Below are 72,089 nucleotides of genomic sequence, written 5' to 3'. Positions count from 1 at the left end.
CAGTATTGTCACAAAGGCATCTCTCCACGGGACAGATGCATCTGGTGACGTTTTTCTCTCGAAAGCTCAATGAGGCAGAGCAAAACTACCATATAGCGGAGAACGAGCTGCTGGCGATTAAAGAAGCCTTCACTGAATAGAGGCATTTTCTGATGGGGGTCCGGCACATGGTTACAGTGTTCAGGGACCACAGGAACCTGCAATTTCATGACCGCGGCGAAACATCTCACCCCCCAGCTCAGGTGGATGCTCTTCTTTTCGGGGTTTCATTTCATCATCACCTACCGTCCTGGTGTGGAAAACAAGAAAGCAGATGGTTTATCCCGTCAATCCTCTACTGGGTCTAAGACTCCTCCGCCGACCAGTGCTATTATTGACCCAGCGAAGGTTGTGGGAGTTATTCAGCCTGGGGCTTTTCTTCAGGGTGTTTTGAAGGGGGTTCGGTCCTTCTCATGGAGGACTTGTTTGCAGAGTCATAGGGAATGGCGGCTGAAGGATGGTTTCCCTCTCAATAACCATTGTTTGCTGGTGCGATCTACTAGGCTAAGGAAGCAGGCTTTCCAATGGTGTCATGAATCGCCCAGTGCTGGTCACTTCGGGGTGGAGAAGACCTTTGATTTGTTCAACCGACAGTTTTGGTGGCCTTCCCTTCGGAAGGATGTGCAGGATTTTGGCTTGTGGGACATGCGCTGCCATGAAAACGGATCATCGGAGACCACAGGGGTTGCTGCGCCCTCTTCCTACTCCTTCTAGGCCGTGGGAGAATATTTCTTTGGATTTTGTTGTTGGTCTGCCATTGGACCAGGGGCAGACCGCTATCTTGGTGGTGGTGGATTACCTCACCAAGATGGGACATTTCATCGCCTGCAAACAAGTACCTACTGCAGGCCAGCTGGCAAAACTACTGATGACACATGTGGTCCGACTACATGGGTTACCCAGTGTCATTGTATCAGACAGAGCTCACAATTTACTGCCCAGTTCTGGAAGTCATGGTGTTCCTCCATGCATGTCACGTCGGCATTATCTACCAGTTTCCACCAGCAAACGGATGGTCAGACCGAGCGTCTTAACCAGACGCTAAAGCAGTATCTGCGTTGTTATATAGACAACAGTAAGGATGAATGGGTGGATTGTCTGTGGGTGGCGGAGATCGCATACAATAACGCAACACATGGTTCTACGAAGGTGTCACCCTTTTACAGTAACTATGGCCATCATCCAAGGTTCCTTCCTTTTCTCCATCTCATGAGTGATGAAGACATTCCTGAAGTGGCAAGAAGGGTAGAACACATCAAGGGCACTCTGAAGGAAGCACGGAGATGCTTGATGTAGGCCAAGATGGTATACAAAACCATGGCTGACAAGCACAGGAGGCCTGGTCCGTTATATCGTGTGGGTGACTCAGTCTGGTTGTCTACGAGGAATGTGCGATTCCGTAAGCATAGTGTGTTCCATCCCAAGTTCATTGGTCCATATGTGATCGAGAGACGCATCAGCCAGGTTAATATGCGTCTAAAACTGCCATCGCACATGTGCATACACCCTGTGTTCCATGTCTCCTTACTGAAGCCCTTTTGTTCTGCCATGCGGAGGATGCCGTCACCTCTTGTGATTGATGAGCTGTTGGAGTACGAGGTAGGCGCGATTAGGGACTCCAAGTGGAGGGGTCGCCGATTGTGGTATCTGGTGGCCTGTAAAGGGTATGGAGCAGAGGAGAACTCTTGGGAACCTGCATCGGGGGTACATGCCCCTAGACTGGTGGCCTCTTTCCACAGGAAGCATACTCTGAAGCCAGGGCCTTTGTTGCGCTCCCCCTAAAGGGGGATGTACTGTCATGGTTCAACCGTGAGCGCAACACGCACCATTCTCATTTTCCTCAGGAAAGGAAAAGAGCTAGTGCTGGGTCCTGGACTACAACTCCCAGAAACCTGAGCGCCTTGATGTGCCGAATCGGACCGCCCATATAATCACATGAGCAACCAGGAAGAACGTTGGATATTCTTCCTGCCGACGCCTTGTACTTGGTGCTACTCCGTGATACCTCGGCTGAGGTGATCCAGTATTACAGGACCCTGATTGTGTCCCGCGAGGAAGGCTGCCGCCTTGTGTGAGTAGCAGTTTTCAGATTTTTCAAGCTAAAGTATTGTCCTCCGTTGGATGAGCTGCAAGTCCTGCGCCCGTGCGGAGGACGTTTAGAGTCAGTTGCGGCTGGCTACTTACATTGATTTCGCCTCAGAATATTGTGTCCTCCGTTGGATGAGCTGCAAGTCCTGCGCTCGTGCGGAGGACGTTTATTTAGCTCACGAAGACCAGCCTCGCCACCATTAAGTATTTTCAGCATATGGAAATACCGTGTCTTCCGTTGGAAGAGCTGCTGTAACCGAGCTCTTGCGGGGGACATAATTAATAAGATCTCGGGCGGCATTGTCGGCCGTCACTTAGCACTGGGTCCTCTGTTTGGGAGCTCTGGGACCAGAGTTCATGCAGAGGACAGTTCAGATGTTACCGCTGTGCTAGAGACGTTGTTCCTGAGCATACTCCTCAGGTAGCTTTTTGACTACCGCAGAACACAGAACCGTCGTACAGGTACTCTTATAACTTGATCCTACGTATGTGTTTCTAGTTATTCATTTACGGATTAAAACTGTCTACTGTGGGGATTGTGATTTCTACCCATTGGATGCAATCCACCTTGGTTTCATTATTGCATGATTGGGAAAGACAAAAGGTATATAGTGTATTGGCCTGACGTTTTCCACATTCTGAACCACAACCCTCTAGGTCAGCGGTCTTCAAACTGTGGGGCGCACCCCCCTGGGGGGCCGTGGATGTGTTCCCAGGGGGGCGGTAATGGGGCTGCAATTACATGTAAATGGAGATAGCCTGGAAGCGAGAAAGCCTCGTTTCTAGGATGTCTCTATTTACATGCAGCATTTAAAGACCATAGGAAAGTGTGAGGACAGTAGTACTGCGCCGCATGGGGCAGGTTCAGGGAGTGTGGAGACTGTATTAGACATAGCAAAAAAAGAAAAAAAAGAAAATCTGCATTTTTTCCACCTTCAGGTAACTGCATATTAAAAACACGCACACACTGCAGAACAAAAATAAATGCAAGTTAAACTAATCAAAGGAAAATACTCTTACCTTTTGAAATCTCGGTTAGTCAATGTGATCAAAGCTAATTTCTTTGTATGTGACCAGAAAGTCACAGAATTAAATCCTTAATGGTGCAGTGAGGAATAGTGGATTGTTTATTAACAGTGGTACGGGGACCACATGTGTGACGGAAAGCACTGTGAATGTCATTATTTTAAAATATAATGTTTAAGATAAAACAAGTTCTTTAAACATATATAGTTTAGTGAGAATCATTCAGATTATATGTAGAGTAAATATTTGATATGTGTCCATTAAAAGGGTGCACTCTTTTTAATGGACACATATTAGCTCTCAAAATAAATTTGTCACTGTGAAGCTCCAAGTGACTATTAACTAAAACCTACCTTGGCTCTAAAGCAGCCTTTATATTTGGTGATTAATCAGTTGCACACATTTAGATTTCCTTCAGGAAGGGGGCGTCCTGGTGGTAAGGCATATTTTTTCTTTAACTGCTCTCTATTCCTCATTCTGCTTCACAGGAGTATCCCCCCCCTGCCTGCATGTTCTTTGAGTGGTCACTGGACCCCAGTTATGTCAGTCTTACAATGAAAAAGAACGTGGGGGGTTTGCATTCGGGCACTCTTCACCATTTCTGAGCATGGAACTGGGCCCAAGGAACGAGTGGGGGGTCTAAATGTACTTTTTTGTTGTTCTTTTACACAAAGCGGCAGAAAGCATGATTTTGGCATCCGGCCTATAAGTGATGGCCCTGTTCCGTTGGCAAAGTAGACAGTCTGCTTTGTAGGCCTGTATGTATCATTGGTGCTACAGCTCATTTAGAGACCCAAGGCTTACTTGCTGTGCCAGTGTTGCCTTGGTCCTCGGAGAAATGGACAAAGGGAAAATTGAAGCATAGGAGACAACTTTATTTGGGCATCAGAGAGAAGGAGGGTGAATGATGAGATCAGAGGGAGAGGGATAAGGTGAAATGGGAGCCCATGTTGTTAACAAAGGTCAGAGGCGACAAACAAGTTAGTAGCTATCCTTAGTGAAGCAGGTATAGCATTGCTTTTGCCCAGGGACCCATTGCACCTCAATTATGATAGCACCCTTGGGGCAAAAAGGGGGGCAGCTTAGAGTAGCTCATTCTTTTCAGAAAGAGACTGAGCTTGTTTTGAGATTGAGGTGATTGTCAGACATGGTGGGGAATGAGTGAATGAAGGCGAGAGCCAGCTTCTCCGGGTTACAGCCATCATTAGTGCAGCAGGTGGAGTTGCATTGAGGCCCACAGCACCTCTATTATAGGGAGTAGTGAGTTGGCTAATTCTGTTCTTGCTTGTATGCTATAGCTTTTTTTGTAAGCCCCACATTTAGTCCGGAGTACAAGCTACAGAAGAGCACATCTAAAATGATCTCATGATCCCCCTCTCCCCCTCCCCCTCCTGTCATCTCTACCCCTTCCCAAATCCTTGCCATATAGTTTTTGGAGGGGGGCCCAAACCTCAAAACATTTTGCTTAGGGGGGCTCAGAGCGAAAAAGTTTGAAGACCTCTGCTCTAGGTGATATCCTTACCTTGTTGATTATTTCTCCCTCTGCAGTTAACGTCTTGCTCAAGCATCCATAGAGTACAACAACTCCACATCCAGAGTAGATTATTGGGTCCATGTTCTTTTGTTTTACAGGTAGGGCAAAGGGGCACGATATAGTAACAGGCGTTAGATCCAGGGAGTGTCTTAAACGTATTGATCTTTGTGCTTTGTCATTACAGATCTCCCTCCTTGCTGTTCCCTACCTGTCCCTCCCTCGCTTGATCCTCAAAGTGACCTTTGCCCTAACGGTATATCACGCTGTGGTAGATCAGGAGGTGAAACCCTTTATACATCATCCGATCCCGAGGACTTACGAAGTAACAGTGATAGCTTGTTTGGGAGTAGGTAGAAATGTCATGTTTGGTGTCTAATGAACTGTAATTTAAAATCATCTTTAAAGGGAAAGTTGGATTTTAAATCACAATTCTGAAAATGACACTTTTAGACAGTTTCCATTTTCTTCTCTGACTCCTAACCATTTGGTGCCTGCAGTCTGTTTCCTGTGTCACATGGCCAGGTGTAGTTGGCAGTTGGCCTTTGTGTATTCCTCCCAGACAGCCACACAATATAAGGACTGAATGTTAGCAGGATAGGCAATCCAAAGCAGGATGGGAGGGGCAAAGCTATGCACAGCTCCACATGTTCTTCAAAGACACTACCTGAGCTCATACATAAAGAAATTCACACTAGCTTATTGTGGCTGGATTAAGACTGTTATTATGGCAGAGATGCATGAGCTTCCTTACATACAGATGGGGGGCTCCAGAAATTTCTTCCACTTCAAAGCTGGCATCAGGTTTAAAAATAGGACCCTCAGACCCACACCCCTGGACTTGTGGATACAGAAGAAAGCCTGTCAGTTGACCTGCTTGACTGGCCCTGTTTGGACCTGAAACTGGAGCTGCTGGAAGCCTGTCTGCCTGTCAGAGAAGGACATATGAACCTGCTCCCTTCATTCCAGGCTGAAATGACTTCAAGGGTCGTCTGACTGACCTCCTGTTCTGAGCTACAGTGATTTTACAAGCTCCAGAACCTTTCCTGCAACTGCCCAGATGACCTACTCCCCTAGACCTGCCAAGACTTGCAACTGACCTGTCTGAGCCCTATTAGCCTCTGCTGGAGTGAGATCCTGATCCCCAGGAGGTACTATTCATGCCAATATCTTACCACATGGGCTCCAATGTACACAAATCTGCACACTACAGTGACCTCCAGCAAAGGCCACCAACATTAGATCTACACTTCATGCTCCAGCATTACCAGCCCACGGTGACAGCTAATGCAAAGCTTCAGTCAAAATGGCCCACGACACCAGACTCTTCTGCTGCAGTAACAGCTGACTGTGATGCCAGGAATGCTCTTTCCAAAGGCTGTGATGCTCTCCTTGCTCTTAATGCCTCATCCACCACAAACTGGGACATTTTTCAGTGATAATTACCTGGTTCCTGTATTCTGAACTGTGATCCATCATGGCAAGCCTGGACTAGTGACTTTCACCTGGTCTCGCACAGCCGTATAACCCCAAGTGACACTTTGTGCTATTAGGCGCTATACGTGTGCAGGGTCTGGAGCATCTGATGTTCACCAGGAGATTGTTTCAGGTCTTGGCTGCGATGTAGGAGAAGGCTATTCTGCCAGTTCTGTTTCTGCTGATGCGGGGGACCTCAGCCAGGGCGAGTTCGGCAGAGTGGAGGTTCCTCTTGGGTACATGGAAGTATACTCCCTCGTTGAGGTATTTAGGCCCGATGTTGCTGAGGAGTTTGTAGGCGTGGGAGAGGAGCTTGAAGTTGACCCACTTCTCCACGGGGAGCCAGTGGAGGTCTCGTGGGTGTTGGGTCATGTGTTTGTGGCGCGGAGTCCCAAGGATGAGTCTGTCAGCGGCGCTCTGGATGGTTTGAAGTCTGTGAAGAACGGTTCTGTTGATTCCGGTGTATAGGGCGTTGCAGTAGTCGAGTCTGCTGGTTATGAGTGTTTGGGTGACGGTCCTTCTGCAGTCGGGGGAATCCATTTGAGGGTCTTGCGGAGGATGCGTAGGCAGTTGAAACTAGTGGAGGCGACGGTCTTGATCTGGCGGTTCATGGAGAGGGTGGAGTCAAGGATGATGCCTAGGTTTTGTGCGTGGTCTGTAGGGGTGCGTGGGTTGCCGAGGGTGGAGGGCCACCAGGTGTTGTCCCAGGCGGAGGTGCAGGGTCCAAGGATGAGGACTTAGGTCTTCTCTGAGTTGAGCTTCAAAAAGCTGTCTTTCATCCAGGTTGTCACGTTCTTCCTTCCTTCCTGGAAACAGAGTCTGGTGTCTTCGGGCTTCTTCGTGAGTGAGAGGATGAGCTGGGTGTCGTCGGTGTAGGATATAATACTGAGCCCATGCTATCTGACAATGGGGACGAGTTGGACCTTAAAACATTGAAATTGTATGTCTCCGGTTCTACAGATTGTGTTTTTGTTGTTTTGATGTCAAATAATGTATTACATTTTACTTAGTTTTTCCAAATTGGTGTAGGAATTTTCCTGTGTTGTGTTTTCACTCTATTACTGTATGTCTGCTGCATAAATACTTTACACGTTGCCTCTAAGTTAAACCTGGCTGCTTTTATGCCAAGCTACCAGAGAGTTAAGCACAAGTTAATTTAGTGACTTTTTCTGCTTGGGTAAAGTTTCACCCCTGGTCCAACTGACCAGGTTCTCTCAAATCCTGTTGGTTATTTTCCAGTCATGCTTAAAATTCCAGAAGATCATTAAATCCAAAGTAAATATTTGAAGTGTTTTAAGAAACAAATTGGTACTTGTTGAAGAGCCAGAATACAATGCAAACCAAAAGGAAAATAATGTTAAAATGCCTTCTGAAAGAGATAAGAATGCTATGCCCACCCTTCACACTGAATAGCCAATGAAGAAAGTCATGGGCAGGTCAACAATGACTGGTCAGTTTTCTTTTGGTGAAGAAGAAGCATGACTCCAGATATCTAAAGACATCGCAGGGTGCTGATTGAGAAGATTGAGTTAGCTGGAGCTAAACAATTATTTGCTTCTGAAATGACAGCACTCTCTGGAGGAGCACAGCAGCATGCTCCATGGCCTCCCAAGTTTGAAAAGCTTTGTGAGGTAAAAGTACTAACCTACACACATTGGGATGAGCTGTTGGTATAACATTAGGTAGTTGAGCATGAGGCAGGATATAATATATTCTCAATATCATATGCCCGAAAGTAAGTATTAAAATATATGAACCGCTAAACAGTATATATCGGGGCTAGCATTGTACGGAATTGCCACTGGGGAAAAAGATGGCAGCAGGCTGCGGCTGTTAAAGATGAGCTCTTCCTCCCCTCTTCAGCTACTGCATAATCACCACTGGCTTCCTATGATTGAGTCATCCAGTGAAACTCCTGCATTGACCCTCGTTGTTGCCGATTTGATAGCTTGCAACATTTCCTGCAACTATGCAGCGATACCCTCAACTTGTCTACTCTCTGCCTTGGGATGCCGTAGATGCAGACAACTGATCACTGACGGTTGATTGCTGGGGAGATCTCTGTGCCACAGGTAAATTGCCATTCAGTAGAGCCGTGTTTGTTTTGTTCACCTGCCCTCTATGATGCTGCCTGGCCATCACCTTTTGCCCACTCTCTGATCTTTGCCGGCCCGAAATGCCTATATCTGCATGCTGTGGGTGGTTTATATGGCTTCCTCAAGCCCAAATACAAGCCTCTGAGAACATAGTAGCCGTGCCCCTCCTACTGATTCCACGGGAGCAACTCATGCAGGTGAAGATCCAGGGCCAATGACCCATCGCAGCAGTGATATCTCAAATGAAATTGGCTGCCCGGTGCTCAAATTTCTTGCTAATTGCCCTGACTCTGCAATTAGAAATAGTAATGTGACTGCTCTGACTGCTTTTACATCTGCGGACTCTCTTACCAGCAGCGCTCTGGAACTTGCCTCCCCAGTGGCGATTCAGGTAATGAATGCTGTTAGGGAGGGTGATGCTGATGTTCTTCGCACTTCTTTCCTCTTGATTCTATTATCAGACATGCTAAAGCTCAGATTATGTGATAATGCAACAGAGGGGGTGACCACTCACTATCTGAGCTTGGCTGATACTGCTATAGTTGTCATTGGGAGTGATTTAGGACTTCTGGAAAACAGAAATGTGGACGAGGCTGTTGGGATAGGGCAGCTTGAAGATACAGGTCCATCTATTACTGTTGCAGTTACTAGGCTCCCTCTAATTTCCCTGCATACAGGTGCGGCTTTGGCTGCAGGTAAAACTAGCAGCAGTGTGAAGGGACCTATGATACAACAATGGGTGCTCAAAATTCACAGGACAAAAACAAGGGTGTCTTTTGGGAGCCCAGCTTTTAAGGGGCCCTGTGAAAGTATGAAATGTGACCTGGGCACTGCTGATGGCTGACCTAGCACAACTAAAGTGTATGAACAAACCATATAGAATAAGCAGTGCAACTCTGTTGATGCAGAGCTTGGCAACAATGTGGCCAGCAACTCTGAACCCTCCCTTGCTTCCATATTTCACTGTATCAAAACTCACTGCATCGAAACCTACAATCAATATGCGGAGGATAGAGCTGATAAATTATGATTTGAACATATGATGATAGATGAAGCTGGGAAAGTGATTACGGTGACCTCTCAACTTCAAGATCTCCAGCAGAGAGTGGTTGAAACAGATGAAGCTATCTATATTAAGTAAAGGAGCATACACCTAGATTCATCAATGTCCCGTTTTGCGAGTCCTTAATAGCGATTATTAAGGAATCGCTATTAAAGACTCGCAAAACGGGATTCATGTAGAAATTGCAAAAGTAATTGCGATTTCTACATGTTCCTTATTTGCGATTAGCAAATTGCTAATCGCAAATAAGGATGCGATTTCAAGGGTGCCAGGGGCGTCCAAAGGACACCCTGTAGCACCCCTGAAATTTACATTTAGCCTGATGTTGCGCACACACATGTCCAAAGGACATGTGTGTGTGTAACATACCACTTAGAAAAATGCACTAACGTGCATATTTCTAAGTTTTCGCTATTTACCACGAAGTCAGACTTCGTGGTAAATAGCGGCCAGAAATAGCGAATTCGCAAATAATAAATGGTTAATGAATTGCATTTAAGGAATCTCAAATAGAGATTCCTTAAATGCAATTCCTCGCAAATATGCGATTTCGCAATTAGCGATTTTTGCATTTGGGATGATGAATCCCAAATGCAAAAATTACGCTCGCAAAGGGCCAGATTCTCAGAATCTGGCCCTTTGCGAGCCCATTTTTCAATGATGAATCTGGCTGATAATTCCCAGATTACAATTCCACATTCTAACCTAGAATATCTTGAAAGTGACAACGAAGATGTACACTCTGAATTCCGGGGGTACTGGAGGGCAGGGAAGGCAATGACAATTATCAATTTGTGGTCCAATTGTTTAAAAATGTTTCCCTGACTTAGAGGACTGTGACTGGGATTGCCAGATTTATCGTGCACAGGGGCCAACTCCACTAGCTTTGAGTCCAGACTACGCCCTATTATAAACTGTGTTGGCAGTTTTCTGCTTCAACAGGCTATTTATGTTAAAACCAACCCATCCACTCCTGTGGACCATATTTCCTTTTTTGTTCACTCTGATTTTTGAAAATCATCTACGGAATGTAGATTCAGACTCAAGCAAATGATGGATCTACTTAAAGAGGATAGTATTCAGGTGTTTTTGAAATAACCTGCATGTCTTAAAGTCGAAAGAGATGGGAAGACAAGGATCTGCGTTTCTGAAAATGAAGCTAAGGGCGTGCTCCAGCTTTGGCAGAAATTAGATGAGTGAAGAATGATAATCAATGATAGACTAGAGTACATATGGTGGTAACTGAGAGTGCCCAATAGGTTACTCTGATTCTATATTGGCTGGGGTTTATCCAATCCTCTCCTTCTCGTTTCTTTTCTCCTTCTTTTGATCTTAGCTATTCCCTTTCTATCATTAGTTCTACTCTATAGCTTCATTAGAATGGGGATTTCGTTTTCTTAAATCTTAAAGGCCATTTCGGCTTTCATTCCCATTTTCATTTGTATTTCTATTTCTATTTCTCTTTCACCTTTTTTCTGTTTTGTCTCTTTAAACATATTTGGTGGTGGATGGAGGGGCAGTGTAGAGTGCAGGGTCTGTCTTGTTTCCTGTGTAGTCACTAAAAATACGAACTCAAAAAATCATAAATAGAAGGAGCGAATGGGTTCCTACTCATAAGATTCTACCAACGTTAGAGCCAGAAGGGTATGTGCATTAATCATGGGGGAAGGTGGGAAAAGGCCTTTCTTAGGACAAGAACCCTTACTCACCCAAGGGTGACATACTTCATCATAGGGGTCCCTCCTCACACCAGGGCCGCAAGGTCCCTGGTGTGGGCTATGACTGTTCTAGCCTAGCAGAGGACCTGAGGTGTTATGTGTGAGGAAAGGACTGAAGATGGGGTAAGTGAAATGCAGAGTGCAAGAAAATGGCTCTAGGGGACTACATGTCTTTATTATGCGGTGTCCCAGGACAGGGTTAAAAGGATTGAGGACTAGGTGTTGTCAACAAATATACCCCTGAGTTAGGTCAAAATGTTTCTGCCTATCCGTGACCCCAGCTCTGGTTCAGAGGCATTCTTCAGGACCATGAAAGGTTAGTCACTCTGCAATCAAATTATTAAAATAGCATACAAAAATGTGTGCAGGTGTATACCGGCCATAGCACTACAGTTGTTAGACTATGTGAGCAATGGCCCAGAGGTAGGTACACCACAGAATTTGAAAAAACACAAACACACAAAAAAGAGGGGGGTGAAGGGGGAGAAAAGCTGATTTTAAGACAAACAAAAAAAGCAAAGAAAGGTCGCATTTCAACCATAGCTAATATAAAGGAACGCAAAGTTAGTGTTGGTGAGCAACAATGATTTTGTGTAAAAGAAAACACTTCATAGGGAACAATTTCTATCTGACCACCTTTGGTCAGTATTGTAAACTCCAAGCATTAGGGCCCTTTGGGTAAAGCAAAAACTAAAGAATGGGATAGCATTGAAAGTCATATAAACAACAACAAGAGAAAGGTTTAAAAGGTACTTGCTTAACAACTGCTCCTCTAAACCTCATGTCCATACTCCTAGACTAGTGGAAAGGTGAGTGAGTCTAGTACGTCCCATAGTAAGTGACTAAGGGTATGCATATGCGCAATTCAGAACACAAGAGAGAGGAGGTATTCCTCTTAAGAGGAGATCTTTAGAGATCCTGTGCCATGCAGGATTGATTTAGCATAACACTGCAATCGGGTGGAGTGGAAGCTGAATCCTATTTCATGCGGGCTTCTAGTTAGTAGAGTTCCGCCGTCAAATGGAAAGTCAGCTGGATATGAAGAAGCCAGCATGCATCTACCTACCCAAGCAGCAGTCCGTGTCTTCCTGACATTGATTGGTCCCGGCGAGAGAATTCTGGAACTCTGGGACGAGTATTTAAAAAGCAGGTGGTGTATACTATGTAGCACGACAGGCGCGCCGCAATCGATCATGAGAAGTGTAGTTCCCAGGGCGGTGCGCATGCGCGTGAGACAATCACATTATTTGTAAGCCAAATCATTATCGTATGGGAGTCCAGAGTCAAATTTAAATGTAAGTGTCATCAATATCAGTAACTCAAAGAGCAAGACCGCAACGACCTAAGCAGTAGCAACTCCGTAAATCAACGTCAACAAGTAATTTCAAAAACAATTTTGTTCATCCCAGAATATAAGTCCAAAGGCAGAAGGGACATTCTAAATCGCGGCAACATCCTCCAAATTCTACAAGCTACCAGAAGTCTAGCCGAGATCAAAACCCAAGACTTGCTGTCAGTAGAATTTGAATTCCTTAAGCACCTCTCGGAGAAAGAGATGACCAAGACCGAATGGACAACAACCGAGTTGGCAGAAAAAATCCTTAGTGAAGCCTCGCACCTAGAAGCCTAGGGGATTAGACTGCATCAGTACCGACCAGTTGGGTATCCTACCCCGCTGCTTCACATCCAACCCAACTCCAACAAGTGGCTACTAAGTAACCGGATTGAACGCAATCAAACCAGCACATTCCTCAAAGGAGCGCGCAGCACCTCGGTCACAGGACCCAAGGACCCAGCCCTGCAAACAGGAAGGGAAGGCGGTTTGAAGAAATCTACCCCCCAAGTGACTGGTCTTGGATATCCAAAACTATAAATTTAAGAACTGATAATGCATGACCCAACCCTGAACAGGGAAACAAGGAAAGGAACCTAAAACTCTGCTCATGGAATATCAACGGTCTCGGGACAAAAATTAATGACCCGTCTCTATTGTTATATCTTCAAAATTTCGACTTAGTCTGTCTGCAGGAAACCTGGCTGGAGAACCCGCCACATCTTCAAGGCTATACAACCTACCATCTTCCCGCAACCCGACGATCGAACTATGGTCACTGCAAAGGAGGACTAACCGTTCTCGCCTCGATCGAAGCTATACCAGCAGGGAAAGAACGCACAAGCAAAAACACAACATCCCTTGAAATAATGGCAATCCAATTTGAAGTACGAGGTCAAAACACCCAACAAAATACCACTCTGGTAAACATCTATATTCATCCCCAGAGCAAGAGGACTGGCACTAGGCAGCTGACACACGAACTCACCCAGCTAATAACGGAGGACGAAAGTGTGAGCTATATCCTAACTGGAGATTTCAATATGTTCTTAGGGGAGACAACGGACGAATACAATGGAGAAGACGATAAACATCAAGCATGGGGATAACTTCCCAGGATAACTATAAGTGGGGCAAACCAACAAAAATCTCTAAGGGCTTGCATCGTGAAATGGAAAGTCTTTCACTGGCAGCACTAAACGGTCGCATGCCAGGGGACAGACCTCAAGCCCCAACCTTCCACAGGAACTCAGCCAACACCGCAATCGATTACACCTTTCGCGCCCTCCCACTCCTTGATTTGGTTAAGGACTTCAGGATTGGGGTGTCAGACCATAGCGACCATCAACCCCAGCAGCTCACTCTTGGAATTCAGGGTACCGCTATAACATACGCCAACCCAGAACCCCACCAAACAACGAGATATCAACGCAACAGAATTCGGTGTAAAATACGCGACCCAGAAAAGCTATCAGTCGCGGCAAAAACACTGTGGGTAGAAATCAAACTCAGCGAAGGAAGCACTGTCCATGCATGGGAAATCTTCTCCAAAGCTTTGGGTCACACAGCCCCACCGGCCCCTACCCACTCAGCACAAAGAGGGCCCCAACCAAAACAAAACATCTGGGCGAGAACACGAGAGTGCTCCTATTTGACATCAAGCCAGCACGCCGAACTAAGACAACTAACGGGCGATATAAACAGAGCACTTCGCACAATTCGTCAAAACAGCGCATCTGCCGGCACCGTAGAAGCACTAAGAAATCTCCGAATAAGGAAAAAGAAAATTATCTGGCGTGCAAAAAAGGATCACACGGAATCACTCTGGGCCAAACTACTTCACAATGCAAATACGAAAAATAGTGCAAGATTCTGGCAAATGGTCAAGAGCATTGAAAATCCATCGGCCTCCAGGATTAACTCACATATAGCGGAGGACGTCTGGACAACCCATCTGCAAACTTACTTCAATGCAGATGTCCAAAGTAATCTGCTAAAACCAGTCGAGCCTCCCTTCACATTCCCTCCACCCCCCTCACACAGGAATGAACAATGACCCAGTTCCTCTCTAAAAACGATCGAGGGCAGAATCCAGCAAAGTCACCACGAGGGTGCCCCTGGGCCAAATGGCCTGCCTCCAACCTTATACAAACAAGATCGACAGTACTGGTCCAGCACACTACAACCGCTCTTTGACAATATCACTATAACACGAACAATCCCAGATTCCTGGAAAGGCTCCATCATCTCGCCTATTTATAAAAAAGGCTGTAAGAGCGACCCAAAAAACTATAGGCTCATCGCTCTCATTGACATCGAGGCCAAGTACTACGCGGGCATCGTCCTAGCCGACCTTCGGGAATGGGCAAGGGAAAAGTCCCTAATACCAATCAATCAAACAGGGTTCCAGGAAAACCTAGGAACCACCACAAACATCCTGGCTCTCTCCCTTCTAGCCGACTCTACGAAAGCAGCAAGAAAAACATTATTTGTTAGTTTCATCGACTACAAGGCCGCCTTCGACAGTATAGATCGAGGAAAGCTATGGTCAAAGCTATCTCAATGGGAAATACCTTCAGCCCACTTGAGCCAACTCATTCTATTACATTCTGAGACGTGGGTCCAAATTAAACTGGGGAACGGCACAACCTTATCCAGGCGGATTCCAACCTCCAGAGGCTTAAAGCAGGGCTGCGTTCTGGCCCCCACCCTATTCAACCTCTTTGTGGCCGATCTCTCAATCGAACTTGACAACAGCAACCATCATGCCCCAAAATTGGGAGGCCTCCCGCTTTCAAACCTATTGTACGCCGACGACCTGATTTTAATTAGTCAAACACCAGTCGGCCTACAACACCTACTTCATACTACGAACAAATTCGCCTCAACAAACGGGCTAGAAATTAACCTAGAAAAATCGAAAATAATGGTATTAAATGAACATAACACAAAAAAACGATTGAAATTGGGTAAGAGAGAACTCGAAGTCGTTCAAAACTATAAATATCTTGGGATAATTTTTTACCAGAACGGGTCATATGACCGACAAAAAGAGGTGATTCAGAGAAGAGGTACCCTCCTAGCGATCACTTTGAAAAATCTTAAAAGCAAAATAGCAGGACCAAACCTGCTTCCGCTGCTTGAAGTGCTCCATGCAAAGCTAATACCAACGCTCACATACGGGAGTGAGGCCATGCGAGGGATGGACGAAGAAACCCTAAACAAAACAGTAGCTAAAGCTTTAAGAATAATTTTCAAACTTCCCAAATACACCTCCCAAGCTCAATTAAGACTCGAATTTGGAGTAGTAAATCAGAAAATAAGCAGGAAGGCGGCTTACGTAAAAAGCTGGTACAAAATAAAGTGCGCAGAGGTGGGATCACTTTATTCATTCCTATGGAAGGAATTAATAAGGAACAATACCTCTTCTAAAGCCTACCTTGAATCAGGAATCAGCATGTTATCCATAGAGAACATTTGGGAGATCGAACTTCCATTCAACAACGTCAAAGCCCTGGTAAATAAGTCAACAAGGCTTGTATCTATTCAAAATGACAAGGAATGTCTGAATAAGAGGGCACACAGCTGGTTTGTGATACAAAGCTATCTAAAATGTTCACCACAACCGTATCTCGGCACTAGTTTTTCAGGATCATTAAAAGAAGGATTTTTGGCACTGCGGATTGGGATTTTATCCGCCAAACCTCACATGCCCCCGTGGAAACGCACATTTGCATCTACACTATGTAGACTATGCGGCGAAACTAAAGAAGATATGCTGCACCTCCTATGCATATGCAAGTTCCTAGAGCGGGAGAGGAGAGAGCTGTTAAAACCACATATAAACGAAATGCATATTAGGTCTTGTCGACAGGCAGTAAAGGCCTGTTTTAGCGGGACCAACGTTAAATTAATCTGCAGCTTCGTCCGCTTCATGAAAACTGCCCAAATAAAGCTTTCCGCCGCGGTCTAAGTCTAACTGCAACTGCCCAAGCCACCTTGTCCGGTAATTCTCCTTGACCCCCTTTACGCCCTGACCCCAACTTCGGTCGTTAAGACTATACAACAGACTGTCAGAGCTATGGACACTGGGGCTGCCACCAGATTGGGCGTTACCCCTTTTTACTCCTATCATAAATAAACTGTATGTATTTTATTTTGTAATCGTTCGATTTTAAAACATGTGCACCACGTTTTTAAGGAAATATGAAATCAAGGCATACATGTATTATTTTTTTTTCCTATAAATGTTATATTGATGTGTGGACTGCTAAGATATTAATTAATCAATGCAAATAAATAAACTAAACTAAACCATGGTGAGAATATATGGATTGAATGTATAAAAACGAGGAGGAAAATATGTCATATTCATCCTCAGTAATCTCCCTCAGGTGGGTTATCATAGCGTCCCGTAATAAAATGGCTCAAAAGGGTGTTATGGATAATTTGTAATTGTCCAAAAAGTATTTACTGAATCTCATCAATATTCATAATGAATAAATAAATGAATCAATAATGGGACCAGCATAACTGAGTATCGGGCAGAGAAAACCTGTGAAACAAAGTTTGGATAAGCTACCTGCCCAGGCTTGTCCAGGGGATATTATCATTCAGCCGTTTGTATCGCGACAGAGCCTAAAAATCCATCTTTGTACCCTAAGGAATAGAACTTATTCTTGGGTGCCCATTGTCAGTGCATAGTGTGCTTTGTTTATAATTACCCAACAAATATAGTCTTCCGTATGCCCTGCATTGAGGTAATGTCTTTTGAGCTAGGCATTGCCTTTCTTACACCGGACTGAACTCCGGTGTTCAACTATTCTCTGTCTCACTTTGCATGTTGCCATCCCTACATACATCAAGTTGCAAGGGCAATGAAGTATATAAACAACACCCTCTGTGTGGTAGTTTGTGAGAGAGAGTAGTTGCCAAGGAGTTTATTTATTTTATTTATTTAACGCGATTTTCTATAGCACAAACATTACCCGAAGGTGTCAGAGCGCTTTACAAAAGAACCAGTTGCGATACATAAGGACTAAGGATTACATGAGTTACACAAAAGATATAAACAGGAAAAAACATGCAAATGTACAAGTTGTAAAGTCACACAGGGGAGTGATACAAATAGAAAAAATTGCAAATATACAAGTTGTAAAGTCACTCATGGAAGACTGGCTGAAGACGGCTAAAATGCTAGAAACCGGTCCTAGAAAGCTTGTTTCCGGTCCAGGGAAGGCATGGCTTGGCAGTTCTGGCTGGACTGTTCCCATGAGGCACAGGGTCAGACTGATTTGCATATGGCCATGTCTGAACTGGGGTGGCACAGTGGGCTAAAGAACGGTGATGGATTAAACCCAGATCTGTTGACTGGGTGTGAGTGTTTGATTGGCTCAGATGCTCCGTCCATCACCACCCCCTTTGTACCGCTTTGTTCGCCATAAGTTGGCAGGGTGTGGAAAAGTAAATTTTGCCATGTTCTGTGTCCCTACGCCTCATCCATCATGTGTTATGTGTGCATGATCAATATGCATATGTTATTCCCCATTCTGATTGAAGACGCAATTACAGTTGTGTCCACCTCTAGTATGTTAGTTTCCAGTCCTCGTGAATAGTACGAATATCAGGCCTATGTAAGTAATGTTGCCACGTTTCCCAGTGTGCACGTTATTCAATTATAAAGTCCCCGTTTCCAGGCCTCAAAAGGGCCCGGACCACAGATTCAGCTCCTGTCTCCTGAAAGCCTCGCTGAGGAGCGATACAGCCCCCACCTGTATCCTCGACCCTTCACTTACTTCCTGCCTCGCAGTGCCCGGTGCACCCCGGCTCTGCCTCTGAGTCTGCCAAAAGTATGTTATAGTTCCTGCTATCAGTTCAGTCCTCCTCCTCTGCATTCCTAAGCTACTGAACTGCATCAATAGTTTCCGTCATTGTCTAGCCTTCTCGTCTCCATGTTAGAGAAATACTGTATTTAATGGTCATTTAATATTCTTCACGCACTACATGTAGAATAATGCATGGTCCAGTCTTAGAATCAGGTTAGCCTTTCCCCTCATGACTTCTAGTTTATATCAACACGTTCCCTAAACATTAGATACCAGATAGGGTTTAGGTACATGTCGCTCCGACCCTCCAGACTCTAGTCTCTGCTCCTAGCACAGAGTTCGTAGCCCCCAGCTTCTCCTAGTAACACGTCATTGCTAGTTTTCGCGCACCATTAGGTTAGAGGTCCCGGCTCCTTAGGTAGCCCCCTCCAATGTTTCCGCCCATTCATGACATATTCTGTTACGTTTTGCATCACATGTCTAAGTAAACTCCCAGTTACACCTCTTATTTCTCTTATCTCTCGCGACTGCTACGCGTCACGCCTTCTACTCCACCTACTGTTACGCCTACTGCAATGTAATGCTATGTGTTTGCGCTATGTATATAAGTCAATGTTTGGTTATTAAATGTTAGCGCGCTCATCCCAGACCCAGCCCCGGCAGCTGCCGGGCCTTATTGTCCTATTCCCATGCAGGTTGTCCTGATCCTGTCCTTATGCTATAATAAACCTGCAGAAACTCCTACTACCTCGAATCTTGACTCTTATTTATTGAGCTATCTGTTATGCTATAAGTCTAGTCAAAAATAGGGTATTATTTATTTATTTACCACATAATGGCGCCCGAACAGGGACTTGCCCTTTCCCCACGCGTCGGTGAAGCCACGCCGACCCCCTGACCCTCTGCAGTCGTGACGGAACCATACTGGCCAAGTGCAGATATTTCTGCTTCAAGTATCCCTCAGGCCCACGGAGGAGACGGAGGAGGCGGTCCAGCATCCGAACGAGACGGTGGAGGAACGCGGCGAGTCCCGACCAGAGCCCAAGCCGAGAGTCCAAGGTCCGAGGTATCCGGAGGCCCACCCGTAACTGAAGTCCGAAGTCCGAAGTCCGTCGTAGTCCAGTCCCGTCCGAGGCCTTCCGTTCCGTGCTGCCCGGTGAGTACCATTGCTGGGGTAGTGTCTAGACAGGGTCAGTCTAAATTGACTCCTGGTCCGTGGGTTGGTGGTACCCAAGCCCACAAACGAAGTGTTCACCTAGGTGGATACGGGTCTTGATGCGTTCCTTTATGGGACCGGTATGTTCCGTACTGTTATAGCAGTGCATCCAGTAACTCTAGTCTGTTCCGTTCTCGAGAATTCTGTTCTGTTTCTGTTTTCAGTATTTTCAGGTAGTATTCTGTTCGAACTGTTATTTATAATGTTGTTCAATGTATTTCCAATGTCGTGGTATGCCTGAATTGTTTTCCCAATTGTTATTGTTTTTCGTGTATTGTATTGTGTTCCGATTCAAGTTTAGAATGCCGCTCTTTTCCAAGTTACGTCAGTTAAAAACTAGAAAGGGTCTGCTGGAAGCAGCAGTTCCTGTTCCGCCTAGGGACAGTCCAGGTCACTTTATGTATCAGAAACATGGCATAAGCGCCATATTGTATCTAGATTTATGGGTAGAGTATACCAAACAGTTAGAAGAAAAGTATAGATGGCCCGTATCGGGTACATGGGATGCCGAATGTATCATGCGAGTAGAAGAAGCATTATGGAAAAAGAAAGCCAGACAGTCACAGAAAGATGCCATCGAGTTATGGCGTAAGGAAGCGCATAGAAAGACACGAAAATGAAAGTGCTAGTTGCACAATCTATTCCTCAAGACAGTCAGAAGAGGGGTCCGAATCAAGCCAGTCATCCTGCGGCTCCCGTTAAAGGGACCTGCAATTATTGTAAACAGCCAGGTCATTTTATAAACGAGTGTGCAGTTCTGAAGCACAACATAGCTACTGGTAAGACTAAAGAAAGACCACGTCCGCCGAGACAAGAACAAGTTTCACAGACTCCTCAGTCACAGAATGCACCACAGACAGTTACCGTACCGCAGCCTATTGCTGCAACACAGCACGTTACTTCACAGATGTACCAGTATGCACAGTCCGAGTATCCAGAATACCAGTCATATTCATGAAACAGCCTAGAGAGGGAGGTAGGCTTGCCTCTCATCGAGATACCTGTAGACCAAGAAGGTCCCTATGTTCATAGTCAAGTATTAGGGAAAGACAGAAAGTTTTTGATCGATACAGGGGCAAGTAGGACCACAATTAGTCACGCCGAAGTTCCAGGGGCTCCGCTCTCAGGCTCAAGAAATGTTTCCCTTGGATTTTCAGGAAAACCCATAGTTAATGAGATTTCAAAGCCAGTTACTCTAGAAATAGGTCCATTGTCCCGTACTACTGATCTGTTACTTACTAAGTCATGTCCAGAAAATTTATTAGGCATTAAGACACTGAAAGAATTAGGTGCAGTTATTTGCTGTTCCCCAGAGGGAATACGTCTGTTCCTACGTGACTTTAAGGGTCACTATGTATTACGAGATTTTGATTCAAGGTTGTCTAATGTTCCGCAGCATTTATGGGCGCAAGGTCCAACTGATGTAGGTCACATGCAAATCACACCCTATCGTGTGACTCTCAAGCCAGGTGTAGTGTTACCACGAATCAGGCAGTACAGATTGCCGCCTGAGGCTGTAGCAGCCTTATCCAAAATTATTGACGAGCTCATGGCTCAAGGAGTAGTTGTAGAAACTGACTCCAATGTATGTAATTCTCCGATCATTCCAGTCATGAAACGTACTGATCCAAATGCACCCCCAGTATATCGATTAGTGATTGATTTACGAGAGCTTAACAAATGTATTATTCCTCAGTACCCAGTTGTCCCAGACATTTCTTCCCTGTTAACAGCCATTGATTCCGAAGCCATGTTTTTCACTGTTATTGACCTCAAGAATGCATTTTTTAGTGTTCCAATTCATCCAGACAGCCAGTTTCTTTTCGGATTTTGTTTAAATGGAAGGAGCTATATGTTTACACGCGCTCCTCAAGGTTTCACAGAAAGCCCTAGCATTTACAGTCAAGCACTCAAGAGACAACTAGACAACATTCACATGCCAACTGACACTGCCCTGCTCCAGTATGTCGATGATCTACTGATCACAGCCCGTTCTGAACGTGACTGCGAGCGTGCATCACTTACAGTTCTGTATTTTCTAGCCGAGATGGGGCACAAGGTGTCACCTTCGAAGCTTCAATTCTGTGTCCAGCAAGTGGTATACTTAGGACACTTGCTGTCCAAGAGGGGTAGGCAGTTGACACCCGACCGTATCCAGTTAATAGCGAGTCTTCCCCAGCCCAGAACCCAGAAGGAGGTACGTGCCTTTATCGGCCTTACTTCTTATTGTAGACAATGGATTCCCCAGTATGCATTTCTAGCCAAGCCACTGATACAGTTAACGACACAGGAGGCAGCCGTATCGACTGTCCTCCCTTGGACATCTGAACATACACTTAGTTTCAACGAGTTAAAGAAAGCCCTATGTCAAGCTCCAGTTCTAGCTACACCGAACTACAGTAAGCCTTTTACACTTTTCGTTACAGAACGCGAAGGTACAGCATTATCTGTCCTCACACAAGATCAAGCAGGTCAATACAAGCCCTGTGCTTATTTTTCGAGCACATTAGATCCAGTCGCCCAGGCGTTGCCTGCGTGCCTCAAGTCAGTTGCAGCCACAGCACTAGCTATCAGACAAAGTGATTCTATAGTTCTAGGACATTCCCTGACAGTACAAGTTCCACATTCAGTAGAAGTTCTTTTAAACCGAACACAAACTCAGCACTTGACAATTGCACGTTTAACAGGTTATGAATTGACACTGTTCCAGCCACACATAGAAATTAGACGCTGCAACGTCCTGAATCCTGCTACACTGTTACCATCAGTTAGTTCAAATCCAGACACACATGATTGTGTGGAAGTAGTTAACATTACGACAAAGCCAAGACAAGACCTGACAGATATTCCGTTACTAGATCCTGACCTGACACTTTATGTGGATGGTTCATGTATGAGAACTAGTACAGGAGAACTAGTCGCCGCGTATGCAGTGACTACTGACACTGAAGTTATTGAAACACATCGTATTGATACTCTGTCCGCTCAAGCAGCAGAGCTAGTTGCTCTGACACAAGCCTGTATACATGCCAAGAACCTGAAAGTTAATGTTTACACAGATTCACGTTACGCATTCGGAGTTGTACACGACTTCGGAGTACTCTGGCAGGAGAGAGGTTTTATGACTTCTCATGGAACCAAGATTCAGCATGGTCTCCTTATTCAAGCCCTATTAGATGCCATACATTTACCGACATCTATTGCTATCATGAAGTGCAAAGCACATACGAAAGTTACTGACATTATTTCCCAAGGTAATGATTTAGCAGACCGCACAGCCAAGCTTACAGCACAGACTCCAGACATTCCAGTTAATCAGACACATACTCCAGATCCGATTACATGCATGACAGTTAAGGACCCTACTCAAGATGTCATAGATATCCAGTTACATGCTACTCCCGATGAAATCAAGAAATGGTCTGTACAAGGAGGGGTCCAGACAGATCAAGGATGGTTAACGAAGGGTAGAGCCACATGGTTTCTCCCCGATTCTATGGTTCAAGTCATTATCAATACCGCACATAGTCCAGCACATTTAGGAGAAAAAGCTATGTTAGACAGTATCCAGAACATTTGGTTCAACAAGCATTTACGAGCTGCAGCCAAGCAGAAAGTCCGTACCTGTATGATATGTTGTCAGTTTAATCCAGGTAAAAGTGTCCCGGTGGAACAAGGTGGTTTCCAGCCCCCTGACCACCCTTTTGAGGTCCTCCAGATGGATTATATTCAAATGGAGCGATGTCGAGGTTTCAAGTATGTCCTTGTAGTAGTATGCGCCTTGTCCAGATGGACAGAAGCATATCCAGTCCCAGATTATACAGCCGCGACCACTGCCAAGCAGTTGGTTCGTGAATTCTTCCCTAGATATGGACTCCCTAGAGTCGTATATTCTGATAACGGCCAGCCATTCTCATCCGAACTCATGAAACATGTTTCCCTTTTGTTAGGGTACCAGTGGAAGTTCCATTGTGTACGCCATCCAGAAGCAGCTGGACTAGTCGAAAGACATAATCAGACTCTGAAAATCCGTATAGCAAAAGTTTGTAAAGACAAGGGTGTGGACTGGTTAGTAGCTTTGCCAGTCGCTCTGTTTTACATGCGTATGGTCGCACATTCCAGATCAGGTCTGTCCCCGTATGAGGTCGTTTTCGGCCGCCCCCCTAATATGTGGGGTACTCCTAGACCCCGAAGTATTACCGATGTTTCATGTAATATGCTGACAGATTACCTAGCTTCCTTGATGTCTGCCCTCAACTCATGTCGTTCACAGGTTGCCGCCGCATTTCCAGACAATACCGAGGTGGCACCGCACGAGATCGTTCCAGGGTCCCTAGTGATGATCAGAAATTTTGACAGATCAAGTCCGCTGGAACCACGTTGGAAGGAGCCACGTCAGGTCCTCTTGACCACCCGGACTGCCGTCAAGTTGGAAGGCAGGAAGGGGTGGGTCCACCTTTCTCATGTAAAACTTTTCAATCCATTGAAACCAGTCTTTAAAAACATTCCCAAGAACATTTCCCAGGATTCGAAGGATTGCCAGAACATTGTTTTAAAGGACTGTCCCGCACAAGACATTGTTACAACCCCTCCCTTGTTAGAGAAAACTCCGCAACAGGAGTATAAGTTAAAGCTCAGGTCTAATAAGTCAGCCAGTTTGATTGTATAAGTCCTCCCCTAGGTGAAACGGTTAGACTGTTTCTGACATGTATAAAATAGACCCCCATAGTGAGAGAGTCAGTCAAAGCTCAATCACATGTATCGTTTTTCTGAGTTTCGTTTTATTCATCAGCATAATGATTTCCTGCACCAGCTATGCTTTCTATCTGTGTTTTTCAGTTCCTCATGTAAATATGTCTGCTCATGCTACAGTAGAGCACACGTTTAGTGATCTGCCTCCTCACGAATATGCATACCGCCTCGCTATGCGTAATAACACATTTATCCGTATGTTACATTATTCACACCAGACCAGCAATGCCACTAATTGTTGGGTGTGTGGTCGACTCCCCCCTTTCCAGACACCGAAGGGAGTTCTGCCACTCTTTCCTTACCCATTCTCACACAATGGTTCGTGTGGAGCATGGTCCACGTTAACGTCATCCTCAACAGATATGTCTTTTCTTAACAGTACATGTTTTCCAGACAAGCAAGGTCTTCCCCACAGAACAGGTTTAGATTTAGAAAATGAAGTATATAATTTAGGAAATTATTCGTCGAATTTCATGGTTCTGAATGTTCAGTCTGATACTACTCCAGACTCACCCGCTACTTCAGTACTACCAGTCAAAGGCGAATTATGTGTCCGTAGTTATGGTTCTGTACATATAGGTCATAGTGAATGTACTACTGTTATCCAGTATAGTGACAGTAGGAAATCTATTTTTATAGCTTCACGTCATTCTTATTTTGTTTGTGGTCAAACTGCATATGTCCGTCTGCCCCTCGATTGGGAGGGAACCTGTTACATTGCTTTCCTACTGCCACCTGTTTTTCTAGCCCCACCTGACTATCATAGGAATTCTTTCTTAGTACACACTAGACACAAGAGAAATCTCCCGATTGTCGATTATACTGAAACTGCCGCAGAGCAATTCATTGATATAGATAAAGGTGTCTTCCCTTATTTAGGTACAGTTGTAAATAGTAAGCTAATCCGTAGGTTAACAAGAACCCTTGAAGCAGTAGTAGATGAGACTGCCTCCGCTCTAGGTAACTTAACTGAAGAGCAATCCTTTATGAGAATTGTCGTTTTACAGAATCGTCTCGTCCTTGACGTCATACTGGCCGATAGGGGCGGGGCCTGTAGAATTCTCGGATCTAGTTGTTGCATTTTCATTCCGAATAACGCGCCGTCTGTTTATTCAGCTATAACCAGACTCCATAAAATTGCCCATCTGTTACACCAAGATCCAGGCACCTGGACATGGTCCGGTTGGTTCTGGAATATAATTTCCGCATGGGGTTGGAAAGTCCTGTCCTTTCTAGGTATTGCAGTAGCGATCATATTTAGCTGCTGCCTCTGTATACAATGTGGCCCTGCGATTTGCAGCATGTGTGCTACCTCTTGTATTCCCCGTCCCAAACCCTGTTCTAAATCCCGTTCCAAGACAATTCGAGACGAGCAAATGGTACTGTATGAAATGATAGACGGTATCATGAATATTGATGTTTCCTGATGGAAACGTAGTGACAAGGAGGGAATGTGGAAAAGTAAATTTTGCCATGTTCTGTGTCCCTACGCCTCATCCATCATGTGTTATGTGTGCATGATCAATATGCATATGTTATTCCCCATTCTGATTGAAGACGCAATTACAGTTGTGTCCACCTCTAGTATGTTAGTTTCCAGTCCTCGTGAATAGTACGAATATCAGGCCTATGTAAGTAATGTTGCCACGTTTCCCAGTGTGCACGTTATTCAATTATAAAGTCCCCGTTTCCAGGCCTCAAAAGGGCCCGGACCACAGATTCAGCTCCTGTCTCCTGAAAGCCTCGCTGAGGAGCGATACAGCCCCCACCTGTATCCTCGACCCTTCACTTACTTCCTGCCTCGCAGTGCCCGGTGCACCCCGGCTCTGCCTCTGAGTCTGCCAAAAGTATGTTATAGTTCCTGCTATCAGTTCAGTCCTCCTCCTCTGCATTCCTAAGCTACTGAACTGCATCAATAGTTTCCGTCATTGTCTAGCCTTCTCGTCTCCATGTTAGAGAAATACTGTATTTAATGGTCATTTAATATTCTTCACGCACTACATGTAGAATAATGCATGGTCCAGTCTTAGAATCAGGTTAGCCTTTCCCCTCATGACTTCTAGTTTATATCAACACGTTCCCTAAACATTAGATACCAGATAGGGTTTAGGTACATGTCGCTCCGACCCTCCAGACTCTAGTCTCTGCTCCTAGCACAGAGTTCGTAGCCCCCAGCTTCTCCTAGTAACACGTCATTGCTAGTTTTCGCGCACCATTAGGTTAGAGGTCCCGGCTCCTTAGGTAGCCCCCTCCAATGTTTCCGCCCATTCATGACATATTCTGTTACGTTTTGCATCACATGTCTAAGTAAACTCCCAGTTACACCTCTTATTTCTCTTATCTCTCGCGACTGCTACGCGTCACGCCTTCTACTCCACCTACTGTTACGCCTACTGCAATGTAATGCTATGTGTTTGCGCTATGTATATAAGTCAATGTTTGGTTATTAAATGTTAGCGCGCTCATCCCAGACCCAGCCCCGGCAGCTGCCGGGCCTTATTGTCCTATTCCCATGCAGGTTGTCCTGATCCTGTCCTTATGCTATAATAAACCTGCAGAAACTCCTACTACCTCGAATCTTGACTCTTATTTATTGAGCTATCTGTTATGCTATAAGTCTAGTCAAAAATAGGGTATTATTTATTTATTTACCACAAGGGTATGCTCAGACGTGAGTCCCATGCTCACTTTGCCACTGGATTCAAGCAAACCTGGCTGAAAACGGATGAAATGCCAGAAACCGGTCCTAGGAAGCTTGTTTCCGGTCCAGGGGAGGCATGGCTTGGCAGTTCTGACAGGACTGTTCCCATGAGGCACAGGCTCAGACTGATTTTCATATGGCCATATCTGAACTGGGGTGGCAGAGTGGGCTAAAGAACGGTGATGGATTAAACCCAGATCTGTTGACTGGGTGTGAGTGTTTGATTGGCTCAGATGCTCCGTCCATCACCACCCCCTTTTGTACCACTTTGTTCGCCATAAGTTGGCAGGGTATGCTCAGACGTGTGTCCCTTACTCACTTTCCCAAGTTCCTAGCATCGTAACACCTTTTTGCTACTTTTAATCGCTGTGCTAGATTCTTAGCAGAATCAGAAAATAGCAAGCATGTAAATCACGTTTCTTAAGATGGATCACACAGGATAGCTTTCTGATGTAGAAAAATAGTTGTTCAGCTTTTCACTATGAGATCTCTGCCCTAGTAATGATAAGAAGTGCAAGGCCGAAAACCTCTTTTCTTTACTGGTTCTGGAGCTTTGTCAGAATGAGGCTGGTTTGTTCTGCAAACTGGCATGACCTCTAGCGTGATAGTTCTAGTGAAAAGCCCTCCATTTAATGGTCCGATACCTTGGTTTTTATAATATATGATCACCAATGTTATCTCATATTTACATAATAAAACAATACTCGCACTGACGCATCAACAAGACTAAACATGATGTAAAAATGTGTCACCTCTGTTTACATATAGACAATATGTTCCTATAATTAAATCAATAAAAACATATCTGCTTTCACTTTAAATGTCTGTGATGTTATGGCAGATACCATATTAAAAAAATTATATATGCTAGCCTAGTAGAAGGCAGACATGATTCTAACACACCTGTGCGTGTGTAAAGCTTCATACTTTCTAATAAAAAGCAAAGAAGGAAGCATGAAAACAAAGACAAAAATGCCACCTACTAATTACAAGATTCAGAGAATCCCACAAAATGGTGATCACTCCCTTGCCTTGTAGGTATATAGGACTATGCCAAAATGATCACCTATGACACACACACACAGCCACCAGCTCCACAAAATTGCTGCGGCCTCATGACTAGAAAAGAAGGAGGCATGGAAACCAAATAGGGCAGGCTGACCTTCCCTGGCTTGGGCCCGTTAATTCCCTTCCACCATCACATACTTGCAGGATCTCACAAATATACACCCAAAATGTGACAGACCTACATTTGGCCTTAGCACACCAACAGCAAGGAAACTGCAATAATTTCCAGTCTTGAAAAGCTACCCATTCGTTCTACAGGGTTAAGGCGAACATATACAGATCGAAACCATCATCAAGAAACTGCATAATCAAGAGAGTGTCTTTCCCTGGGTACCATGCCCTTTTCGGACACCCAGAAACAATTGAAGTTGAATAGTGACTTAGAGCCGGATATAGGTTACCAAATACCGGTCGGTAACGGCCGAATTCGGCCGTTACCGACCGGTATTTGGTGATTGAGATGTAGGGGCCAATATTTTGCACAATCGGTAAATTTACCGAATCTGTAAATTTACCGATTCTGTAAAATACTGAATCGGTAATTTTACCGATTCGGTAAATTGCAGATGTAGGTCGCACTGTTTACAGTGCTACAGGCCTTCAGAATTCGGTATTTTACCACCCAATCCAATCGGGTGGCGAAATACCGAATCCAGGTGTGCATGCACATGTGTGCATGCACACCTATGCCATGTGACGGACAGACATGCCCTTAGGGCATGTCTGTGTGCCACGTGGCACACATGCCTGTATTTGGGGTGCTAGAGGGTGTCAAAGTGACACCCCCTGCACCCTTGCTGCAATCGGTATTTACCGAATCGGTAAATACTGATTCGGTAATGCCCATTGATTCCTATGGGCTTCAATGCCCATAGGAATCAATGGGCATTACCGAATCGGTATTTATAGAATCGGTAAATACCGAATCTCAACGATTCGGTATTTACCGGTTCTGAAATACCTACACCCCCCCCCTCCATTTTACCACTTCTTAAATACCGAATCGGTATGATTCGGTATTTAAGAAGTGGTAAAATTAAATTACCTACATCGGGCCCTATAAGCCTTCCTAACAGAACCTCTACGTGACTGCGAGTGCTCTAGACTTTGCAGCCCTGATTGCTGAACCTTCACACTGAGACATAACGCATCTGAAAGGAGAGTAAGGACAGCTTTGTCTACCTCAATCAGTGCTTAATTTGAGCCAGTGGTTGCCGATGGGTGGCACTCATTTTTGGGGACCAGGACTTTTTTTTCTGCATCAAACATTAATAGAGAGGAAGAGGGAGAAAAAGTAACAAAATAGAAGTTGGAGGAAGAGACAGACGGAAAACTGTCATAAAGGTAGAAGGCAGGATCATGCAAAACAGAAGAAGGGAGTGTCTGATAGTGAAATAAAGAGGCACGAGATGGAATAAAGACTACGCAGCCTTGGCATTCAAGAAGCAACGTAGCCTACATTCTCTACTAACCTTTCACCAGTGCATTAGAGTTCAAAATTCTCCATAAACCAGCATCATAATCTCAAATTCATCTGATCCAAAATCCTAGACGTATAGGAGATGCCAAGCAGACCATAAGATGCAAATTCATAAAACAAAATAGAACATAAAAGCCAATCAGAAGACTTTTTTGGACCACATCGCAAAAAATAAAAAAAACCACAAAAGAAGTCTGCCTGGGAAATAATCATCAACTTCCTGTGGACCTGCAGCCATTCCGTGGCCGGAGCCAGCACCTACGGCAGGACGTTGGCCAACCTTACTTAAAAATGGACTGTTTGCACAGGCCTGAGCCAGAAGATCTAAATCACTGCAACATGAGTGATAGTTGTGCTGTCAAATGGCTGTGTCAGTAAGATCCTGTTGTGTGTGATTAAGGACAGTTTTGTTTACAGAGCCTTAGCAAGTACCATCTTGGTAACTGAATGGACAGTTCAGGAATCTTCTATTCAAAGCTTGAGTGTGTGCAACCTTTCTAACACGGGGACAGCTATGTTACTAAACAATGTTTGCAACTTGGGAGACTGCTTTGCAGCCTGACACTGTAAAATCTCTGTAACTGCAATCCAAGATGGTGCTACCGGAACCTGTAAATTATAAGTAATTTGAAGGATCAATGAATTTCCTATAATTATCTTGAACCTGTGAGCAAGATCCGTGTAACGCGATGGATTGCACTGAATTGAAAGCAGGAATCTGCATGATTTGTGGTATATGGGTGACAGCTTGGTTTTCCAAAGTCGAAGCCTGTGACGCTCTCAAGTAGCCAGTATGATCATGTAAAAGTATATAGTGCATAATGAACATAAAATATTCCTCAAAAGCTGAAGTATAAGGAACTTTTACCTGAAATTAAACGAAACGTTTAAATATCTATCTCCTATGCCTGTGTGACTATGAATATGTATGCACATATACTTGGTGTAGTATAATACCTGTTAGCACCAAATAGAACACTATACAGTTTAGGGCAGATATGATATGAAAAGTTTAATGATTTGTTTACAATAGCTGGTGGAAGGTGTGAGAATTTTGTTTATGGTGTTGGCACAATGGCAGAAGGAGCAGTCAGCTTCTTTGTAAAATGGAAGAATTTACGATCAAGCCGAATCTTTGGTGGGATATCATTTCAGGTGTAGGTGTTTTATTTACTCTGCTGCCCTTTACCTTCTTAGGTCGAACCCCACTAGCCATCGCAGCTGTCTGCTTGAAAAGACGTTTTGGAGACAACAGAAGCTGACCTGGGAATTCATTTCACCCGTTGCTCACAATTGTCTTTGTACTCTGTCACTCACATTCGCTTGCTTTCTAATGCTGGCTCTATTTGTTTTAGCCCTCCGGCACGTGCTTGTCCCTCCCGTGGATCATAGTCTTTTCACCACCTCTCTGACTGGCTCATTCTATTCTTCCGAAGCTTCTGGCTTTTCGGGAACTTTTTGCTTTTCGTCTGAAGCACTTCAGAAGTAAGCAAGTTTTATCGAGCTGTCTCCCTAGTCGCTCTTCCTCACAGTGTGCCCACCCCCATTGCTTTTTTTTCTCCTGCTACTGTTTTTTTGTTACATATACTGGGTTTTCAGCCCCAGTGGCATTGGAGTGCTCTAGATTGATCACCAGTTACTCTATACAAGATCACCTTAATTTTTTAGGCTTGAGTAGAATAAGTGATGTGCCCAGAATCACAGGATGTGGAGACGACAACGGGCCTCAAACATGGCTCCCTTCTCTAGTTCTAAAGAGGGCACGCCTGCCTGTAAGGCCGCATCGTCTGCCCTCATCTTTTACCCCTCTCTGCATTCATCATCTTTCAGTCAGACATTTTTTTAAATATTGCGATCCATTCTCGTATCCGTAAGTAACTTCTAAAAAATAGGAGTGGTGACGACCAGCAGCACCGTCAAAGGAACAAGCATTGACTAGGTGGGCAGTTCTTGGCCTAAGGACCTATTGATTTCATTAATGCTAAAAACGCATGCACGCCCAGAATTGATGTGACCACTAAAGTCACGTTATTTTGTGGGTGGCATACCTATCGACTTTGTCAGTGCTTATTATTTACATGTTTCCAGCGAGTTGAGCCCGGGTCCAGAGACATATGATGAAGGGGACTGTCGCATTTACACGCATAGTTTATTTGAAAGCTCCAACTGACGAAGCATACCAGAGCCTGGCAGGAGGCGGAGCGCGGAAAGGAAACTTCCTGCGCAACAGAGTAGAACCACAACAGAACACGAGCAATTGTAACACTGGAATTGTAAATGGCAATGCTTTTTCCCTATGTCTTATCCAGTGGCGTAACGAAACTTGAGGGGGCCCCCCTGCAAACTTCATGGAGGGGGCCCCCCCATTCTCTGTGCCAGTCTAGAGCTCTCAGGCCAGCGACCCGCCATACTGCAGGGGATGCGGGGCGATTGTTACGCCATTGTCACCAATACAGCCGTTGTAAGTAACACTGGATGGTGGAGTTAGAGGTTGGGCTTAGTCTGCCCGCAGGCTATCATAGGTGGTGGTCCATTCATTACAGGGTCCCTGCCATCAGTAGGCTGGGGAAGTTTGCCCAAATTTAGGTGGGTTTCCTGATGCAAACTCCAGTCATGATATACAACACCGGGCCCACTCATCGCTCAGTTTTGAAAAAAGTGCATCCACTGCTCCTTCTCGTTTCTGTTTTAAATCATTAGACAATGCGACAATGCAGTATTTCAAAAGCAGATGTAACTACAAAGAGCACATTTTGATAATACATTTTTATTAGTAGACAATAGCAATCTTAAGAGGCATTGCATAGTTTCATACACACTGTGACCCAAATTCCATCACAGTCTCTCTCTCTCTCTCTCTCTCTCTCTCACTCAGTCAGTCAGTCTCTCTCTTTCAGTCTCTCTCTCTCTCTCAGTCAGTCAGTCTCTATCTTTCAGTCAGTTAGTCTCTCTCTCTCAGTCAGTCAGTATATCTCTCTCTGTCATTCAGTCTCTCTCTGTCAGTCTGTCTGTCAGTCGGACTCTCTCTCTCTCTCTCTCTCTGTCAGTCTCTCTATTTCTCTCTTTCTGTCAGTCTCTCAGTCAGTCAGTCTCTCTCTGTCAGTCAGTCAGTCTCTCTCAGTCAGTCAGTCTCTGTCAGTCAGTCTGTCAGTCAGTCCGTCTCTCTCTCTGTCAGTCTGTCAGTCAGTCGGTCTCTCTCTCTCTCTGTCAGTCTCTCTCAGTCAGTCCCGCTCTCTGTCAGTCTCTCTCTCAGTCTCTCTCTCTCAGTCTCTCTCCCTGTCAGTCCCTCTGTCTGTCAGTCTCTCTCGCAGTCTCTCTTTTTCTCTCTCTCTCTGTCAGTCTCTCTATCTCTCTCTTTCTGTCAGTCTCTCTCAGTGAGTCAGTCTCTCTCTCAGTCAGTCTCTCTGTCTGTCAGTCTCTCTCTTAGTCTCTCTCTCTCAGTCAGTCAGTCTTCCAGACAGTCTCTCTCTCCCTCTGTCAGTCTCTCTCAGTTAGGCATTCTCTCTCTCGCAGTCAGCCAGTCTCTCTCAGTCAGTCTCTCTCTCCCTTAGTCAGTGACTCTCTCTGTCAGTCTCTCTCTGTGTCAGTCATTCTCTCTGTCAGTCAGTCTCTCTCTGTGAGTCTCTGTCAGTCAAATCAAATCAAATCAAAAAAGACTTTATTCGGTTGTTCAATTTGTAAGAACACCATAAAAGTTCATGTCATACATTTTATACATTTTTCACAAATGTAAAAATTAGGTTAAAAGTTTTAGAATACAATTATTATTGTACAATAAAAAAGGCAACTTAAGTACAAAAGTCTCTCTTTATAGATTTTGAAGTATATCGTGCAGTTTTTACAATGTCTTCTTCAGTCCTGATTTCAGAGATTTAAGCGATGACGGGTACAAAATTTAAGAAATCGCACCATCGCTTTTGCTATTTTTCATCTTCGAGATATTGAAGCGCCAGATATGCTGGACGACATTGGCACAGTCCCCAGGTTTTCAGTATGGGCAATAACCAGCACTTTCGTGGTTCTGTATAAAATTTACAGAATAAAATTGTATGTATGGTCGTTTGTAGTGAGACAGAATCGCAAGGACATGGGGTTAAATTTGATGACCAGTCATTTTGAGTGGGAAATGAGACCATTAAATGGAACATATTAAGTCTAAAACGGGTCAGCAACATTTTTTCAAATTGGGTTAATCTGTACATCAGGTATGGTTCAATGGAGAACACAGTCTGAACCAGTAGACTCTGTTGGACAGATGGTTTCTGTACCTCTTTTAGTAGGCGTATCTGTCGCAAGTGCGCTAAACATGCTTTTTTCAACTCCGCCTTAGAGATCTCAGTTAATGTTAACGGCTGATGGAAAAACTTTTCATGCCCTAGGTCCTTTAATAGAACTTTAACATATATTAACCATTTAATCTTTCCACAGTGATCAAGTGTCAAAATGTCTTGTATAATTGATCTTGTTAAATGGCATTGTTCAGTTACCCAAATTCGACGCCACAACATTATAGGTTGGGTTTTTATGATGTCAGATATGTAGTCTATGCCTAGCTCAGAATGGCAGGCGTATGTGGAGGAACTCTTTGGGACACCAAGTAAATAGCGTAGAAATGAATTTTCTACTTTTTGTAATTCGTCCACATTCACAAAACCTCATATACCCGCCCCATACGTTGCGGTGCTGACGCATTTGGCGTTATATATTTTCAGAAGTTCCAGTGATGGTTTCTGACCTAGTTTTTGTGCAAACGATTTTAGCGCTGTGGTCGCTCTCAGAAAGGCCAATTTCCTGGCATTAATCGCTGCCTTCCACTTAAATTTCTCGTCTATCACAATTCCCAAATATGGATATGTTGCAGTTCTGTCCAATACCTCTCCTTTTACAAACAATCTTCTGGTTTTTAGAGTATTTTTCCCTGCATGCATCGTATATGTTTTTTTTACGTTCAGGGTCAGGTTTGGTTTTAACATAAAGGCACAGTATCTGTCTAATGCTTGCTGTAACTCAACAGGAGTTCTTGCTAGTATAACCGCATCATCGGCATATAACAAAGCTGGTATCTGCCAACGGCCAATTGAGGGGAGGTCTTTGCTACCTTCCAGCATAGTGGCCTCTAGCCCATTTGTGTAAAGGGTGAATAGAAAGGGGGCCAGGACACACCCCTGCCTGACCCCTTTTTCCACCCTAAAACTGTCCGTGAGTTCTCCCTTGATCCCAAATCTCACTCTTCCTGTTGTTCCGGTATACAGTTCTCGGAGGAAATCCACAATTGGGGGGTCAACACCCATTTTTTGGATGATTTTCCACAGCCTCGAGTGTACTACACAATCGAACGCTGCAGACAAATCAACATATACCATGTGCAGCATGGACCCCTTGGCCTCCACGTATTTTCCAGCGAATAAAGACAGATTTAGTGCTTGGTCCTCTGTTCCTAGCCCCTCGCGGAACCCGTATTGTATGTCCGAGATAATGTTCTGGCTGGTTGCCCACTCCTGGAGTCTGTCGAGAAGAATCTGACCTGCCATCTTCCCAAGTGAGTCCAGAAGCGATATTGGTCTATAGAAAGATGGGCTGTTTCGGTCCCCTTTTTTAAATATGGGGACCAGTATTGAAGTCTTCCAAGATTCTATTAAGCCCTCTTCTATAGTAGCATTTAGAACGTTAGTCAGTAGCGGGGACCAGAGATCTGCTTCATATTTAAAAATGTCCACTGGGACCCCATCTGGACCTGGGGCTTTGCCCATTTTTGAGGTTTTTAGTGCTTTTTGTAATACAAACATGCACAAGATCCTGAGCTGGAAAGAGTTCAAATGAGTTCGAGATATCAAGTCCCAATATTTTAGGTGCTCCTCATTTTATTCTTCATGAAAAGATTTTTCTTTCATTCAATTGATAGAGTCCAATCTTCATATATTAACAAGAAAAAAACCACAACCACCGCCAACACGTGTTTCGTCTAGGTCGTTAAGACCACTAGACTTCGTCAGGGCAAAATTTATCAATTGCAAGCTTCCAATGGGTAAGCGTGGGCGTATTTGTTCAGGCAGAAAAATTATTAAGTCTCCAAATGTGAAGCGTCTAGCACAAGGCAATTATCCCGGGTGAGGGACAGTCAGTCCTGAAGTTGTAAACACGTATCCATCCAATCCGGAGCTCCCAATAGATCCTCCGAGTAAAGCCGTGACTCGCGAAGGAACGTACTGTTTCCTCAACAGGACCCCGTACTCGGCTATGACATCCTTTTAGCTGAAAAAGACTGGCCACCAGAGTTTGTCAGGGAGTGCCCTCATGGCGAAGATATGATTATGCCTGCCTTCTCAAATCACATTCCAATACATAGAAAATATACACTTGCAAGAAAGTGGGCAGTAGCCCAAGCTCCTGCATTATATAAAAACCACGTAGGATGGAATGAGGACTCATCTCCTCACAAAATCCAGTTAAAATCTCAACCAACTGCACAAAGGCAGTACCCAATTAACAAGAAGCTAAAAAACAGGTCAGGGAGATCTTAGATCAACTTGAATACCAGGGGGTGATTGAAACTTGCACCTCACAAATGATCAATCCTTTGTTTCCTGTCTCCAAGCCAGACGATTCATATCGTCTAGTTTTGGACTACAGACACCTTAACTCATGTTGCAAAACATTTGCAGTACAAAACTCACACATTGCAGCACTAATGAATAGCATAGTGCGCAAAAAATACAAAACAACATTAGACATCTCTAATGGATTTTTTTGTCAAAATATAGCACCTGAAAGAAGATATTTGAACACTTTCTCAATAAATGGCTCACAGAAAATTTCTGTTGTTTGCCACAGGGGTTCAAGAACAGCCCAGGATTATTCTCAGCGAGAGTAACAGAGTTACTACAAATATATGATGATGAAGCATTATCTTATATCTTATGTCGATGACATCTATCTAACAGATGATGACTTGGATACTCACTTGAAAAGAGTGAACACCATAATACTTGGGTTCGCAGCAGAGGGTTACAAATTCAACTTCAAGAAGTCAAGAATTGCCCATCTGACTGTCCTATTTTTAGGATATGAATTATCAAGTGAAGGCAAAAGCCTGGCTGACAACTTCCTGGAGAAATGTGCTATAATCCAAGCACCAAGAACGCTGAAAAACATACAATCAATTCCTGGTTTCCTGAACTTCGGAATAACATACATTATAAATTACGCGGAGAGGGTTAAACCTCTCTATGACTTAATAAGACCAGATTTTAATAGAATCAATTGGACTCAAAAACACACAGAAATTTTGAGAGCTTTACAAACAGACATGTTAGTTAAAACAAAACTACAAACACGCGATAACACACGCAACCTTGTGATTCGGGTCATCCCAGGAAGATGCGGATTCACATACCTAGCCTCTAATGAGGGAGAAACGGTACCAATAGCTTACAAATCACATTTGTACACAAAAGCTGAAATAAAATTCAGCCCAACGGAAAAAATTCTAACCGCGGTACAGACTGCTGTAGCGAAAGAAAGATCCCTAGCACAAGGTAAACGAATAATCATCGTTACACCAATACCAGCCCTAGAGGCGGTAACAAAGGCAAGCATTCCAAATGCTAAAGCATTACATCCGAGATGGATACAGTGGGTGAATTCTCTTGCTGAACAGACGTGGTATACGAATTTGATCCTAATTTAAAAACACAAGAATTTCTCCAATATGAATTTGAATGTACTCTGCCGACCGAAATCCTGCCTCTAGAACATTACGGCTGTATAATATATACGGACGGATCAGCACAACCCGCAGTTGGGGTAAACAAGCTTACAGTGCTGCGTGCGCGATTGTTAAAGGTCGCTGGCACGAAGGAAAATTTAAACCACTGGTCACTAAAACGCAATCCCTAGGAGACTGTACAGCTCAGCGAGCTGAACTACTAGCATTTAAGATGGCGCTTGAAAATACAGATCGCGAATTCCCCACACTCATAGTGTGCGATTCATATTATTGCGTTCAGTCTTACAATGAATACTTGCAGATCTGGGTTCAGAACGGTTTTAAAGATGCAAAAGGTGGCACAATCAAGCATAAAACGCTTTGGGAACAAGTAGTTCTTTTACAAAAGGAACTACAAAAGACTCACGTGATACATACACTGAGTCATCAACGTGATGGCGTTCACGTTGCAGAGAATTCATTGGCTGATGAGGCAGCAAAGTCAGCTGTCCTAACGGCTTCCGTAGCTGCCATCACCCGGTCAAAAACAAAAATAGACAGCGAAATATTGCAGGCTGTCAGCGCTACAGAAAAAAATGCAATAAAAACACTCCCGAAAGGCTTTCCAGTAAAGTACTCATACATAACTGATGCGAATAACGTTCCATTTGCTCGAATCCCTGGAGTGGGGGATAGGGCAATTCCAAACATGGAATATAGGTTAGGACTCATTATAGCGGCACACGAAGGGCTTGCTTCTGTACATACTGGCGTTTCAGCCACAGTATCGTTATTAAAACAGAGATACTGGTGGCCACAAATGAGAAGACAAACAAGGAACTATGTTATAGAATGTGAAATATGTCAAAGAATGAAGGTATCAACAGTGAAACGACCAGCACAGACGCCCCTTCTAATCTCAGATAAACCATTAGCCTGTGTTTACCTGGACCACTGCGGTCCCTTACAAAGGGACGGTAACTATAAATATATCATGGTCGCAGTGGATTCATGCACGAGATTCATTTGGATGTGGCCCCAGCGCTCGGCTGACGCTAGAACTGTTATAAAAGATTTGCAAGTCTTTATCGGCACATACGCAGTTGGCATGCTACATTCTGACCAGGGTCCTGCGTTTAGCTCTCGAGCTTACAAAGAGGCCATGAACAGCATGGGCATTGCATTGCGGTACTCTTGTCCCTTTCATCCTGAGGGAAACGGAATTGTGGAAAGAAAAAACCGTGACATAAAGCAATCTATAACGGCAAAGGTATTAGGTTCGGGAGCTGGGTGGGTCAAACATTTAATAGGTGTCCAACGTAGTCTTAATAATCTGCCAAGAATTTCTCTGAGAGGTCTCAGTCCGTACGAACTATTGTTTGGGACTAGAATGTTAATCCAGGACCTCGATAGTCAAACTTCAGTGATTAAAGAAAAATGCTTTGATATCAAAGATCGTTTGGCTATTTTACAGGACTTAAACGAAAAAAGAAAAGACCTGAGCAACATAAAGTTGAAGCAACAGCCAGCAGCCACTGAAGAGAAACCACCTGTCCCAGCAAGGCCTGTCTGGATTCCAAAAATCGGGGATCTGGTCAGAGAGAAGATCGCGGTAAAGAAGGAATTTGGGCCTTCTTACAGAAAAGCAGTACCTGTCTTGTCTGTCAGCGGGACAAGATCAGTGGTATTACCGCCCCTTGCTGGTAAAAAGGAGAACCGAGTTGTATCCATCGACCTGGTTAAACCACAATCATGTGGCCGATAATAAGTAGTAGGCCAAGTGGACTCCCAAGAAGTAGTAGAACACCAAAGTTTGCTACAAATACAGAGGTTCAAACTGAGAGACTAATCACAATTGATAAACCTACAGTGAATCAACAAGGACTATGCATCAAAGCCATGGAACTTAAACCTCTTGAAACCCATATCAAAATCTTACATCAAGAAACACCAGTCTACAATGATGTAACCACAGACTATGCTAATGAAACAAAGAAAATTCAAAAAGCAAAAAAGAATCCAGAAGCAATTGAAACAATTGACAGAACAGCATCAGGCTACTTCATCAACTTCGATGATTTTTCTGAGGATCCGAGTGAACCTGAGGAACAACCAACAACAAAAACTTTTAAAATCAAAACAAAGGAACTCTTTCATCAACTAAAAGAAACCTATCTGATTTCTCCATGGATTGAACTTTGGGTGGCACTAGGAGTATTCATCCTCATACTTTGGCTCATCATGGTACTATGCTTGGGACATTTCATTGAGGGAAAATATGTTACAATGGACACAGCAAGTCAGAATATCAACTTGGTCCTGAAACCACACAAGTCTTCACACATCGAGAAAAGAGAACATTCTTCAGTAAACTTCACAGCCAATCCTATACCCAGTGGGGTAGCATGGGACAAAACTGATTACGAAATCTATGGTCCGGTCGAGCTCCTGAAGTATCCTCATCAATTCAAGATTTCATTGAGTGACTTTGTAAAACCAAGCACATTCGCTGATGATTGGGACTTTGACAGTATTAATGATATGATGTCAGATCTAGTGATGTCAGCTAAATTTACAGGACATGATTATTTACAAGGTTCATCTAATTATGACCAGATGTATTGTTATAACCACTATGGTAACCATTATCTGCATAAATCAGCTCAACCTAGAAATGTTTTAAATTATAACCAATGGGAACATTGTGCAACTCCACCAAAAGGAAGTTCAAAAACATTTTATGATAAATTTTCATACTTCTCAGGGTTTAACACAAGTGATGCAGAAACGTTTTATTTTAGACTGTTAAATAAGACAGGATTGAAAAACATGCTTACAAACACAAAATTAATCTATTCAGAGACATTTTTTGAAAAAATGAAAACATTTGGTTTTGATTTCTGGAACAATAATATTGAAACAAAAACAATCTGGGGTACAAAAGATTGGCAAGTGCAAGGTATAGAATTATTATTTAGAGCCTTCATGATTCCAGAACAAATTATATTTTTAATTTCAAAGTATTTTTATTGAGTTTCAAAACAGAAGAAACAGGCAAGGTGGAGCAATAGATAATCAGCAGGCAAAATTGGCAGGTGAGACAGACATGCATGTCTTCTCTAGTAAGCATTAGATAAGCAGGATGAACATGCCCAAATGGAAAGGCGGTGCCTGGAGATCGAGAAAGGCCCCTAGTCGGAGCAGCAAGTAAATAAGACAATTCTGAAAACCCGCCCCACCCCCCAACTCCCAACTCTAACCCCCTCCCTCCACCCCTACCAGTACGCCATATTGCCAAGTTAGTCGTGTGAGCCAAATCTAGCCAGTGAGGTTCCGTGACGATTTTACTCGTGTTTGTAACATTGTCGTAAATACATAATTTTGGTATCAGTGAACCGCAAATGATCCATTTAGTATATCCTGGTGTTTTCGCTATGCTACGAGCAAGAGCACTCCAGTTACAAACACATTTCTGTTCTACCCGTGGCATCCATCTTAGAACACGGAAGCCATTTTGTATTCCTTGCCCTCACATAGTCAATGGACACGCAATGACCTCTTTTTCATTAAAGGACACGTAGGCTTTAACCGGCGATTCACCTTGCTAGTGACACGTGCACCTTAGGCCAGCAACGCTGTAGCAGCATGACTCGGCAGGAACTGCCTCCCCAGCCTGAGGCCAGTCCTGCTATACTGGTTCTTGTGTTCGTTGGCCTGATCATGATTAGGCGGCCGAAGCTGGTAACCGTGCCCATTTACGACCCACAAACATTTCTTATCCTGTCTTTCTATCTTCTGCACCTGGCTCTGCTCCTTTCCTTCTGGGCCTTTATTAGGGGGAGGTAACGAAATTTACGATGAGGCGGTCCGGGTCTTGAATGAAGAATTGACATGGGATTATGATGGACTAGTGGGAACCCCTCATTTGTAATGTTTTGACATCAGATACTGTTGACGATCCCTGTGCAACGCCAAATATTTATTGTTTAAGACACGAATGTTTAGAACTGTGGTAACATGTAAAGAATTTGCCTGAAGCCCAATATTTAGTATATAAGGAGCAACCCTCTTTGTACAAATCGAACAGGCTCCTAGACACTGCCCATGTGTAGTTTCTGTGACTTCTGTGTCCCTGCAGTAATAAACCTTTGGTCTTTGACGCCACCATCGAGAAGCCCGTGTTTCTGTTTGTTTGTGCACCAAGACAGGTGGAACTCCGGGGTCTTCGGGTGTTATCCCTGACACCTCTGGACGGAACCAAAAAGTCCAGAACTCCATTTGGCGCCCAACGTGCGGCGACGTCATTCGGTACCGGTCCAAAAGCCTGAAGAGTTCGAGGAGCTTCGTGTGAAGATTTCAGAGGGAGGCGCCCCACTTCATCGATCCCGGCATATCGCAAAAGTGGCCCCGACGTTCTCTTCCACGAGGGTTCCCGTTCAGACGGCTGCAGTGGTCCGTTGCCTTGACCGTCGCCCTGTCTTGGACCCGAGGTGCAGTCCTCAGTACGGCGAAACGTGACGGGTTTCTCCTTGGTGACGTCTTCAGTGCCTCAGTTAAGTATTTAGTGGTTGCTAGTTGGTTATTTTGTAAGGGTTGCTCCTATTTGGATAATCCTTTTAGTTCTCAGTTCAGTTCAGTTCTGTAAGGTTATCACTGGTTATTCTGGTTACGATAATCATTCTGTTCAGTTCAGGTATCGATACATTTGTCAGTTCTGGTAGGCCTAAGTTCTTGGTTCGAGTGCGCATCTTTTCTGTTTGTGTCTTGTTTGTTTTGTGTTCCGGATTATAAAATGGTAAGTCGGAAAAATTGTATGTTGTCTTGTTTTAGTTGCAACAGTGATTCCCAGTTGGAGGACTCATGTTTGGTTCCTCCGATTGGAACTCCCCTTTATGATCTATATTGCAAATTTGGTGTGGGCCCTATCTCTTATAACGAGGTATGGATCCGCTACACAGAGAAAGATGGTGTCCTTAGTTGGCCACTACATGGTAGTTTTGAACCTGAAGTTCTCGATAATCTAGAAAGAAGGTTGTTTAAGAAGAAAGCCCGGCCGGCAATGTTTGATTCTTTCCGTTATTGGCGAAAAGTATCTAAACAGAGAGAAATTAAAAAGTTGAAGAAAGAACAGAAAGAGCAAGAGTTGACTTTAGAACAGTCTGCTAGACAGCTGCAACTCAACGAGTCTGAGAAAGCGATGGAGGTGGCCGATAGAGAGCGTAATTTAGCGATAGACAAGTGCTATCCTGTTTTGCCATCGAGTACGGCTAAGATAGTAGAGGACCCTGAAAAGGATCCCCTGTTGTCTTACTTGTTACGATCACCCCCACCGTATGCACAGGGTGCTACGGCTCCACCTATACCGAATGTTCAATTACCGGTTGCTGGACAACCTGGTGTCCCTGTTCCCGCTCCCCTGAATCAAGTTCCTGTACCTCCTGTGGTCAATATTAATGTTCCTTCGACAACCCCTCTTCTAGGGTTGCCGGCTTCTTTACCTATGCCTGTGTCGCTCACACCTGCTACTTCACAAGCTATTTTTCCTGCTACCCCTACTGTTCCTGATCTATCTGTTCCAACTGCTACTCTATTCACTGCCTCTGTTAATATTATGACTCCGCTTTCTGTTCGTCGAAGAATCACTGATTCTGTCTCTAATATTCTATCTCCCTTCTATAAAACTCTGATTAAGACTCCTACCTCTGACTCTGTGCAGAGACGTAGTCAGCTTCCCAGTACTGAAGAAAAAGGAATACTAGATTCCACTGCTCTTAGATGGGTTTCGAAAGTTGGAAGATATAATGTACAAAATGTATTAGATACATTTATGCAATGGAACGAACCGACACAACGATATGTGTTCGATGAAATGTGTTTCCTTCTACGTGAGGAATTGGAAGAGGATGACCCTGAATCAAATCTAGGAGAATTAATTAATGTTCAGAGAGAGTTTGCTGCAGGTATGATAGTTGGACAAAATATAAAAGAAGCGATGGAACTGATTCTAAGTTATAGGAATGACTCATCCCTTCGTTCACCGAGAGAATTAGAGAAACGTAGTACGAAACGAAATCGTCAATATCCAATGAGAGAGGTTCCACCAATTTGGCGTGAAGCTGTGCAAGCTAATGCAAATCTTGGTATTGCAGCAGCTCCGGCCCAATTCCAGAGAGTCTGGATACATATTCCATGGAAGCGAGCTGAAGTATTAGCAGTGAAACAGGCCTTGCCAGATCCGCGTAAAAATCCTGCAGGGTACTACAAAGAGTTGGCTCAAACAGTTGACGCTTGTGTATTGAATCTTGCTGACATAGATCTGCTATTTGGTAATGTAGTACCGCAACCAATTTGGGCTAAAATTCGTAAAGAGAATCATCCAGTTGCCCTAGGTGGTGACTGGGCAGCTATAATTGCAGCGGATGGTCAACAAATAGGTGGTTCCAAACCTGAACCTTTAATTGCTAATTTGCCTGGTAGAATAATCGATTTAATGAAAACCTTGATGCCAGCATTACGCGTTAACTGGGACAAATTGTCCGCGTGCAAACAAAAGAAAGACGAAAGCGTCTCCGACTTTTTCACAAGATTCGAGGAGACTTTCGTGGATCATAGTGGTCAGGATATGAGCACAGAAGGAGGCCAGAGATTATTTGTTGATAAATTTGTGCACAATCTGTTGCCAGAACTTAGTGGTAAATTAAAGAATTCTGAAAGTGCGTGGGCTGTCTCTACGACTGCGCAAATACTTGCGACTGCTCAGTACTATGAAAATAGGGATAAAGAAGAGAAGGAAAAATCAGATAAAAAGACGAAAGATTTAAAAACTAAAGTACTTTTACAGCAAGCTTATCCGCCTCGCATGAATCAGACGAATATGCAGCAAGGGTCATATCAAAGAACGGATTATAATTTTCAAAGGCCACAATACCAATGGAATCAATGTGCTTATTGCAAAAAGGAAGGTCATTACAAAAGTGAGTGTCCAATTCGAACGCAAAATAATGCTGCGGCAGCTCAGAGAGGTCGTGGTAGTTCTATGCAAAACTCTAGAGGTCGAGGACGAGGTGCTATGCCTCCACAGACGAGTGATCGCCCCTCTAATTATTTCGATCAGCGAAATGGACAATCTGCCCAACAGAATAGGTCTCCACAGTATCATGTCGAAGACTATTATGAAGCTAGTGAGGAAGTTCAGCAAGGTGAATACTAGGACAGCCATGGACAAAGAGAGGGAGTAGTATCAGTTCCAGTAGATCAGAGTGGGCCTTATGTCGCAGTAGCAACATCAGGTATAGTCGAACCGTTTCTGTTGGATACTGGTGCAGCAAAAAGTTCTATCATTCATGCGAAACTCCCTGGCGCACCTTTGTCTGGCTCAACAAACGTTTCAGTAGGTTTTTCGGGCGCCCCTGTTCATAACCCTGTTTCTGGTCCTTTGTCTATTTCTGTTGGACCCCGTCAATTGAAAGCACCCCTGATTTTGACGACAGGTTGTAACGAAAATCTGCTTGGTTTAGACTTGTTAAAACGCCTGTACGCGACATTGTACTGTTCTCCAGCAGGAGTACAGCTTACGTTGGGTAAAAGAATAATCTCCCCGATGTACTTGTCGATGGATGCGCTCCCACCAGAGCTGCGTTCACTCCCTGATACTCTTTGGGCGACTGGTCCTAATGATGTAGGTCTATTGGAAATTCCACCCTATGTAGTAACTTTGAAAGCAAATGTCAAACTTCCACGAATTCCACAATACAGAATCTCTAGTGAAGGTGAGCGTGCGCTCCTACTGATAGTACAAGACCTGATCAAGAAAGATGTTGTAGAAGAGACTAGAGGTAATGTCTGTAATAGTCCTGTACTGCCTATTTTGAAACGAACTGACCCTACAAAGCCTCCAGTATATAGGTTCGTAATTGATCTCAGAGAGGTTAATAAAATTGTGATCCCACAGTTTCCTGTGGTTCCAGACATTACTGCATTGTTAACGTTGATTCCTGCTACAGCAGCATGGTTTTCGGTTGTCGACTTGAAAAATGCCTTTTTCAGCATTCCGATAGCCGAGGAAAGCAGAGATATTTTCGGTTTCTCTCTAGGAGGACGAAGTTTTAGATTTAAACGCGCTCCACAAGGTTATTGTGAAAGTCCATCCATTTACAGTCAAGCATTAAAAAGCCAGTTAGATTCCTTCGTACTTCCTAGTGGTTCTGCTTTAGTACAGTATGTCGATGATCTTCTAGTGGCTGCCGATGACAAGGAAACTTGCAAAACAGCTACTATTTCTTTATTGCATCACTTGTCAGATTTGAATCACAAGGTATCACCTTCAAAAATGCAATACTGCTGCCAAGAAGTGACCTACCTAGGTCATCTCTTGTCAAAGGAGGGAAGGAAGTTGACCCCAGAGAGAATAAAAGCAATTACACAGATGAACGTTCCTAGCACGCAGAGAGAAGTACGTGCCTTTTTGGGTATTACCTCATATTGTAGGCAATGGATCCCAAATTTTTCTCTTCTAGCAAAACCATTGGTAGCCTTGACTGGGAAAGGTGTTCCGAGTCCGGTACCATGGTCTGCTGAATGTCAGCAGAGTTTTTCTGAGTTACGAAATGCACTGTGTTCAGCACCTGTATTGGGTACACCCGACTACAGTAAGCCATTCACGCTCTACGTCCACGAGAGAGAAGGTTGTGCATTGAGTGTTTTGACGCAGAAATTTGGTGATAAACAACGCCCTTGTGCGTATTTTTCATCAACATTAGATCCAGTAGCTAGAGCATTGCCTAGTTGCTTGAGAGCTACAGCCGCAGCTGCAGCTTCCATTCGACAATCTGCTGGTTTAGTAATGAACAACATGCTAGTAGTCATGGTTCCTCATGCTGTGGATACACTCATGAACCGAACCAAGACGCAACACCTTACCAGTGCTAGATTATCAGGTTATGAACTGACACTGTTAGCTAGTCATATTCAGATCAAAAGATGCAATGTATTGAATCCAGCAACATTGTTGCCGACTAGCGAAGAGTCGAGTGATTCCGAACCACACGACTGTTGTTTCAGAACTGAGGAAGAAACAAAAGGACGAATCGATCTAAAAGACACTCCGTTGTCAGAACCAGATGGCACGTTGTATGTTGACGGGTCTTGCTTCAAATTGGAGAATGGTGATGTGACTGCTGCTTATGCAGTAACAACTTTGAGTACGATTGTGGAGACTGCAAGAGTGAGTCAGAATTCTGCCCAGGCTGCAGAATTGATCGCGCTAACAAGAGCGTGCGTTTTAGCTAAGGGAAAGAGAGTGAATGTGTTCACAGATAGTCAGTACGCGTTCGGCGTGGCCCATAGTTTTGGCCGTTTGTGGAAAGAAAGAGGTTTCATTACGTCCCATGGGACTAAGATTCAACATGGTCAGCTAGTTAATGACTTGTTGGAATCTCTAACCTTGCCGACTGAAGTTGCGATTGTGAAATGCAGTGCTCATAAAGCAATCACGGATGATGTTGGTCGTGGAAATGCTTTTGCTGATGAGATCGCAAAACAGACAGCTAGAAATATGATGAGTAGAATGTATGTTGCAACGTCTGCAAGATGGATTTCTGAGTCTGGAATGTGTGAGAACACAGTGGAAAGCGTGAAGGAAATTCAGAAAGAGGCGACTGAGGAGGAAAAACTTGCATGGAGAGAGAGCACGGGTAAATTGGACTCGAGTGGGTGTTGGATTGACTTGTCGGAACAACAGCGTTGGATGTTGCCTGATGCGTATGTGCTTGCAGTAGTAACGATGGCACATGGAACAGCGCACATCAGTTCAAAAGGGATTTGTAAGATGTTGGCTCCGGTCTGGAAGAATGACGGGATTAGTAAGTGTGCAGAGAGAGTGGTGAGAAATTGTATGGTATGCTTGATGCATAATCCTGGCAAGGGAATCCCCACACCTGCAGGTCACTTCGCTCCTCCTTCCTGCCCCTTTGAGGTGATCCAGCTAGACTTCATTCACATGGATCGTTGCAATAATCTGAAATACGTCCTAGTGGTAGTTTGTGCTTTCTCCAGATGGATCGAAGCATACCCACTGAAGGACAATACTGCCTTATCCACTGCCAAAATTCTTCTTAAAGAATACTTCCCCAGATACGGAATGCCACGGATTGTATGGTCAGACAACGGAAGTGAGTTCGTAGGGAAAGTTATGCAGAGTGTGTGTGCCGGCCTAGGGATTAGACAGAAATTTCATAGTGCGAATCATCCCCAGTCCGCGGGTTTAGTCGAGGGTTACAATGGCACCCTTAAACTGAAACTCGCTAAGATACAAGCATCCACGGGTTTGTCCTGGCCAGACGCATTGCCTCTGGCTTTGCTATCAACAAGAGCAACTGTACATTCTAGAGTAGGGCTTAGTCCTTACGAAATAATTTTTGGCCGTCCTGCAAATGTTTGGGGGGTACCTAGACCGAAAGAATTTAAGCAGCTGGAATACCCAATGTTAATTGATTACCTTTTCGACTTGACTGCTAAATTGAGTCTTATTCACCAACAGGTTTTCGATGCATTGCCAAAGCCAACGGAGAGTCCAGGCCATCAGCTGAAACCGGGTGATCAGGTGGTCATCAGAAACTTTGCAAGAACCAAAAATCTTCAGCCCAGATTCATTGGCCCATTCCAAGTCCTGCTAGCAACGAGAACTGCTATTCGTGTGGCCGGAAGGAAAAATTGGATCCATACGACACATGCTAAACGTGTGCCTCTGCCGCTTCCTTACGACAACTGGGTAAAGAAAGGAATCGGTGCCTCTGAAACGGAACAAGTCCCCAGGTTCATACCTTTCAGCGATGCAGAACTGATCAAGGATTCACCAAACTCTGACTCTCCTCCTGAAACTGCTCTTTTGAACCCTGAACATTTGCCATCCACACCCAATGAACATTTGCCATCTGCACCAAAAGAACATTTGCCATCTGCGAACGTGAACATTGCAACGTTAGCTGAAAATACATTGTTTCCAGATCAGACAGCTCCTGCAAAACTGAGATACAACTTACGTTCTCGCAATATGGACAAATAAAGCAGGAAACTGCCTATTTTCAGATTTGAATTTGCTATACATTGCCTCCAGCCAGGAAGTTTGCTAATACTTTGTATTGTTTCTTTTTGTTTTAAAATTGCCTTGCCGTCTGGGTAGCCGTAGGGTCGTGGCTGTGTGCCTAGTTGAATCTGCGGGGGTCCGACACAAGGTCGATCTTTCTGTTAGTTCTGGGAACTCCCAGGGCTGATAGAGGCATTTTCATCTACGTACACATCATCAGTGGTCGCGAACGGTTGTAGAAGATGGAGCTTCCTGAGCTGCAACGAGAAAATGTAATTTATGTTCGCAGAAATAGACTGAACAGAATACTACACAGCAAATGCTTTCTAATGCAATGTGCAGTTACATTTTTAATTGTTTTGATAACGTTGGTGGGTGGAATCGTCTTTGGTGTACATTTGATTTTTATGCCAGTAACTACAGTACCTCCCCTTGACCCTACTACTTCTACGGTTTCTTCTATGCATTCTTTTCACTCATTTCCTGAACACGAACAAGCTCGACGCTCAGAATTTATTAACAATACATTTGTACAGCTCTTGCATCAACACCAACTGATAGTTAATACTACAGACTGCTGGGTGTGTGGCTTGATACCTCACACTATGGATAAAGGCATTCCCTATCTAGTCTTGCCTTTCAGCTATAATGGATCATTTCAGGCCTTTCAGACCATTTTTTCATATGCCCTTGAGACCTATCCTTCGCGTCCACCACGGTCCACTAAATACAACTCAGCCAACAAAGCTTTAGTCCAGGGAATTATTGATATGATTAAAGACGTCAATAATACTCCATCTTATCCTAGAGATGAATTACTGGTGTATTTGAGTTGGAACTCTACAGAGTATCGCCTTAGTTTGGGAGAAAGCAAGCGTAAAAGCTCCACTTCAGTTTGGGTCGTGCCTCACCGAGGTCAGGTCTGTTTGCAAGGAAATGGGAGAAATCCGAGAGCTCAGCTAGGGAGGAGTGAGTGCGTTGAGACTTACGTATTTCCGTCTAACTCCTCCCCTGCCTTTCTGACTGCTAGGGGTACCTACTTCATTTGTCAGGACAGAGCATATACATGGCTGCCTGCTGACTTTTCAGGTTCATGTTATATTGCTCGATTGTTACCCCCGACATACACTGCTTCTTCAGATTATCACAAAACCAGAGTAGCAAGAGGTGTCTTCAGCAAGGAAGATACCGCCGGTCAAGAAGCTGGAGACTTCTTCAAGGGTTTTCTTCCGTTTTGGGGGCCTATGGCCAATAGTAGAAACCTTTGTCAACTAACACGGGTAGTTGAATCTACAATTACAGAAACTGCTGGTGCCCTTAGTAACTTAACAGCTGAGCTTCAGGCGGATCGTCTCATGACGTTGCAGAACCGTATGGTTCTAGATGTAATACTTGCAGATCGAGGTGGGGTATGCAGAATGATCCAATCAAGCTGCTGTGTCTTTATTCCAAATAATGCTCCAACAGTCTATGAAGCAATCTCTAAGCTACATAAGATTTCCGACTCTATACACGTAGATAAGGGAAACTGGTCCTTCATGGAGTGGTTTTGGACTCTGGTATCAGCGTGGGGATGGAAGGTTCTGATGGCCATTGGTGTCATCCTAGTATTTCTGTTCTCGTGCTGTCTTATTATCCAATGTGGTCCCGCTCCGTGTAGCCTCTGTGCTGCAACCTGTTTCAGAAAACCACCTGCATTAGGAGAAAAGGCACGAGACAGGATGATGATACAACAACATGTCACTGACCTAATGAGCATAGAATTAGACTCTGACTCTGATATAGACTGAGTAATTGCCTATGTAAGGGCAAAAGGAGGGTCTGAGGTTCCGTGACGATTTTACTCGTGTTTGTAACATTGTCGTAAATACATAATTTTGGTATCAGTGAACCGCAAATGATCCATTTAGTATATCCTGGTGTTTTCGCTATGCTACGAGCAAGAGCACTCCAGTTACAAACACATTTCTGTTCTACCCGTGGCATCCATCTTAGAACACGGAAGCCATTTTGTATTCCTTGCCCTCACATAGTCAATGGACACGCAATGACCTCTTTTTCATTAAAGGACACGTAGGCTTTAACCGGCGATTCACCTTGCTAGTGACACGTGCACCTTAGGCCAGCAACGCTGTAGCAGCATGACTCGGCAGGAACTGCCTCCCCAGCCTGAGGCCAGTCCTGCTATACTGGTTCTTGTGTTCGTTGGCCTGATCATGATTAGGCGGCCGAAGCTGGTAACCGTGCCCATTTACGACCCACAAACATTTCTTATCCTGTCTTTCTATCTTCTGCACCTGGCTCTGCTCCTTTCCTTCTGGGCCTTTATTAGGGGGAGGTAACGAAATTTACGATGAGGCGGTCCGGGTCTTGAATGAAGAATTGACATGGGATTATGATGGACTAGTGGGAACCCCTCATTTGTAATGTTTTGACATCAGATACTGTTGACGATCCCTGTGCAACGCCAAATATTTATTGTTTAAGACACGAATGTTTAGAACTGTGGTAACATGTAAAGAATTTGCCTGAAGCCCAATATTTAGTATATAAGGAGCAACCCTCTTTGTACAAATCGAACAGGCTCCTAGACACTGCCCATGTGTAGTTTCTGTGACTTCTGTGTCCCTGCAGTAATAAACCTTTGGTCTTTGACGCCACCATCGAGAAGCCCGTGTTTCTGTTTGTTTGTGCACCAAGACAGGTGGAACTCCGGGGTCTTCGGGTGTTATCCCTGACACCTCTGGACGGAACCAAAAAGTCCAGAACTCCACCAGAGGGTGTCAGGGTGCATCGGGTCGTGCCTGGTCCCCCGTATTGTCTGTGAGGCGCAAGATGCGGAGGTATTTCGGGCAGGTTATTTCATGGAATTCCCTGGATAGCAGCGTCAAAAGCGGTTGCCAGGTAGTGCGAAATGAGTCAGAGGTATGTGTGAGCGTGGCCTGAATCCTTTCCATGCCTAGCGTGAACCATAGTTTGTGTAGCCAGCCTGTGTGGGTGGGTGAGGTAGTAGATCCCCATAGTGATAGGACGTGTTGTGACGCTGCCTGCATAGCGATGCCCATCTGTTTGCCGCGAGGTGAACGCAAGGGGAATGTAAGTGCATTGGGGAGCCCTAGGAGTGTATAAGCTGGGAAGCGTGGGACCTCGGTGTCAAATGTGTGATCTATGTCATCCAAAATGGCCTTCCAATACTCCTGCAAGGTGGGACATTCCCACAAAAGGTGGGTCAGGGTACCCCGTTCGCCACATCCCCTCCAACACAGCGCGCTCCGAGTCGGGTTGCCTTGATTGAGTCTCACAGGGGTGAGGTGCCAATAGATAGCTAGTTTTATTGCCGATTCCCTAGCCTTGGTGTTGCGTGTGGTGTGAGCGCCCCTGTAGTGTATGTGGTTCCATTCTACTGAGGAGAGAGTCCTCCCGAGCTCGGCCTCCCAACGATGTTGACCAGCAGTTTTAACCGGGTCGGCAGCGGGGGAAAGCATCCGATAAAGGTCTGAGATAAGGTGTTTATCTGATTCCTTAGACACAAGCCAGCGTTCAAACGGTGTCATCTGCCGGCTGACCAAAGGGGCGATGTCCGGCTGCAAGAGCCAATGGCGAATTTGGAAATATTGAAATATGTGAGGCTTAGTCACTCCGTAGTCTCGCGAGATGTCCGCGAGCGGGAGAAACCCCTCCAAGTCAAAGAGGTGTCCGGCCGATCGGCAAGGTGTATCGCGCTATTGCAGGAAAGCTCGAGTGTCCGTGCCGGGCTGGAACGCAGGGTTGTCAAATAGAGGGGTAAGTGGGGAAGGGAAGGTCGTGAGGCCCCTCTTGACCGCCACCATGTCCCAAGCCGCCATAGTGGTTCGGGTGATAGGGGAGCGGAGGAGGTATCGCGGTCTGTGCCGGCGGGCGAGAAACGGTATCTTCCACAAGGAGGTCTGAGCCATCGCCCTATCCTGGAAGAGCCATCTCTTCTCAGATTCGGGTCGGTACCACTCCACCAGATAGCGGATTTGCGAGGCCTGGAAATACTGTAACAGGTTCAGGATCCCTATGCCACCTTCATCAACAGTTCTGTGTGTTGGAGGTCAGCTATGGCTCCCAGTGGCGGTGATACCGGGAGAGTCTGGAAGATGTACAATATTTTGGGTAAAACCGACATCTTTACCGCTGCTATCCTGCCAAGCAGGGAGAGGGGCTGCTTCGACCAACGCGCGAGGTCGGCCCGGATCTGGGAAGACAAGGCAGAATAATTGTGGTTGACCGTTGAGGTCGTGGAAGAGGTCAGAGTGATCCCCAAGTATGGAAGCCGGGCCGTGGATTGCAGGTTGCATCCGAAGGCAGGCGACGGGGTGTTAGGAAGAGCATGACTGCCCAGGGGTAGTATCAGGGATTTCCCCTGGTTGACCTTGAAACCCGACACCGCGCCAAAATTCTCCAACTCTACCAGGAACGCCGGTATGGATCTGGAAGGGCGGTCCAGAGCGGCGATTATGTCATCTGCATATAATCCCACTACGTGGGGTTCATGGCCGAAAGACATTCCCGTGATGTGAGGGTTGTCGTGGATTTTCTGTGCTAAGGGTTCCACGTAGAGAGCAAATAGAAGGGGTGAGAGAGGGCATCCCTGGCGGGTACCTCTCTGTATCTCGAAGGGGTCTGACTTGAGGCCGCCCAGCCGGACACGAGCCAAGGGGCGGTGATAGCAGCTCGCAATCCAGGCCTGAAACCGGTCGCCCAGGTGGTAGCGCCGCAGTACAGCCTGTAGATAGGTCCAGTCGACACGGTCGAAAGCTTTCTCCGCATCGATGGCCAAGAGAGCGGAGTCTGAGACCTGAAAGTGAGCTTTGTCCACGAGGTGTAGTAGCCTCTTGGTATTGTCGCTGCATTGGCGGTTCGGAACAAAGCCCGATTGATCCGGCTCGAGGATTCCTGGGAGGCAGGGACCCAGACGTGCTGCAAGCACCCCCGTAAACAGCTTCAGGTCCAGATTGAGTAAGGAGATGGGGCGGAACGCGGAACAATGCGTCGGGGGTTTGCCCGGCTTAGGTAGGACCACTATGTCGGCTGCAAGCATATCGGGCGGTATGGAACTAGGGCCTTCAAAGGAATTAAACAATCTGGCAAGGAGAGGTGCCAAGATGTGGCCAAAGGACTTATAAAAGCCTGACGAGAAGCCGTCAGGGCCCGGAGATTTAAGCGGGCGGAGGCGCGCGATGGCAGCGAGAATCTCGTCGGCGCGGATGGGGGCATCCAGGGCTTCCGTGCTCGCCGGGCATAGCGGCGTGATGTTAGCAGATTGTAAATAGGCATCAATAGCCGTCGGCGATGCCGTATCCGCGCCGTATAGAGAGGCATAGAAGGAGCGGAAAGCGGAAGCTACCTGTGCATCCTCGGCAAGAACGTTGCCGGAATCGTCCAATAGCGTAGTGATTTTGGAGCGCTGGAGTTTGGCTTTCAAGGCGCTAGCTAGGAACCGGCCGGTGCAATTGCCCCCCACATAATACGTGTGGCGGAGGCGAAGGGCGGCAAATTCTGCCCTGTCAGTGTCGAGGCTGGCCAGTTGAGCCCGGGTGGTTTTAAGTTGGCGCCATATCCTCGGGGCACATGTGCTGCTGTGCACCCTTTCCAACTCCGCAACTTTGCTGGAGAGGTCCTCCCTCTTTTCTTTACAAAGTTTGGCGTCCGCGGCCGATATAGCTATCAGCTCCCCTCTCACAACTGCCTTTAGGGCCCCCCATAAGGAGGACACCGATACAGATGGGGTATCATTGGTGGCCAAGTAATCCGAGATGCATTTGTGGAGCTGGCGGGTAACTGCTGGCCTCTGTAAGAGGGGTTCGTTGAGCCTCCATGAGCCCGGAGTGCGTGGCGATGTGGGTACAGTAAGCGTCAGTTCCATCGCATCATGGTCGGGGAGGGCCGCCGGGACGATCGACACCGTGGCGATTTGAGGAAGAAGGCCCGATGAGCCCAGGAAATGGTCTATGCGCGCGTAAGTGTGGTGTACGTGTGAGTAAAATGTATACTGTGTTGCGGTGGGATGTATCGTCCTCCATAAGTCTGAGATGTCTCTGTCGCGCAGCCAGGTTGCGCCTGTTTGCGAAAGTGCCCCGGTGTCCCCATAGCGGTGCCCTGATCTATCTTTGTTGGTATCCATGACGAAGATGAGGTCCCCCCCTATGAGCATGTGGGTGTGAGGTGCCTGAAGTGCTTCTGAGATAGCGGTTTGCAAGAAGGGTTCCTGACCCGTGTTGGGGGAGTAGACAGAGCCTATCGCGTATGTGGTGCCACCTATGTGGAAGGTATGGGCCAGAAGGCTTCCCCTAATTTTCCCTATTTTGGCCCCTACCTTGCCCTTGAAGCGCCGCGATACAAGTATAGCCACCCCGGCCTTTTTTGACGGGAAAGAGGAGAAGTATTGCTGCGGGAAGGCGCGGGAGCGCAACCGGTGCCAATCTTTAGCCAAGAGGTGGGTTTCTTGCAGCAGGCATATGTCGGCTTCAGAGTGCTCTAAGTAGGAGATGGAAGCCCTGTGCTTAATCGGGTTGTTGAGACCCTTGACGTTAAGAGACGGGATTTTGAGTGTATCAGCCATCACTAAGGCATGTGGAGGCAGGCAAGCTGACTAGTGCAAGATGCTGCATGGTAGTGACGAAGGTAGGCATTCCCTGATGTTCGCAAAGGTCCCATGACGTACTGGTTCCCACCCACAATCCCCTCCCCCTTCTCCCCCGAACTCAACCCCTCCTCCCCACCCCTGCCGCGCCCGAGCCCGGGAGGCCAACCTAACCCCAACAGAATGACCCTGCCCAACTCCCCCCGAGTCTCGGTCCCCTCTCCCCGGAATCCCCCTCCCCCTCCCAGAACCACCCCCCCAACTGGAACTGGTGAAAGTCTCGGGCCCAATTGTGCAGGGCACAGGTCCGTAGAAAGTCAATGAAAGGGGTACCGTGGTTGCAGCCCAATTGGCGGCTCCCCGGCCCAATCCCCAGTTAAGCTAAGTGCGAGTAATAGAACACCCCCAAGAGGTCATTGTTCTACAGGTCGGGTGCCGTGTTGTCTGCCACTTCCTGTACAGCCGCTTCACGTTCCTGGGCGACTGTGGCTGAGTCCGGTTTCGGGATAGAACTCGGGGTCCTCCTCCTGCGCACCGTCTGCCAGCCGTCTCTTGTAGGACGAGATGGGTCATCCTGCGACCGGTGTGGAGAAGTGTCTCTGGAAGCCGAACTTTCTGGCATATCGATCCCTAGCAGGGAGCAGGCGTCACGGAGCGACCTGAGCTGATGAAGGGAGCCATTCCATTTAAAGATCAGGCGGAACGGGTGACCCCAGGTGTAAGGTATCCCGTTCTCTCGTAGGAAATTCGTTGCAATCCGGAAGGACTTACGTTTTTGCAGGGTGATGTTAGAGAGATCCTGAAAAAGGGCTACAGGGGCATCCCGAAATCTGATGGGCTGCGCATTCCTGGCTTCTCTAAGGATGCGTTCCTTCAGAGGAAAGTCCGGGAGGAATGCCAGGATATCCGGAGGCGGTGCAGGTGCTCGGCGTGCCATGCCAACTCTGTGAGCCCTGTCGATCCGTATTTCAAAGTCACTTGGCTCGCCCAGGATGTCTCTGAACAGGTCCTGTAAGTATTCGGTCACATTGTCTTTCTCAGCCTTCAACGGGACGCCCCTGACCCGAATATTATTCCGCCTGGAGCGATTCTCCAAGTCTTCGGAGTATGATTGTAAGTCCACCTGTTGATCTTGAAGTCGCAGGATTTCCTGCTGCAGTCTCTCCACCTCCATACTGCGAGATTGATCAGCTTCCTCCAGGGAGGCAACTCGCTCTCCCAGGCCATCAATGTCACGACGGAGTTCCCGCTGTTCCCCCGCCAGGTCTTGTTTCAGGGTCTGAAAGTCCTCCCGCAGAGTGTTGAAGAGGGAGGCCAGGAAGGCTTTAGTAATGGGAGCGGAGTCCTCGTCCGGTGTCTGAGGGCTCGCCGGAGGTTTCGGGGACGACAGTGGTGGATTCTTGTCCCCTTTCGGCGCTGCTTTGTGCATGAGGTCCACAATGTTCCGGGTCCCTTTGCGATTAGAATGCGCGATGATGTCCGAGGCGGGGTAAGGGGTCTGGCCGTTGGGTGACGTCGGGGGTCTTCTAGTGACTGTGCAGCTGCAGGGGTGAGGCTAGCTGTAAGGAGCAGTGAGTGACCGAGGGCCGTCCCGGGGTTAGTGCGGTGAGTCAGGCGTGTTGTCTCAACAGGAGGATCAGCAGGCCGTTCCAGGGACGATGAGCTGAGGTGGAAGCTCCAGGTGTGGAGCTCTGAAGGGAGTACCCGATGTGCGTGGCGGTAGGGGAGGCTGTGCCGGCAGGGGCGGCTGAGCGTGGGCCCAGCAAGAGCACACAGGCTGCAGGCGGAAGAGCAGCGCCTCAGGTGCCAGCAGGAGGGAGACGCCTCAATCCGGATGGTGGTGCAGGGGCCCAGGCGTGTGGAGGGCCACAGGTAACCCAAGCGGCGGAGCGGGGAGGCCCCGGCGGAATGCTGGTAGCGGGCAGCCGGTAGCTAGCTGGTGGTGAAAGCCCGGATGGGCAAAGGGTCGGTCAAGTCCCTGGCAGGCCCGCGCCCGGGCCCCCAGCAGCCGAGGACCACCCAGCAGGGTATGCAGTGGCCGGGGGGGGGGGCACGGAGATGTCCCCAACCTCCCGTCGCAGTCCGCAGGGCGCAGCTCACCTGGCACCGCAGTGTGCACCTCCAGAGCGCCTCCCGTCCAAGAGGCTGCCGGTAAAGCGTGGAGCTGCGGCCAGGGGGTAATCCCGCGTCGTCGGTGTGCCTCCTCTGCTGGCTGCCGAGGGGGTAAGGAGGCTCCAGGGGGGGTGGTGGGTGGCGGGCCGGTGGTGCCCAGCACGAAGCCCGCCGCCGTGGGTTCAGTAGGCGGGGACCCCTCCGGCCGCCCAGCAGGCCCACGCCGGGGCGTGGAGTGGCTGGCGGCCTCCGATGGGCACACAGGAGCCGGGAGGGCCGGGGCGGGCAGCTCTCAGCGCGGGTGCGCTACCCCTGTTGATGACAAGATGTGTGGGTGGGCTCCGGTGGGTCTTAGGAGGTGGGCGGTCAGTGCTCCGCCCAGTGCAGGTTACCGCTGGGCTGGCATGGCAGGGTCAGTCCCACCGTTCGGTAGGCCCACGCCGGGGCCTAAAGTGTTCGGAGGCCCGCCGGCGGGGCGCCCAAGGTGCAGTCACTGGAATGGTGTCTCCGATGGCAACCAAGGAGAGCAGGAGGTGCCAGCGGATCGCGCGGGGCCGGTAAGCAGCGCCCCGCGCGGTGGAGATCACTGCAGATCCGTCGGGACGGGCCCCGCCCGGCCGCCTGGTAGGCCCACGCCGGGGCCTGGAGTTGCTGGGGATCCTCCGGCGGGGCGCGTTTTGTCCGGAGGGGGCAGGGCGCACCGTTTCTCCCGGCTGTCCTCAGTCGGTCGCTAAATTCGCCCCACTGCTCTCGGTTGTGCGCTCTTACGGTGCTCCGGTCCGGTGTTTGCGGGCGCTGTAGTATGACCGCGCGGCGGAAGGGCTCAAACCTTCGTCGCCATTACGCGGTCCCCACCGGCGGCTGGGAAAGTGGGGCACAGGTGATCTCCAGCCCAGGGAGACCCGGCTGGAGGCGCTCCAAGTAAGCAGGGAGGTCCGGGGTTTGATTTGGGCAGATGCACAAGGGGTGACAGCTAGGAATAACGTGATATTGGGGCTCAGGGCCGGGGAGCCTCGCGATCCACGTCCGTTCAAGCCGCCATCTTGGCCACGCCCCACAAATTATATTTTTGAATGATACAATTCAACAGACAACCTGTCTTGGCCTAGCCAAAATTAAAGACTTAAACAAACCGTCTATTCCAAAACCAACACCGACAGTAATAGCACTACAGATGTTGAGATAGACGTATCCCATATTTTAAACCAAAACAGAACACATCCTGATTGGAAAAAATGGTTGATCTGGCCCACAGACACAAATAGCTGTCAAGATAGATTCCTGATTCAGAAAAGGGGGTGGTGATGAGCAGAGTGTCTGAATTAAGCAGACCACTCTTACCCAGTCCAAAGATCAGGGCTTGATCCATCACCGTTATTTAGCTCACTGCCCCATCCCAGCTCAGAACCTGGCTATATGCAAATGAGTCTGTCCCTGGCCCAGTGCATCATGGGAACAGGGCAGACCAAACTACCAAGCCAATTCTTCACCAGAAAGGAGACAAGCTTCCGGGGACCGGTTTCTGGCATTTCAGCCGTCGTCGGCCCGGCTTGCTTGAATCCTGATGGAGCAGTGAGCAAGGGACTCATGTCTGAGTATACCCTGCCACACCTATAGTGGCCAAAAACGATTCAGAAAAGGGGGTGGTGATGAACAGAGTGTCTGAATTATGCAGACCACTCTTACCCAGTCCAAAGATCAGGGCTTGATCCATCACCGTTATTTAGCTCACTGCCCCATCCCAGCTCAGAACCTGGCTATATGCAAATTAGTCTGTCCCTGGCCCAGTGCATCATGGGAACAGGGCAGACCTAACTACCAAGCCAATTCTTCACCAGAAAGGAGACAAGCTTCCGGGGACCGGTTTCTGGCATTTCAGCCGTCGTCGGCCTGGCTTGCTTGAATCCTGATGGAGCAGTGAGCAAGGGACTCATGTCTGAGTATACCCTGCCACACCTATAGTGGCCAAAAACGATTCAGAAAAGGGGGTGGTGATGAACAGAGTGTCTGAATTAAGCAGACCACTCTTACCCAGTCCAAAGATCAGGGACAGGAACGGACTAATTTGCATACAGCCAAGTTCTGAGGTGGGATGGTGCAGTGAGCTAAAAAACGGTGATGGATCAAGCCCTGATCTTTGGACTGGGTAAGAGTGGTCTGCTTAATTCAGGCACTCTGTTCATCACGACCCCCTTTTCTGAATCATTTTGTCCACCATAAGCGTGGAAGGGTATACTCAGATGTGAGTCCCTTGCTCATTGCACCATCAGGATTCAAGCAAGCCGGGCCGACGACGCCTGAAATGGCAGAAACCGGTCCCCGGAAGCTTGTTTCCTTCCCAGTACAAGAATTGGCTTGGTAGTTTGGTTTACCCTGTTCCCATCATGCACTGGGACAGGAACGGACTAATTTGCATATAGCCAAGTTCTGAGCTGGGATGGTGAAGTGAGCTAAAAAACGGTGATGGATCAAGCCCTGATCTTTGGACTGGGTAAGAGTGGTCTGCTTAATTCAGGCACTCTGTTCATCACCACCCCCTTTTCTGAATCAAGATAGATTCCTGAACAAAAAACAGGGGTTCACAATAACCAGGCCAGACCCTAGATACTCCCAGAGACAACATCCAGGGATTATAACTACATACAGTGTAGGGAATCTCTGCCTCGAATGGCTACGAACATCCACACTGGCAGAAATTAAGCAACACTTGACTTTACTTAAAGAAGGTGCTGACTTGCGTGATTTCATTATGGGACCACGCAAACAGCGTCAAAAAGGTTTCATAGCGGCCTCTATATATGCAGCTTACAAGGAAGCTTGGAAAGTAACTCAAATTGGAACAGCAGAGAAAATACGGGAAATTGACCGTGTTAATTTGGAAAAATCACTTTCTGTTGTGGACAATGGGTTAATGACTCTGTCTTCCAGAATATATTCACTGGACAGTATTGTATCATCTGCAATCGATATAATAGAACAAGACTTACTGATGTTACAACACGGTCAGTCCCAATTGCGTTCTATTGTACAGCTTGGCTGGACGTTACAAAATCTGCGTTCAGGCTACGTGCCTTGGCGTTTAATCAACACAACGTCATTATTCACTATCTTTAACCTTACTGATACACAAATCAGCTTGGCACAAAAGGGTGCAGAGTATACAATTCTGAGCATTGAAAAACTTGAGAGATTACCATTGACAATGTCAGAACGACCTGTCAATGAATGGATAATACATGGAATCATAACTGTTCCGATAACGACTTTCCAATTTCGATACTGACAGAAATATATACAGGCAGGCCAGTATGAAAGGTTGGGTAAAGGATACATTAAGTCAACATGGAACTTGCCTTATACACACATATGTTATAGTAATACAGGACAGAGTGTATTTCTTAGTGGTAACAATTGTGAAAAATCACTAAGTGGTATACTTCTGTGTCAGTGTATAAGTTTACATGGGGCCTGTGAGGGGACTTCAAATAACCTTCCATGTCACCAGCTCGGCACACCTGCAACAAAAATAGAACCATTCTTTAGAAGACTTTCTAACGGGAGTTACATTCTAATTGTAGATCACAGATGTTGTGGCTTACTGCCAGGGAAACCTTATCTAGTTAGCGTGAGTTCCATGGTCACTTGCTGTGAGCGAGTATTGTTCCCAAATGAAACTCCAGACAGGGAGGGAAAAATGTGGCCCAGTTTGAATATCTCTTCTATTCGAATTGATACTTTAAGCAGAATGAAGACTGTGCTCCTACAGACGCCAGTTCACTTGACGTCATCAAAAGAAACATATGATCTCCAAGTTGCAAGGACAACAGGAGAGATACATGCATTGTTATCAACAAATTGCCCCCTACACTTCGCAGAAATGCTAAACGAAATCTTAAATATTTCTGATACAAATGGTATCGCGAGTGTATTTAAGACCGTTTTTTCGGGACTGTTAACCCCATTCAAAGCAGTCCTGGGTATTTTTCCAAATTTCGTCCATTCCATCTTTGGCGGACTTCCTCTCCTGTTGGGACTCGTAGCAGGCATCCTATTTTTGCTACTCTTGCTTCATTATGGCAAGCCATGTCACAGACAAGACTCCAGCAACAATGGAAGAAACGATCCTAGCTATACGCTACCGGGACCGCATAACTAAAGTCCTTGGATTAGTCCGGCTAAGAGATCTGAATATGACCTGGTTTCATTCGTTCAGACCCATATGGCAGAATTGTGTCTTACCTGTATTAAGATGCATGCTATGCGGCGAAGAATGCGTGTTGGACACCTGTCTTACACTACAATCAGAAGTACCATTGGATGCAGATACTTTGTTGAGTCCAGTAAAGGCTCATGCATTGTGCTGTCCCCAGCGGCTACCTATCCTGATGACGGCATTCGTGGAGACTTCACCACTACGATTGAAGGGTAGTGAAGTACAGGATAAGAGCAGCATCAACCAGGTACGACCTTCTGTAAGCAGTACTGATCTAAACATCACTGAAAGCGAACATGCGCATGACTGCATGGTAGCGACATTTTCCAACTTGGTTGAACTTTCACCAGAAGCGGTAGACTGTTTTTTCGAGAGTCTGTCTGAAATGATGTTTTCACCAGAACAGAGAGAATGACTTTAAGCAAGATTGCACACAGCGTTCCCTGAACTCTGAATTTGGCCTTCGGCTTTAAAAACAAAGCTACTGACAATTTTTTCCTTCTTCATTGAAAAACAATTTTTTTTTTCCAAACCCAAAATATTTACCTGTTGGCACTTATCTTCTGCTTAAAGTAGAACTATTCTTAGAGAACAGAGCTTCTATTTTTAGGAACTCTAGGGACAATACGTTACCTCAACCTCTAGCTTATGTACAAGTAATTGTATTTATATGTGATGAGATGGTCTCGCACCTTTTTTCTGTATTAAGAGCCATTTCATGTGTAATTTCGCAAATCATTCATGCTGATATATATATGTGCATCTCTTTTTTGAATGATTATACTGCTTGAATGCATACAGTACCTATACTCATTTTCGTGTATTTCGAATATGCCTATTTTCAAATGTAATTTTTTTTTATTTTAGGGTGGTCCGGTGTACACATGCACTATTAGTTATGTTTACTATTGATTAGGTTAGTAAATATGGACATGATTTCGTGGAGTGGGTGTAGTGTGTTTATCTAAGGACCTGTATCGATACTCCAATTTCTGACCCATGTCCGGTTATAAATCACTAATATCCATACAACGGCACAGAAACCCGTTTCATAAATTAGTCATAGCGCATGCTGTCACATTAAGCAAGCACTATTCCTCCAGCCCCCTAGAAAGCACACCGAGTTCTCTAAACAAACCAAGCCTCCAGCAAACCTGGGAAATCCCCCGCTGCTATTGTTTTGATTTCGTTCGAGAACTCCTGTAAAGAATGTAAGAACGACCAGTTCTTAATGACATCCTTATTGACGTATTATGTCCATCCTTACGTCAAACCCGGCACCTCTCAGGTATAAATATACCGACGCTGCCCTAGGTAAAGACACAATGGTGATGAGCTTGGAGCAGTGACTACTTTCCGGAGAGCCCAGCTGATGCAGGAAGCCCACGGACGCTGCCCCTCCCTCTTGACGCGCTGAGAGAGACGCTGCCTTTTCTCCTGCCGAGAAATCCAGCTTCCAGCGTTTCCAACTTGCCCTTGCGGGTGACTGGAATACCGGGTCCTGAGACAGAGATACCAGCCCTCCTGCCTTCTAAATCCCAGGTACTGAACTGACTAACCCCTTACAGAGAATTCTTGGCAAAACAAACTTAACTTAAACTGCTACTTACTTACTCCCTCCCACGTACTAGGCTTAGGTCAGGTACACCGGGGTAGGCGTAGTTAGAAGCACCAGTTGAGTACGATTAGTCAATGTATATATGTATGTATATCTTTTATCCATTTTAAAGAATCATATGGCTAAGAAACTATATCAATGCTTTTACAGTATTATTTTATAATCCTGCTTTTACTGTATGCACTTTACTTAACCTTAAGTATTGCAACTGTAGCGATTCATTTCTCTTGTATGAGAAAAAGAGACTGATCAATAAATAACACCTTTTATTGAACAGAACACGCCCATCTCCTCTTTCTCTACAATCTGGTGGAACTAAGTATGCACGTACTGACTGAGTAAAATAGTTGTCTTTTGTTTTCACACGACTCTGGAGATATACTCTTGATTTCTAATATATACTCTTTCTTTCTAATAATTATAATTCACCATGGAACATGTGCACAAGCACATAGCAGAACACTGCATCTTCGCCACATGCCAGCATGCCAGCTCTCCACATTTACCGAGGCCCACTCAAGAGGGGTGTGCAAATCGCTTTCACTTTCGCATGTTAGACATGCGTAGTCGAGCCGGCTGAAATCATCCAGAAAAGGTAAGCATGCTTTTAAAATGCTGATGTGGAAATACAGAGCCAGCTTCAGCATTGTAATTGTGTCTTTAGATAACTTGTAGGGGGGAGGCAGGGAAGCAGTTTTTTAAGGGTGCCACAATAGTTTTTTTAAGGGTGCCACAATCACATTAAGAGGTCCCCAGTCCATGTAGGCCCCCAAACCCTGACAACTCCCCTCCCCCACCCCTCACCCCTCACCCCTCACAGCCCTGGCCTCCTCCCTTCTCAAAGGAATAGTGCCCTGAGGAGAATGCACTATCTTAGGGCCCCCACCCCCTCCTCTTTCCGGGCCTGGCTCATAGCTTTGACTGAAGAGAAACAATGGAAGTTGATACTTTGTTTCTCTTCAGTCAATGGTCAGCAGCGCGAGGAGCGAGGAGCAGGCTGCAGACAGCAGCAGCTGCTTTAGAGAGAGAGAGAGACACAGCTCTCTACCGGAGAGCTCAGCTGGGGGGCCCCCTTCATCTACTGGAGACTGGGGGGGCTGCGGGGATGTTTGTTACGCCCCTGGTCTTATAGATTGTATGTATGAGGTGTGTAATGGAATTATATATGTTGTATTAATTGTGGTACTGTGTGGTGTGGAATTGAGTGGTGTGGAGTGGATTTGTGTAGTAGAATTATGTGGTATGGTGTGCTGTACTCAGTGAGTGATGTACTGGGAGTATTGAAGCCTTTGGCTGATTGTGCCCCAAGGAGACTGCTGAGTGCGCTCTCAATTGAAGCTTATGAATGCCTTTGGAGGAACGCCAAACATTACAATTACACCAAAGTATAAATCCCTTTCCCAGTCCAATAATTATTTAAACGCCAACTTAAAAAACAAACACAATAAAAAAACTAAATGCTACCTTTTTTAGCCACGAAAAATGTTAATCCAATGAACCCAGCGTACTTGAACTGTGTGTCAACAGGTGGCCTTTGTGAAAACAAGGGGAAGTTAGCATTGCTGTAATGGAGGTGGCATATAACAGCTCAGTATGAGCAGTGCTTGTGAAAAGTGCTTCTTAAGAAATTATAACAAATAAAACAAGCAGTAATGAGCAGAAAAGCAATGGGCATAAATCTACAATTAAAACAAGTGTCTGTTGTGAAAGCGGGAGGGGGCGGGGGTGTTAGCATTGCTGTCTGGGAGGCGACATACCGCAGCGCAGCATGAGCAGCACTCGTGAAAAGTGCTCCTAAAAAAATATTAGCAAATAAAAGAAGCAGCAAGAGGCGGAAAAGCGACGGGCAGAAAGCTACAATTAAACAAGCAATTGCAATGTGATAGGTCTGGCATATGTGAGAGTTAGAGCTATTGGCATTGTATATGACAATGTCTTTTACCCATGCGTTTTGGTGTTTGCTTGAAGCCACACAGATGGACATGGCCGGCTTTAGCACTGGTGGCACCTTGTGCGACAATGTTGGCGCCCCCCCCAATGACCACCTCTGCCACGGATTCCCTCACCACCGCCCTTTAACAGTGCCCCTCAAGTCTCAAGAACCACTGTCTCTCGGATCGCTAGCACCACTCATACCATTGTACCGTATCAGAGCACTTTACATCACACACACATTGGACAGAGACAATCAGTAGGTATGTAAATCAGTGTAAGGGAAATGTTACATTAGACAGGACTACAAGGTGTAGTGTGGGAGTAACATGTTATCGATACTGGTAGGCAGTATAGTTTAAGAGTCCTTATTCTTGTAAAGCAGAACATTCAGAATTTAAAATGTAAAACCAGTGTTAGCGGTTCTCTTTAATAACAAGAATTGTTTTCTACCCAAATGAATCCTTTTGGCAAGATTAGGATGATGAAAGACTGGGTAAAAAAAATATAGCTCTAACATATTACTTGCAGTATACATGCAGCTGTTTGATGACAGTTAATAGCGTAATTCTTAGCAGCAGTCATTTTAACCCACTGTGCTACTTTTGGATGAGTCAAAACCCTGTCTCTTTCCAAGAAGACATTAATGACCAGAGTTACCTTGGCATTTGAATTGATGCCTGATAATTGCTGGAGGCCAGGAACTCCTCAGCAGCAGGTGCTTTTTAAATGACAAAATACTTGTACAAATGACGCCCCCTCACCCCAAGTTAGCGCCCGGTGCGGTGGCACCGATCGCACCACCCTAGTGCTGGCCTTGCAGACGGAGATGACAAAGGAGAGGGGGCGGAAAGAAGGAAAACCGACGGAATGAAAGAAGCCACAGGGACCTGATGCAGTTAATAGTTAAAATGTGTACATAATATCAAATTAACACTATCTATAAGAGCCACAAAGAACATTAAATACTATCCTCACTCCCATTATCCAGTCCACACGAGAATGAGAGTAAGCAAAAGAGTAGCAAGAATATTATGCTGCCTGAAAAAAAAAATTGCACACATAGGGGCCGATTATGATGGAGGATTTTCCGCCTCCTCCGGGCCGGCGGAAGCCACCGCCGGCCCGGAGGAGGCGGAAAAAATCCTCTACGGAGTCACCAAAGACCCACCGCCGCATTACGATGGCTGGTGGGTCTTGGTTTCTGTCCGCAGCTTTTCCGCTGCGGTCGGATTACAACCGCGGCGGAAAAGCTCTCATTTGGCTGGCAGTGTCTATCAGACACCGCCAGCCAAATTAGGAAGCATTAGTAAACATGCTTTTCCACGGCGGTTTTTCCGCAGTGGAAAAGCATGTGTACTTTTGCTTTTGGGAGCCCGTTGCGGGCCCCCAGGGTGTAGGCGGGTGGGGGTGCACATGGGGGGTACCTATGGTACCCCCCAGTATTTACATGCACAAAGCGGCAGGCACCGCGAGGTGCCTGCCGCTTTGTGCATGTAAATGCTACACATGCACTTTTAACATTGCGGCGGGTGCTGCTTGAAGCAGCACCCACCGCAATGTTAAATATCCAGGATGTGACCGCCAGGGTGGCGGTCACATCCTGATTTGCACGGAGGGACCTCCGCAGTCCATGCAGACGGTCCCTCCACCTCTGGGATGGCGGACGGACGCAAGTCCGTCCGCCATCCTAATCTGCCCCATAGTGTGCCTTACCAATAAACACATCTGTAGAGGCACTACTTTGAACCATGCATACCGAGATCTTACAAGGGGTACACAAAAAACATACTTAATGCAATTCCCTAAAGCACATGCCCATCGAAGTAGTCTAAAAGGTACCTTAATACTTAACACCTGCTTTTGTTGTGAAATACACAAACTTAGATGCAAGCACACAAGCTACATTTCCTGAAAACACATATATTATGACACATCAATCAACTTGTGTTGTGAATGAAGCACTATGTGAACGTCCTCTGTTTCATAGACACAGACAATGGATATTGGTGCTCTGAAATTTTATTGTAAACAATCTATGAGTCGCTGACAAGACTTACAAACACGCAGATCCTGACAGTGACATTTTGTACATTAAATCATACTGTAATTTAGTTAAGCAGGTTACAGGATGTTGCTATGATACGAGTGCCACAGTGTCCCCATCCTCAACATTAATATGACTTTCTTTGACAGCTCTTGTCTGCCACAGTATGAGGAGAATGAGTCTGTGGTGCAAACAAAACAGTAAGAAGAAGAGTCTCTTATGGGAAACAGCAATAACAATGACGCCTGAATCACGCGTTGCCTTTGCCAAGCGGTCGGAGCAACGAATGCGCCTTAACCACGCATTCCTTTACCACACATGTCATTACAACGACATGCCTTAGGTAAAGCAGCGTTGGGCTTTAAAGTCCAATGCTTTCCCCACTGTTTTGCAGCCTGGAGATGGAATAATATTATACTGTTCCAAAGTCTAACGATTTCCCTAAGGCAAGTTTTTGTAAAGACTTATGTGGTAAAGGAATGTGTGGTTAAGACGCATTAGTTGTTAAGGAACATGTGGTTTAGCGATGTGTGTGGTTCTGTCTTAGAACCCTCTCTTACTTGTGAGATGTAGCTGCCTCAAATCTGTTTAATTTCTGAAGGAACCATGGCTGCCCCTTGCATGGACCTATTCCCCATCACAGTTCTGACTATGACCTCACTCAAGTCAACTTTGACTGACTCAGTTGACTGATTGACTGAAGTACTATGCTTTCTATGCTTTCTATGCTTTCTATGCTTACTATGCTTTCTGCTGCTGATCAGCTCCATTGCTGAAGAACATTCCAGACTAAAACTCAAGACTGGTATATATTTAGTGCAACTATTAACCACGTTCACAGTATGGCTGCTGGATTCCAATTATTTGCAATAGAATGATGCTTTGCTGTTGCAGTCTGTGCACAGTACTGGTTAATAACTGACCAGGTCTAGTACAGTTAGTACTGTACTTTTAGTTATTTGTAGCATGGGGCTAGTGCTGCAGATCCACCGTTTACAAGGTTTAAAGTAATGAGCATGGCTTATGTTCTTTAGGGCCGAATGATGATGTTTTTTCTGGTACGGAAGGAAATCAATCAGTGTGTTGCAGGTGATACCCCTTAAATAATAATGGGATTCTGAGTACACTGACATGATGCATACAAATAAATGGCCCCACTGCCAACCAGTACATGGCTGACATTACCTGGCTCCTGAAGGAGAAACCTCAATGAGACAGTCAGCAGGATATAAAGCTAGGAACGCATAGGTTGCTGGGAGAACATGGGCACAGGTGAGGCACTGTGTGAGGCAATGTGCCCCTTCCACTAATCATGAGGAGCTAGAACAGACTAAGTAGCCAGACATCAATTGTTCCAAAACATTGTGCCTGGAGCTTTGTTTGTGTATGTAGTTAGAGGTGGCAGGCATAAGCACTCCTTTTTAGAATCCCAAACCCAATCTTTTTTATCAGTCTTTGACCCAAACCAAAAACAAGGAAGGGATACCAAAGGTCAAAGAAAGGAGGCACGAAAGGAGTATAGCAGGGAGGAAAATGAACCTGCAAAAGTGAGAACATGTTACATGAATTGCTGGGTGATGGAAGAAAGAAGCACTAGGTGGAATCAAAATAGGCTAGCTTGGAATTCATCAGGTCTGGCATTATATCACTGCTTGGATCCCAAATTACAGACAGTGTGTGGCAGGGATCTGTTTTGAGTCCTGAACCTCACACTGTAACAGTCCCTCTATGTTGAGGTGGATGCCCCTAAAGTGCTTTCAAACTGACTGGGCAGTTGGATGAAAGTGATATTTAAATGATGATGAAGGCAGAAACAACAAGAGAAAGAAGAGATAGTCTTCTCCTTCAAATGCAGCATTCCTAGTCTGGACAACCCCCACCTCCTTTACCCTGACAGCAGAAAGAATAAAGCCTTCTTGCAGTGCTGGAAACTAAAAATATGCGTTCTGGAACCTTACATTGAAGAAGGCAGGGTTCTGGTTATTTTGGAAAGTGCTTGACCAGCCACTGTGTTTGGAAGATGGTAGGCTGCCTCATTGTCTGAAGAATAAACATTATGCATACTGATGAACAGCATTTGCCAATCTTATGCCCTCTTGGTGCTATAGTCCAAGCAATGGTTTGTGAGCCAAACTTAAAAATAAAGTTTGTTGATTTGAAATTTAGGAGAGAACATAAACAAAGAGAAAGAAGAAATGCTATTTATAATCCACATTACCCTTGTACCAGTAGTTACATCAAAAGACTAATATTTAATGTTAATCAATCAAAGAGCATGTCACAGATATATATACACAATAATAATGGCGTTCATACAGTTACACAGACAGTGTTATGATTATAAACAATGACAAGTGTAAACAAAACAGATAGTGACTGAGGAAAAATACAAAAAACTGATTACAAAATAAAACAAAAATACACAATACAACAATTGTGTCCTCTTTCATTGAGGCCACATTACTGGCATTGAAGACGTTTCGGCCTGAGGGTACTTAAAGGGTCATAATCAGGACAAAAGCATCATATGTAGGGGCATCCACTGTTTTTCAAATAAATCTCAATGAACACGAAGAATAAATCAACATGAGTTGTGCATCAGGTACTTAAACTTGAAATAGTAGAGCGAATCTGTTGGTATGTCTGAAAAACTCGAAGCAAAATCCTCGTTTTCTAAATTGTAAGGATGAATGCCAGAGATGGCTGTAAGATTCAAATCAGAGTCCAACTGTCGGTGGTTCAAAACATCATGCAAATTCAGGGGATCATGGTCGGTAAAAGCAATTACGTTTTAACAAAACTTTATAGTCCGCCTCGTCCCATCAGCATGCCGGTTCCGAAAGTAGTAACGTCCGATGCCTTATTGTCTGAAGCATAACAATTATGCATACTGATGAACAGCATTTGCCAATGTTATGCCCTCTTGGTGCTCAGGGCTTTTAAAGAACAATTTTGTTTAGTCGAGACCATACATTTGTTTGCTCTTATGATCATGGTACAAGTGTCCATTTTCTCCTCATCTATTTCAAAGCCCCAGTCTCTGTGGCAAAGGAATGTGTTTCTGTGTCCTCATTTCCCAATGCCAGCTACATTCAGTGGCCTTCTCAGTGACACGGTGTGCATGTGTCCCAGTATCCCAATGTCAGGGTCACAGTGTGACTTCCAGTGTCAGTGGAAGTCACAATGTTCATGTATCATGTCCTCACACAAAATGTTCCAATGACAATGCACCCACAACAGTGCTAGTGTCTCCATGGGTTCCCTTGCCAATTTGTGTCCCAGTGTCAGTGTCTCAGTGCCAAAATGCTCATCTCAAAGTCTCTGTTTACTGTCCCAAAGTCACTATTCCATTGGCAGCTTCCAATGTGTCTTTAACTGTCTCAGTGTCTCACGGTATCTGAGAATACCAGTGGCAGCAATGGACCTCTGTCTAACTCTAAGTATTGCTAACCATGTGTTCCTGTTTCAGTGTATCCATAATACTTTGATCAGTGACCCAGTGTCAGTATCCCCATTTCAGTGCCCCTTATCAGTATTCAATTGCAAGTGATGGCACCCCAATGTGACCCTACCCTCTTACTTTCCCTGTATCCTTCTGGTGCTGTAGTGCCAGTAAAATGTCACTGCCTTCATACTGGCGCCCAGTGTTGTGTCACTACTTAGAGTTAGTATCCAAGTGTTGTAACATCTGTGCCCCACTGCCTGTGCCCTTGTGTGAGTTTCTCAGTGTTTGTGGGCTTGTTGATGTTCCTGGATCAGTGTCCCCACATCAGTGTTACTGCATTTGTGTCAGCGTCACTCTGTTTGTTTGTCCCTGTCAGTGTTCCAGTATCAAAGTCAGTGCCCCTATTTCTCTATCTACTCAGGGTCAGTCCCCAGCTGTCTGTGCCCCAGCATCAATGTCCCTTAGTAGTTGTTTTGGTAGGGTGTTGAAATATCGATTACAAAAATATAGTTGACAAAAATATAGTTGTAAAAATATCGTTTACAAAAATATCGACACCCTATACCTAAACAGGTAAGTACATAAATATCGACTCAAAAATATCGTTGTAATAAATATCGATGTAAAAAATATCGACTTTTTAAATTATTTAAAATTACATTCAATATTAAATAAATATAAGTACTATTAACAAAATACATTACATTACTTTTATTTTTTGACTATTGAAAACCAATTAACTACACTTTTTCATTATAAACTTAATAAATGTGTACATATACATATATATTTAACACATTACTTTATATAACAACAATAATAAATACATATAATTAAAATATAAAATATATTATTAAATAAAACATTTGATAGCGAAGGGGTAAAAATTACTATTCCCACTCCAGAGGGTGCAACAGTAGGGAAAGCGTTGGATAGCGTAGGGGTAAAAATTACTATTCCCACTCCAGAGGGTGCAACAGTAGGGAAAGTGTTGGATAGCGTAGGGGTAAAAATTACTATTCCCACTCCAGAGGGTGCAACAGTATGGAAAGCGTTGGATAGCGTAGGGGTAAAAATTACTATTCCCACTCCAGAGGGTGCAACAGTAAGGAAAGCGTTGGATAGTGTAGGGGTTTAAATTACTATTCCCACTCCAGAGGGTGCAACAGTAGGGAAAGCATTGGATAGCGTAGGGGTTTAAATTACTATTCCCACTCCAGAGGGTGCAACAGTAGGGAAAGCGTTGGATAGCGTAGGGGTAAAAATTACTATTCCCACTCCAGAGGGTGCAACAGTAGGGAAAGCGTTGGATAGCGTAGGGGTAAAAATTACTATTCCCACTCCAGAGGGTGCAACAGTAGGGAAAGCGTTGGATAGCGTAGGGGTAAAAATTACTATTCCCACTCCAGAGGGTGCAACAGTAGGGAAAGCGTTGGATAGCGTAGGGGTAAAAATTACTATTCCCACTCCAGAGGGTGCAACAGTAGGGAAAGCGTTGGATAGCGTAGGGGTAAAAATTACTATTCCCACTCCAGAGGGTGCAACAGTATGGAAAGCGTTGGATAGCGTAGGGTTTTAAATTACTATTCCCACTCCAGAGGGTGCAACAGTAGGGAAAGCATTGGATAGCGTAGGGGTTTAAATTACTATTCCCACTCCAGAGGGAGCAACAGTAGGGAAAGCGTTGGATAGCGTAGGGGTAAAAATTACTATTCGCACTCCAGAGGGTGCAACAGTAGGGAAAGCGTTGGATAGTGTAGGGGTAAAAATTACTAAATGTATTTACAATGTTTAAAAATTAACAAATCTTTATTTTTATTTAATTAATCATTAATTAAATAATTATTCAATTAAAATGTAATTAATTCACTACTTTTTCACTTAAAAATTCAACTACACACACCTAAAATTAATT

This window comes from Lissotriton helveticus, chromosome 9 (genome assembly GCF_964261635.1).
Source record: "Lissotriton helveticus chromosome 9, aLisHel1.1, whole genome shotgun sequence".
Taxonomy (NCBI): domain Eukaryota; kingdom Metazoa; phylum Chordata; class Amphibia; order Caudata; family Salamandridae; genus Lissotriton; species Lissotriton helveticus.
This window is presented reverse-complemented; position numbering follows the sequence as displayed.